The sequence below is a fragment of the Oncorhynchus keta genome, chromosome 23, assembly GCF_023373465.1.
Source record: "Oncorhynchus keta strain PuntledgeMale-10-30-2019 chromosome 23, Oket_V2, whole genome shotgun sequence".
NCBI classification, from domain to species: Eukaryota; Metazoa; Chordata; class Actinopteri; order Salmoniformes; family Salmonidae; genus Oncorhynchus; species Oncorhynchus keta.
Window position 1 is genome coordinate 41,059,874 of NC_068443.1, and position 66,458 is coordinate 41,126,331.

General features: G+C 41.0%; 2 protein-coding genes across 7 annotated transcripts; one reads left to right on the top strand and one right to left on the bottom strand.

Annotated features, from left to right (window-relative positions):
* The first annotated feature begins 2,147 nt into the window (after positions 1-2,147).
* On the top strand, positions 2,148-43,106 carry LOC118402334 (protein crumbs homolog 1-like). Of its 4 annotated transcripts, none has more exons than XM_052477223.1 (8): positions 2,148-2,543; positions 6,909-7,931; positions 9,251-9,804; positions 21,998-22,163; positions 30,509-31,430; positions 31,647-31,688; positions 31,879-32,001; positions 42,214-43,106. In XM_052477223.1, the coding sequence occupies exons 1-8, from the start codon at positions 2,501-2,503 to the stop codon at positions 42,482-42,484; spliced, it is 3,144 nt and encodes a 1,047-aa protein (XP_052333183.1). In that variant the 5' UTR covers positions 2,148-2,500; the 3' UTR covers positions 42,485-43,106. The 4 variants fall into 4 exon arrangements, with proteins under 4 accessions (XP_052333183.1, XP_035656355.1, XP_035656357.1 ...); XM_035800462.2 differs by lacking the exon at positions 42,214-43,106 and adding an exon at positions 35,263-37,463; XM_035800464.2 differs by lacking the exon at positions 42,214-43,106 and adding an exon at positions 35,263-37,463 and having other exon boundaries at positions 9,251-9,450.
* A 2,534-nt stretch (positions 43,107-45,640) lies between these two features.
* Positions 45,641-52,424, bottom strand: LOC118402335 (profilin-2-like). 3 transcript variants are annotated; one of them, XM_052477224.1, is made up of 4 exons: positions 52,078-52,423; positions 49,602-49,794; positions 47,708-47,763; positions 47,294-47,437 (listed from the first exon to the last, which is right to left on the bottom strand). In XM_052477224.1, the coding sequence occupies exons 1-4, from the start codon at positions 52,204-52,206 to the stop codon at positions 47,432-47,434; spliced, it is 384 nt and encodes a 127-aa protein (XP_052333184.1). In that variant the 5' UTR covers positions 52,207-52,423; the 3' UTR covers positions 47,294-47,431. The 3 variants fall into 3 exon arrangements, with proteins under 3 accessions (XP_035656358.1, XP_052333184.1, XP_035656359.1); XM_035800465.2 differs by lacking the exon at positions 47,708-47,763 and having other exon boundaries at positions 45,641-47,437; positions 52,078-52,413; XM_035800466.2 differs by lacking the exon at positions 47,294-47,437 and having other exon boundaries at positions 47,444-47,763; positions 52,078-52,424.
* Between the last annotated feature and the right edge of the window lie 14,034 nt (positions 52,425-66,458).

Genomic DNA, 66,458 nt, shown 5'->3' on the forward strand with positions numbered 1-66,458 from the left:
AAAAAGCTAATTTTTGTTTTCATAAATTTTGTACGATATCGCCAATTTGAAGTTGTGGCTGTGGTAACTAACATAAGCAGTTGTTAATACTAGAGTTCCATAAGAATCCGGGAGGGTGGGGAAAACCAAGGTGTCCGTCAGGAAACCAAATTTCCCTAGTGTCCAAGAGACTATGTCACCCATAGCAATAGTCACCAGTCAAGTACCAAAACTGTGTATAACATACCATTCGGAGAAGTCTTAGAAACCAGGAAGAAATTAAATCTGGGCAGGTCAATACAGTTCCCTGTCATTAACGTATCAAGACTGCCACCTTGTGGCCAACAGCGGATACAACTTTCAACCTGAGCGATAAGAATGTGTCATCTATCTGTAGAGTAAACCATTGTAATATCTGTGAAGAGGCCCTCAAATCATCACCCTTAAGATGTTGGGAAAACCAGGGACTGAATGCAAAATCGATTAGTATATGGTAACATTAATGGACCATCAGAGTAATGTTGACTATGTTAAAATATGTAATTTATCTTCCCCAGAATATGACAAGCCATAATTTGTTTATAATAAAATGCATTAATGCTGTTGTGATACTCACACTAAGGTCAGAGTTCACCATGCTGTGGTGAGAAGTGCAGGGTGCCTCTTGGAGTGCATCTGATGTGCCAGTTGCAAAGTTGACCTTGATGAGATTAAAACATGCAACCTTTGGGTTGCTAGACGTTTGAGTTATAAAGCCTTAAGTAACCTTCTGTCTTATGAGAGACTAGTCAGGATCAAGGGAAAGATAAACGTAGCAAAGTACAGAGTTCCTTGATGAAACCATTGCTGGTTTTACCTTCCAACAGGACAGCCAAGACAATGCAGGAGTGGCTTCGGGAGAAGTCTCTGAAGGTCCTTAAGTGGCCCAGCCGGAGCCCCGACTTGAACCTGATCGAACACCTCTGGAGAGACCTGAAAATAGCTGTGCATCAACGCTCCCCATCCAACCTGACAGATCTTGAGAGGATCTGCAGAGAAGAATGGGAGAAACTCCCCAAATAGTTGTGCCAAGCTTGTAGAGTCATCTCCAATAAGAAGTACTTTACAAAGTACTGAGTAAACAGTCTGAATACTTATGTAAATGTGATATTTCAGTTTCTTATTTATCCATTTGGAAAAATGTCTTAAAACCTGCTTTTGCTTTATGATTATGGGTTATTGTGTGTAGACTGATGAGGGGAAAAAACAGCAATCAATATTAGAAATAGGCTGTAACGTAACACAATGTGGGAAGAAATCAAGAGGTCTGAATACTTTCTGAAGGCACTGTAGATAATAAACAGTGAGTAGCAGTAGATATAAGCTGTTAAGGAGCTTTTTGGACCTAGACTTGGCACTCCGGTACCGCTTGCCCTGCGGTGACAGAGAGAACAGTCTATGGGTAGCTGGAGTCTTTGACCATTTTTAGGGCCTTCCTCTGACACCGCCTAGTATAGAGATCCTGGATGGCAGGGAGCTTGGCCCCAGTATGTACTGGACCGTACGCACGACCCTCTGTGGCGCCTTGCAGTCGGAAGCCAAGCAGTTCCATACCAGGCGGTGATGCAACCAGTCAGCTCTCAATGGTGCAGTTGTAGAACTTTTTGAGGACCTGAGGACCCATGCCAAATCTTCTCAGTCTCCTGAGGGGGACTCGTTTACTACGTTACGTCTAATCTATGAGACTAGGCTGGTTTGTCCTCCTAATTGACTGGGAAAGGGTGAAACTTAGTCAAGAAGACAACAACTCAAATGCCTTCACTACAGAATGGCATAAATATCCAACAGATACTGTGACCATAAGAACTTATCCAAACCAAAAACGTGGATAATAATATATATGCCATTTAGCAGACGCTTTTATCCAAAGCGACTTACAGTCATGTGTGCATACATTCTACGTATGGGTGGTCCCGGGAATCGAACCCACTACCCTGGCGTTACAAGCGCCATGCTCTACCAACTGTGCTACAGAAGGACCACAGATGGCAGTATTAGATGGCAGTATTTGCGCAAAACTGAAAGCATGAACCAAAGCATTTTAGCACGGGAAGGTGACTGGGAACATGGACGTGTACAAACAGACCAGGTGGAAATCCCACCTCCATAATGCTATCCCTTACGAAAAAGTCCTTCAGGAATCCTGCCGGAATTCAACCTTTTATGAAGGAATTGTGCAGGTGTCCTGCAGGAATCCTGTAGGTTTGATAAACTCAGGAAAAGTCCCTGACAATAAGAACTTATCCAAACCAAAAACCGTGGATAGGTGGCAGCATGTCCTGCAAAAGTTTTGAAAATCCTGCACAAACATGACAATTCCTGCAGGACCAAAACCTTCAGGATTTTCATATTCCGGCAGGATATGGCAATTCTGCAGGACCTGGCAATTCCCGCAGGACCAAGAATATCCCAACACGGATCCTGAAGAACCGAATCCTGCAGGATTTTGGTATTCCTAGGGCCATATCAGAGAGTCAAAGTGATGGAGAAGATAAAGTGTGTGGAGGTGAAAAACATGTTTTCAGGTAAGGAGTCAGAAACATACTAAAACTACAACACATTCTATATAAACATGTTAGGGGGTATCAGTTATTTTTTATGCGTTGTGTTTCCAAAATATTTGTAAGTTAGATAGCTTTGCTAGCGTGGTCTCTAACACGGGCTGCTAAATAGCTAGCTAGCTTTGACAACAAACAAAAAACATTTAAAACTTTTGCTGACAAATGAGGTTTCATATCCCTCTTTAGTACTATGTCTCTTTAGTACTGTTACAAGTTAGGCAAAAAAAGAATAATTTTGAAATGGATGGTGAAAGATTAGATTTCTTGAATGACCAGGCTAATGCCTTCTTGGCTAAAGTAGCACTTAACAACACAGTAAAACAATGTCACATAACTGATGTTACCCAGCCAAACCCTCCCCTAACCTGGACGACGCTGGGCCAATTGTGCACCGCCTCATGGGTCTCCCAGTCACAGCCAGTTGTGACACAGCCTGGTATTGAACCTGGGGCTGTAGTGACACCTCAAGTGCTGCGATGTCATGCCAGTCAGTTAAGAACACATTTTTATTTACAATGACAGCCTACCCCAGATGTGATACAGCCTGGATTCAAACCAGGGAATGTAGTGACACCACTTGCACTGAGATGCAGTGTCTTAGACCACTGCGCCACTCGGGAGCCCCTATGTTGTTGAAAGAGCAGATGTTCTTCATTTTTTGTATACTCAGTGTTAATGCCATTTCACTTGTTAAGATCAACATAATATCCCAGTGTGAAATCTCTTTTTATTAATGTTTTGTATAGTCAGTGTAGAGACACATCAGGGGCCCCCGAGTGGAACAGTGGTCGTGTGCCACTAGAGATCCTGGTTCAAGTTCATGCTCTGTCGATGCCGGTGATGACTGGGAGACCCATGGGGCCGTGCAAAATTGGCCCAGCGTTGTCCGGGTTAGGGGAGGGTTTGTCCGGCAGGGATGTCCTTTAGAAACAGGTTAGGAAAACTCCTCTAACCTGCTGGGTAAGTTAACTTAGCAGGTTTGGATAATTAGATGATGGTTAGGGAAAGGTTTAGGTATAGCTAGAGTGCTCTCCTGACCTACTACAAAAAGTAACTTCCAGTCGTAGCTGCACTCTTTTGACAATCGTGGTTGACTGCATTCTTCATCTCATCCCCATTCGTCCTTCTCCATGTCTTCATTGGGAAGCAAAACCTTCCTTTTACTTCAACAGTATAGATCCCTTTACTGTTCTGCCCTTATTCTTATTATTAAACGTAAAAACAATACCTCAGTTAGATTTACTGACGTCATGCAAATTGGCTCCCTTATGTACAGTGCGCTACCGCTGTGTTTTACTGTACGGTAGGTTTGATTCAACGCCTGTACCAGTGTTTCATTATGGAACACGTTTTGGTGACAGAAGTGCCACAGCGAGACAGACTAGAGCCATATTGCCTCCGCTGGCCTCTGGCCAATGCAGATTCTGCCTCAACTGGCTAAACGCACACTGCTTTTAACAACTACGTAAGAGACAGGTCCTCCTACTCCTAAATATATGTGAGGTAGGTTCCAGTCTATTATCTAAGCTTTCGTGTTTCTAGAATGGAGATGTTCACCAAATTAGTCCTGTAAACTCCTCCCTGGACAACAGTCGATTTGTAAGACATTTTAAGTGCATTAACTTAATCCAGAATAGGCTATATGGCTTGTAGTGATCCCAGCATTAGACTGGACTGGGCAGCCATTCATGTATGGGGGAAACACAAGGGAAGAAGCTGATATCTGTTGTTATGGTTTCCAAACCACTTCTATGAAATGCAATGGAGTCATATGTCGATATTTCGATTTTCTTCTGATTAGGAGGACTTGGCAAGGACCATGTTGAGAATCAACGTGTGTGTTTGGATTTTGTGGTTGTGCTACACAGGTAATTTTGCTCTCTTGTTCATGCCCACTGGACACAGATGTCAGTTCTGATTTTACATCTAGCTTTGATTTACATTTGGTTGAGTTGTCAACTAACGTGAATTCAAGGTTAAAAGTTGGGTGAAAAAAAGAAAAATCCCCTTACCTTGATGACTTTTAAAAAATCCAATCAGTTTTCCACATTTGATTCAGCATTTATTTTTTTATGATATGGAAACAATGTTGACTCAATTAGTTGTTGCCCAGTGGATGTTGTTTGTTGTTTGTTCTGTGAGGTCCAATGCTATATAGTGTGCACTGAATTTTACAATGAGCCTATACAATTGTGTCATCATGCTAATGTTTACATATACAGTTGAAGTGGGAAGTTTACATACGCTTAGGTTGGAGTCATTAAAACTCATTTTTCAACCACTCCACAATTAACAAACTATAGTTTTGGCAAACAATAGTTTTAGAACATCTACTTTGTGCATGACACAAGTAATTTTTCCAACAATTGTTTACGGACAGATTGTTTCACTTATAATGCACTGTATCACAATTCCAATGGGTCAGAAGTTTACATACACTAAGTTGACTGTGACTTTAAACAGCTTGGAAAATTCAAAAAAATGATGTCATGGCTTTAGAAGCTTCTGATAGGCTAATTGATTTAGCTTCTGATAGGCTAATGTATTTCAAGGCCTACCTTCAAACTCAGTGCCTCTTTGCTTGACATCATGGGAAAATCAAAAGAAAACAGCCAAGATTTCAGAAAAACAATTGTAGACCTCCACAAGTCTGGTTCATCCTTGGGAGCAATTTTCAAATTCCTGAAGGTACCAGGTTCATCTCTACAAACAATAGTACCCAAGTATAAACACCATGGGACCACGCAGCCATCATACCGCTCAGGAAGGAGACGCGTTCTGTCTCTATGAGATTAACGTACTTTGGTGTGAAAAGTGCAAATCAATCCCAGAACAACAGCAAATGACCTTGTGAAGATGCTGGAGGAAACAGGTACAAAAGTATCTATATCCATAGTGAAACAAGTCCTATATCGACATAACCTGAAAGGCCACTCAGCAAGGAAGAAGCCACTGCTCCAAAACCGCCATAAAAAAACAGACTACGGTTTGCAACTGCACATGGGGACAAAGATCATACTTTTTGGAGAAATGTCCTCTGGTCTGATGAAACAAAAATGGAACTGTTTGGCCATAATGACCATTGTTATGTTTGGAGGAAAAAGGGGGAGGCTTGCAAGCCGAAGAACACCATCCCAACCGTGGCGGCATCATGTTGTGCGGGTGCTTTGCTGCAGGAGGGACTGGTGTACTTCACAGAATAGAAGGCATGAGGAAGTAAAAGGGGAAAGTAAAAGTATGTAAAAGTCTTCCTTCATGAGGAAGTAAAAGTATGTGGATATATTGAAGCAACATCTCAAAACATCAGTCAGGAAGTTAAAGCTTGGTCGCAAATGGGTCTTCCAAATGGACAATGACCTCAAGCAAACTTCGAAAGTTGTGGCAAAATGGCTTAAGGACAACAAAGTCAGGGTATTGGAGTGGCCATCACAAAGCCCTGACCTCAATCCTATAGAACATTTGTGGGTAGAACTGAAAAAGCGTGTGCGAGCAAGGAGGCCTACAAACCTGACTCAGTTACACCAGCTCTGTCAGGAGGAATGGGACAAAATTCATCAAATTTATTGTGGGAAGCTTGTGGAAGGCTACCCGAAACGTTTGACCCAAGTTAAACAATTTAAAGGCAAAGCTACCAAATACTAATTGAGTGTATGTAAACTTCTGACCCACTGGAAATGTGATGAAATAAATAAAATATGAAATAAATCATTCTCTCTAGTATTATTCTGACATTTCATATTCTTAAGACGGTGAATTTTTACAAGGATGTATTTGGCTATTTTTACAACGTATTTGGCTAAGGTGTGTGTGTGTGTAAACTTCCAACTTCAACTGTACCTTTTTAACCTAATGATGTATTTCCTATCATGTTGAAACTAAATGTAACAAAATAACAAAATTTAACAAAATAACAAAAGTATCTATTTCCGGAATTAAAGTTATATTTATTGTTTGATATCGAACAAGTAATGAACATGTGCAAGTACGTGAACATGTTTTACCAACCAATAGTGTCATACTTCCCTAGATAAAGTAATTAACTAGTTATGTGTGAATATGGATATAGTATATGGATATATTATGAATGAATATGGATACATTGGACAATAATGATGGATGAAGATTTGTTTAAAACAAACTAGTAATCACTGGCATGTCATGGGCCAAACCTTTGGATTAATGTTTCTTAGTATGGCCAAATTCACATGCAAAAAAAATATAGAATTTGTCCATTTCCAATGTAATATGAATGACATATCAATTCCAAATAGATGCTAAATGAATTGCCAACTGTTTATGTTATCTGATTATGTTTACCTATCTACACAGGTGGTCTCTGTGAGGAGGACACTTATGCATGTGAACTGCAACCGTGTCAGAATGGTGGGGTCTGCGAAAGCCAACATGGCGGCTACAGGTGCCTCTGCCGTCAACAGAGCAAAGATGGCTTACTGTACGGAGGCGAGAATTGCACAGTCGCCCTCCTGGGCTGTGACGGCAACCGCTGCAAGAATGGTGGCATCTGCTCTCCCTTCTTCCTGAACTACCGCCACACCTACACCTGCGCCTGCCGCGCAGGCTTCACCGGCTCCAAGTGTCAGACGTCAACCATCTTCTCCTTCGAGTCCAGCGGCTACATGTATGTGGAGACCCAGCTATCGGACCCTGAAGTCCCTCTCAACGTCACCCTTAGCTTCAAGACGGACCGGCCTGTCGGCACCCTCCTCCAGCGCCGGGTCGATGACCTGCTGCTCACCATCGAGCTGGTAGACAGCCGCTTACGCCTCAGCATGCTAAGAGCTCAAGGGACAAGAACCCCAGTATTTCTGGAGCTACCGCCGAGTGTGGCGGACAGTCAGTGGCACACGGTGGAGGCCTGGCTGGGCTGTGAGGATGAGGGGAGCGGTGTGAGGCTGCTTCACTCCCCCTGCGCTGAGGTGGGCTGCACCAGGGAGTTCCCCGCCACCGAGACACCCCTGCTGGAGCAAGGCTCCGGCCTACGAGAGCCCAGCTCGGTTCGCCACAGCCTCTCTCTAGGAGGGGTGGGACTGGGCTGGGGCTCCGGTGGGGTGGCAGGGGAAAGGGATGCTGAGGCTGCAGACGCGCCTGATCCACCTGGTCCAGCTGCCTACTTCCTGGGCTGTTTCCGGGATGTGTTTGTGGAGTCACGGCTGGTAGTGCCCGCTGTCGCCAACTCACCGGCTCAGGTCAACGTCACAGCCGGGTGCAACGACAGGGACAAGTGTGACGACAGCCCGTGTCAGAACCGGGGGCATTGCATAAACCAGGGATGGAGGAGCTATGTGTGCGAGTGCTACAGACCGTACGAGGGGACAACGGACTGCGCTGAGGGTAAGGCCTGAGGGATGTGGTGTTGCGCTTGCATGTCTGAAAACACTGTAAATGTAGCAGCAAAACACTTGAACGGTGCAACATATGAAAACAATGGGCATAACGAAGCAGTAAAAGGATACAATATGAGATCTATTCCATTTCAATGCAATAATCTCACATATCCTATTAGAGCCAGTGTGCTTCTCATGGAGCTCTGATAAATGTAGCTTACGACAAAACGTTCAAACTCAGAAAGTAGGGATCATTTTGGACTTCACTAAGGACTCTGGTATGAGTTTCATAAACTAATAACCTGAGGTCAACAGTTTAGCCTCAATAGAATCACTCAAATCTAAATGGCTGGCATCCTCATGTGGCACATAAGAGGTGGATAAAAGTAGCCTGTGGTAGACTGCAAAGGAGCTTAGAGAACTAGCTAAAATAGCATGTAGAATACACACACGCAACCATGTAAACACACACTTACACACGCGTACACCTGACTCTAGGATTAAGGAAATGTTTAGGGATTAAGGACAGCCTTCAACTGCCGTAAAACAGGGTTTCCCAAGGACTCTCGCAACAATCCTCTAACGCAGGGGTGTCAAACTCATTCCATGGAAGGCATAGGTTCTTTTTTTCTTTCAATTAAGACATAGACAACCAGGTGAGGGGAGTTCCTTACTAATTACTGAATTTATTTCATCAATCAAGTACAAGGGAGGAGCAAAAACACACATACACTCGGCCCTCCGTGGAATGAGTTTGTCACGTGCTCTAACATGATAGGTGGAAATAACTGTTCTGCTTACCGGTCCGCTTCACCTAGAATCAGGGATGGGCAACTGCTCGGGACCGGATTGCCCCAGCTAACCCAACTGACTCTAATAATCAACTAATCATGGTCTTAAGTTTAGAATGCAATTTGTTTAATCAGGTGTGTTGGTTAGGTAAAAAGTGATACCAATCTGGTCCTCGAGGACTGGAATTGCCCATCCCTGTGACTTGAAGGAGTGATATAAACATCTCAGGGTGATACCAAGTCAACGTTGGGGGCAATTTAATTTCAATTCATGATTTGAAAACTTTGAATTCACTTCCTGATTTAACTCAGTTGAAATGGAATTGGAACCAACTCTTTTACCCAGGCCAGTAAACAAAACCAAAAAAAGGCACTAGCACACAGTAGTTCACCCGGAGATCAAAAGGTAGTGGAAATCATGCTATTGTATTTTGACACTCTCTCTCTCTCTCTCTGTTAGTTCCTCATCTATTCATTTAGTAATTGGTAGAACTTTATTAATTGTTAAACTCTCTCTCTTTCTGTACCAACACAGAGTACAACCCGGCCAGGTTCGGCAACGAGGACGAGGCGAGCTATGCCGTCTTCTCCTTGGATGACCCCCCGGCTTCAGGCACCATCACCATATCCATGTTTGTGCGCACACGGCGCTCGAACGGCCTCCTCCTGGTCCTGGCCAACAGCACCAGCCAGTACCTCCACCTGTGGCTGGACGATGGCCGGGTAAAATTTCAGGTGAACAACTTAGAGAGCCTGTCGGGTCGAGTCGTGGTCAGCGACGGCCACTTTCACTTGGTGACGGTGCGGCTGGAGGGCGACTTTGTGACCCTGTTCCAGTCGGCCCATAGCCAGGGAACCATCCCCGTCCGGCCCGTGGTGGCTCTGCCAGGGGACCTGGTCTACGTCGGGGGCCTGGCCGACCAAAGAGTCTCGGCCTCCTTTGGGGGTTACCTGAAAGGCTGTGTCCAGGACTTGAGGATTAACAGTAAACGGTTGCAGTTCTTCCCCATAGCAACCCCAGTGGCCTCGTACGGCCTGGTGGAGCTGGTCAATGTCACACAGGGATGTACCAGTGACAACGCCTGTAGCGTGAGTAGCTGGATATACAGTATACTATACACATACAGGTATTTTGCCACGACATAGTTGCGCCATGACAATACCCGTTTTTAAACCCAGGGTTCCAAGTGGCCAATATTTCCGGGGATGCCGGCAAAGCAGACCAAACAGAACAGACTGGGATTTGGGAAGCCAAAGGGAGCGTGAAAAATAACTTCCTTAGTGTGAAGGCCACCTCTAGTCGTACAGCTAAATGTCCCTATGCTTTTTTTGTGGGAGGGGTTTTTATCAATTTCAATCAAACAAGAGATAGCAGTCACATGATTTGCACAGAAACAAAACATGAGCATGAAGGGGATTGACAAGCAGTTCAAGATACAACAACTGAGAGATAATATTACATGAGGGGTACCTAACAAATGTCTTTGATTTAACCCACCCACTAGAGTTGTAGCCGTGCCATGCAGTTTAGCTGTGGATTTCTCTAGAATAAGAATGTCAAAAATGTACATTTTCCAGGAAGATTTCAAATAAGCATTTGGATCAACAACAAGAAATGTACTGCCTTTTTGGCAGCAGTTAGGGCACATTTAGGGCACATATTAACACAATCAATTTCATCTAATCCAATAGAATGTCAAATATTTCCTTGTAGAAAACAGACCAGGCGACATGGGTACCTTTACCTTTATCAAGGTGCGAAGAAGGTATTTAACGTACTGTATATCCAGAGGTCAGAGACCACTTGGAACTAAGAGTGCAACCGTTGCAGAGATTATTACCAGAGAGTTTAATCTGTTAAACTAATCCAATCATTTAGTTAGAATTTTTGTACCCGTTATTGAAATGGTTGTTTCAGTTTAAATGGCTTCGGTAGACTGTTCCTAACCCTGGCAATCATTATGAATGCAGGTTACAGGTGAATACAAATTTCAACTGTTGGATATCCTAACTCTGGCTGGATTCCAATAGGTACTCCATTATCGCTTTACAATCTAGCATAATGTGACATGCAGGTAGGGTTGCAAAATTCTTTAAAATCTCCCAGGTTTTCCAGAAATCCCGATTGGAAGATGGGAAATCCTTCAACCTAGAATTTTTGGGAAAGTTACTGGAATTTTGCAACCCTACTTGCAGGGCTGATGTGGCCTGTTACTTTGAGTTTCAGGCCAATGTATTAGGGTAAAGCTAGGCTTCAAAATGAGGTCTTATGAGATATATAATAATAATGATAATATTCACCTGGGAACTCACTTGGTGAAGGCCACAGGTTTGAAAATGAACAAACTCAACAACGATGACTGTCACTATCAAATACAGTCATGGGTGGTAACTCAATTCACTCAAGGCGTGGTTTTAGTGGGGGCGTTAGAATTTTTTTTCACGCTGATAAAACTCAAACCCTACAGAATCACAGTGGGTATGTTTACATGCTCAGTAATCATTTGGTATTAAACTGATTATGGAAGTAGGCAGATTATGCAATAGTCATTTAAACAGCTTACTCTGCTTAACTTAATTGGCATAAAGGCAAAATCGAAGTAAGCATACACTGATTACTGTTTTCCGAGCAATTTTTTTAGATGATTAGGACAGGTGGGGAACTCCAATACAGTTGGTGGCGTTAATGCACAATAAGATTGGATGCCAGCTGCCCATAAACTCCACAAAAGAAGGGGCGAGGGCGACAATGGTAGCTAGCTAGCCGTACACCGGTAGACGGTGTCCTTTGTCCCCACCTGTCGGGGACTGTTTTCCAGCAGTTCTGTTTACGATGGCGAGGGAAGGTGTTCAGCAGGCAGGAGTGAAGAACACTGTGTACTAACTTAGCCAGCTAGTCCAGTACACAGAAGGTGGGTGCGAGTTAGTTAGCTAACTAACATGCTAGCTAGCTAGCATACAGTATAGCATGTTAGTTAGCTAACTAACATGCTAGCTAGCTAGCTAGCATACAGTATAGCAAGCTAGCTAGTTAGCTACCACACTGTCGCCTCAGCGTCCCACCTGCTGTGCTAGCGGGAGGCAGGGGCGGCCGGTAGTGTCCTTTGCCCCCGGCTGTCGGGCACTGTTTTCCCTCAGTTCTGTTAATGATGGTGAGAGCAGGTGTTCGGCAGGTGGGAGCGAAGGACGCTGTCTACCGCTTTCGCTCCTACTAGTTAGCAAGGGGGACTCTAGAGACGAGAGCAAAATAACTTAGATAATACTTTTATTTCCCTTTTAAACTACAGTACCAGTCAAAAGTTTGGACACACTTACTCATTCAAGGGTTTTTCTTTATTTGACTATTTTATACATGGTAGAAGACATCAAAACTATGAAATAACACATATGGAATCATGTTGTCACCAAAAAAGTGTTAAACAAATATATGTTTTATTTTACATGTGATTCTTCAAAGTAGCCACCCCTTTGCCTTGATTTGTTTAACACTTGGTTACTACATGATTCCATATGTGTTATTTCATAGTTTTGATGTGTTCACTATTATTCTACAATATAGAAAATAGGAAAAATAAAGAAAAACAATTGAATGAGAAGTTGTCCAAACTTTCGACTGGTACTGTACATTCAAAAGTGTCACAAGCATGAAGACGTTGTGCGTATACCCACATGCAGGAACGCCCCGAATTGCGGGCTGCGGTTGCACACTATTCATTTGATCTGTGCTTGTGCTAGCACTAGCCGAGCGAGCCTACCTCTTTAGCTTGAGTGAAGTGAGTTCAAAACAACTGAATGTATGTGTCTTAGAAGTAGTTTTCACATACAAACTTTACATGTTCGAACTTAGAATCAAATATGCTTCCCAAAAGTAACATGGTCGCTGTGGTAGAACGTTTATTTTGATTGCCAATTTTCTGCATTGAATAGAGTGCCATCAGGTAGCCTGATTTCATGTGTCCATGTAACAGGATTATAAGGGAAATCGTTCTTCTTGCAAAGCACGTAAAGATTTTAATCAAACTATTATATTAATCTAACTATTCACAATAATCACATTATTGTGTGCATGTAACGGTACTCAGTAGCTACTATTGGTCTGAGTAATGACTAAAAAAATCACTTTATGTAACTGTACTCAGATATATTTAGTGAAACAGGTTTCTTAAATGGTTTTGAGTAATGACAAGGCGGATAACTACTACACGTGTGTCTCAGGTCTCAACCGCTCTCTTTCAACACAGAGGAAGACAGAATGCTTCTGAATTTTTGCTTTGAGTGTAGTTAACTGTTTTGCATTTACTGATGTATATTTGAGTTATGGCTAATTGATACAATTGAGGTAATCCCTTTCCTACATTTAAAGTGAAGTTATTCATTTTTATATTGGATAAACAGTTCTCGATCATGTAAGATTTTTACTTCACTCACCAAGAAAGTGTATTTGTTACATCTCAATGACTATTGTTAATATATTGAGTCTGAACACCAAAGGCCTTTCAAGAGATTATGGAGTTTAGATTTATTCAAACGAAATTGCATAGATACTGATTTTATTCAAGAAACTCGTATAAAACAAGAAGATGGAAAACTGTTTCTGAACAGGAATTATTGCACACTCGTGCACATTCGAAAACCAGAGCGTTTTGAGGGAAATATACTGTTTTGTAACTATCACTTTGAATGGTGCAAGACTTTGTCTGGTGTCGGTATATGCACCCCCAAAAAAATCAAAACAATCAGAAACTCAAAATGCTGGACTTTGCAGACACAGCCATAATAATGGCGGGAAAATTGTAATCTCAACCCGCATTTAGATTCTTCTCACAGCGTTATTGCTGTAACACCCAATGCAGGAGATGAGAAGCAGGTATAGGGAGTGAGCCATTTAAATATAGACGGACATGCAACGGAACAGGAAGCGCGTCTGGATATAAGCACGGCAAACAATGCTACTACAGGGAATATAGAGGAGCAGACATATATGCAGGGGCAATCAACAAAACGAATGAATCCAGGTGAGTCCAATGACCACAGCTGCGCGTAACGATGGTAACAGTTGCGTATGATGACGGGTAGCCTGGGAGGGAGGACGGGAGTAGGCGTGACAATTACATCCCGTTTAACCGCTTCAATTTACTTCCAATCATTCCTAAAGGAGCTCAACATTTTTGACACGTGGCGACTAAAAAAAAATCTGCAAAGATTACACCTTCTCTGCACAGCACAAGACCTGCTCTCACATGGATTACATCTTTATTTCCATACATTTTTTTCAAATAGAATTACAGAATTTCTAGACCTAAACTCTGAAACAACGAATAACCCTCATAGCCTTTGGGGACTCACTAAATGTTTCATTAGAGGAGCTTGTACTTCATTCTCCAATTTCAATACACACTGTTATTCTGAAATTGCTTTTTTGGAGAAAGAAATAGCACATCTAGAACCACTACAAAAATCACAATTCCAAATAGACAGAACTAAACTACTAGCCTCTCTAAAACCAGAATATGAAACATTCCCAAATGCTAAATGTGAATTCTTATACTTACAAACTAGACAATCAAATTATGAAAATGCAGATAGACCTAGCAGGCTCTTGGAGCTTAAACAATCTGAATGTCTAGCCTCTATCGACGCCATCAAATACTCCAATGGAACCTTATGCTCTTCACGCTCCCAAATGAATCAGGTGTTAATCTCTACACATCCAAATCTTCTTAAGATCCTGATTTACTAACCTCATCTGAACTACTTGAGATTTCCATCTCGTTACAACAAGCGGAAGAACATGAATGTCCCATTTCAATCCATGAACTGAAATTGGCCACCTTAACTATGCAGAAAAATAATAAACCCCAGGCCTGGAGGTATATCCCTAAAACTCCTGTTAGCACTTTGGTATTTAGATGGTCCATTATTTTTAAATTCAATAAACTACACTTTACAAATGGGTTCTTTCCACTGGGACCAAAAAACAGCTCTAATTTCCCTATTTCTTAAGAAGGATAAGGACCCTCTTGAATGCTCAAGCTATAGGTAGGCCTATTGCACTTTTTAACAGCAATTTTAAAATATATTCTAAGGTCCTGACAAAGAGATTGGAGAAGCAGGTGCATGTTTTGATCCATTTTGATCACATTTTATGAGAGGCAGACTCGTCTGAGATAATATCCAATGTCACTTTCATGTTATCGACTCAGCTCCTGTGCATAATCTTCCTGTGCAGTGCTGTTCCTTGGTGATGCCCCTTGACTGCTTAGAATGGACATACTTATGGGTTGTGTTAAAGTGTTTTGGGTTTGGATCCTCTATCATTCACAGGACTCTCTACAACGAGCCTTTTGCTCGAGTTCTCACCGCTTGATCCACTTCTCCGCAGTTTAGGGTGCAAAGAGGCTTAAGACCAGGTTGTCCATTATCCCCTATTTTATTTGCCTTGTCTCTTGAGCCTCTTGCCCGGGCTGTGCGACAAAGTCCAGATATCTATTATTATTAATAAAGGTACTGTCCAGCATATTTCCTTGTATGCAGATGATCTCGTTTTTTTATCAGATATTTCTAACTCTGTCATTCTCTTAAAATGGCAATCAGCAGTTGAAACAATAACAGAGCGCCCCTGTTTCTGTAAAAAGCTGAGGGATGGGGCTAAGAAATGTAACCACTCTCATATTCATAGACCGAGCTATGGATGCAAAGACTGGCCATCCCTGCTATCAAAATTATAGTTTTAACCATGTTTTTATAGTGTTTGTTTACATTGACTTTGCTTACAAACATTGGAGTAAAATATATTTTTGGTTCTGATGGGCTTTGACAGTTGAACTAAGCTCATGAGGTAATTATGAATTATATTCTTCAAGAATCAATGGGTGGGTGCACATTGTTAATTCACAAGTCCGAAAATAGCTGTAGCAATTGCAGATTGCACCTTTAAATTATTTGAACCTTTTCCTGTTTCTTTTCAGGATATAATATAAATTGATCCATTTTATAGCCCCTAAATCCTGCAGCTGAGGAGTATTCTCTCCCCACAACACACACTCTCCAATTAAATCCAATAGGTTTCACCTATCTGCGGATTAAATTCTAGCCCACTTTCCAACTAATGGTACAAGACAATTACTCAGCTACTATTGGGAAAATTAAAGAGGACTTGGACCACTTGTCTCCCTTACATATTACACTTCAGGGTAAAATTTCAGTGATTAAGATGAACATTCTTCCTTGCTTTCATTTTGTATTTTCTATGCTTCCCAATTCACCCCTCTTCAATATTTAAAAGAATTGTATATATTGTGCAGGAATTTCATCTGGAAAGACAAACGAACCAGAATACCCTGCAGCGCCCCAAACCGTTTGGACTGGCTCTACCTAACTTTAAATAATTACTTTTCTTTCCATTTGAGATTTCTGAAAATCTATCTAGATCCCACTAATCAAGCCACATTGGGACCCAATGAAGAGGCTTTAATAAAACCTATTAGACTACAAGTATTCTCTGGCTGTAAACAAAAATCTACATGTCTCAGAATGGGTCCAATAATTGCTAATGCAGTTAAAGTGTGGCAACAGGCCAATGCACATCTTATGATCTCATTCCATTTTCACAGCCCTTCTCACTTATGAAACAATAACCTAATCTTATCAGGCTCAAAACCCTTTGATTTTCCTCAATGCTCTAGTATAAATATTTTAACCCTCAGTGACATCTTTAACAATTCAGGTCTTCAAACCTTTTAAGTCCTCAAAGAATCATATCATCTTCTAGGGACTTGCTTACTTTTTTTTTTTTACCATAGGTACTCCGAAGGCTTTTAGAGCCGAGCAGAACCTGGGATTCTCTGATCCTGGTTAAGACTTTTAAATATTCCCAAATCTATTGGCCTGGTCTCCACTCTCTACTCCAAATTGAACTCTACCGACAAGAGTGCAACTGCGGTCACTTCCATCTGGAACAGAGAACTTCTAGATTTTTCTGAGAACATTTGAACTGAAAGGTGATATGGAACAATGTTTTCTCATCAGAATACTTCTCTCACCAGTTAATTAATTTAAAATGTATTCACAAATATTATATACCATATCGCCGCTTCCAGATTGATCAGTTTAAAAACATATATATATATAATTTCTTTGTTTAGCATAAAGATTGATTGATTAATCACTCAATGTACATGCAAAAGAAATCAACCTGCAGTAGAGCATGCTGGGAAAAATACTTTAAAAGGAGAGTTGGTGTAACTTCTCATTTAGTTTTGAGTCAGTACCACAAACATTTTAAGTAATAATGTATTTTCATTGACTTGGGTTCAACTTACTAGAAGTATTTGTATAAATAATGCCTTGGGGTTTACAGTGGCATAATAAAAATATTCATTGACATTTTGGATAGGTGCAATTTAATAACAAAAAAATATTCCACGGGTTTGAGTGAGAGGTCTAAGTGGTGTTTCCTAGTGGCCACACACCTCTCCAAACTGGGCACAGTTCAGGCTAATAATTTCAATGCACTTTTATGACCTAAGGAAAGAGCCTCAACTATAAGGTGCATTTTTTTGCCATTAAGGAACTGAAGCAAGCACCTTTGTAGTTTTTTGTTTGGAACACAGCCCTGCCACTGGGCACTAAAGTCAATTCAACATCTATTCCATGTCATGTCATTGAAATGTCATTGAAATGACTTGGAAACAATGTTGATTCAACCAGTGTGTGCCCAGTGTGATGAGTCACCACTATCACACAATTACTGTTGTTGTTTACGCAATCCAAAAATGTTCCATTATTAAATGTTCCAACATGACCAGCTAAGTTATAAAATACAATCTTACAGTTTTTGGCTTTCAAAAGGCACCTCAGACAGACAGATTGTAATGTTGGTGTGCATAGAAAGGAGTCATGAGTGCATTCAAGTGCGTGTTCCGTGACAAATTTTCTTCACAACATGACCAACAGGCTCATTGTGTTCAGGACCACCCAGGGTATAATGCATGTTATCCTTGCAACTGTGTATCAAACATGGTGATCATAAAGGTTGATAACGACAATGACATGAGTTTTCAAATATTGGAAATGTGAAGTGCACATTTGGACTCATGGGTGTGTGGATTGCTTGTATGACATCAAAGTGGTATTCATTATAATCCTCAACCTCATCTTTCAGAACACATTTCCCTCACTCAGACAACAAATGTGTAAATGTAGCGGGAGGGATAGGGGGCATATTCTTGTGGGGCACGGTGCTGAAGTTTATAGCGGCTGTCAGTCAAAACCCATACAGCGCTGTGAAGCAGAGCCCTTCATGTATAGCATGTTACTGTACAGCTACTACATTTCAAGTCAGGCGCTTATCAATGACCAAATCTGACACTTGAAATACAGGATGACTGGCTGAGAGTGGAAAGGGCTACACAATAAAAACAAATGTACCAACATTTCCGAAAATGGATATAGCACATTTCGTAATGAGCCCTGACTTCATGTACAATAGCATGTTACTGAATCACAGGTGATACCACCTCCATCTCCCCATCTCAAAATATGCTAGAATGTACTATTTAAAATGGATGTAATTGAAACAAATCATGTTAATGATAATACATAACTAAAATCATATGGTAAATATGTTAAAAGATTAGATTCTTGGATGAATTATGTGTGTTTCTTCACAGCCTACCTGCCTCAGATTTTTGGAACTGTCCGAAAGGCTTTCGTTAAACCCTTCATTTGAGTTGCTCCTGGTCTGCTATTTGTATCTGTATTTATTGTGGATCCCCATTAGCAGCAGCTACTCTTCCTGAGGTCCGGCAAAATGAAGGAAGTTATACAATTTTAAAAACATTACAGTTGTTAAGGTTTTCTTCCAGTGAAAGAGAGGAGGACCAAAATGCAGTGTGGTTATCTTCATACATCTTTAATAAAGATAATGACGATACAATACAAAACAATAACCGTAACATGAAAAACCTAACCAGCCCTATCTGGTGCAAACAAACACAGAGACAGGAACAATCACCCATGAAACACTCAAAGAATATGGCTGCCTAAATATGGTTACCAATCAGAGACAACGATAAACACCTGCCTCTGATTGAGAACCACTCTAGGCAACCATAGACTTACCTAGACAACTACTATACCACAATCACATAACCTACAAAAACCCCAAGACAAAACACACCACATAAATAACCCATGTCACACCCTGGCCTGACCAAAATAATAAAGAAAACACAAAATACTAAGACCAGGGTGTGACAATAGTACATTCATTCATTACATAATTCACATCACACTAAGTGTGTGCCCTCAGGCCCATACTCCACTACCACATACCTACAACACAAAATCCATGTGTGTGTGTATGCATGGGTCTGTGCCTATGTTTGTGTTGCTTCACAGTCCCCGCTGTTCCATAAGGTTTATTTTTATCCTTTAAAGAAAATCTGATTCTACTGCTTGCATCAGTTACCTGATGTGGAATAGAGTTCCATGTAGTTATGGCTCTATGTAGTACTGTGTGCCTCCCATAGTCTGGTCTGGACTTGGGGACTGCAAAGAGACCTCTGGTGGCATGTCTTGTGGGGTATGCATTGATGTCAGAGCTGTGTGCTAGTCGTTTAAACAGACAGCTTGGTGATGAAGTCAATATCTCCTCTACTTTGAGCCAGGAGAGATTGACATGCATATTATTAATGATTGATCTCTGTGGCTGGCTGTTCTGAGCCAATTGAACATAAGTCCCTCTTTGTGGCACCTGACCACACGACTGAACAGTAATTCCAGGTGCAACAAAACTAGAGCCTGTAGGACCTGCCTTGTTGATAGTGCTGTTAAGAAGGTAGAGCAGCGCTTTATTATGGACAGACTTCTCTCCATCTTAGCTACTGTTATATCAATGTTTTGACCATGACGGTTTACAATCCAGGGTTACTCAAAGCAGTTTAGTCACCTCAACTTGCTCAATTTCTACATTATTTATTACAAGATTTTGTCGAGGTTTAGGGTTTAGTGAATTATTTGTCCCAAATACAATGCTTTTAGTTTTTTAAAAATATTTAGGACTAACTTATTCCTTGCCATCAACTCTGAAACTAACTGCAGCTCTTTGTTAAGTGTTGCAGTCATTTCAGTTGCTGTAGTAGCTGACATGTATAGTGTTGAGTCATCCGCATACATACACACCGGCTTTACTCAAAGCCAGTGGCATGTCGTTAGTGAAGATTGAAAAGAGTAAGGGGCCTAGATAGCTGCCCTGGGGAATTCCTGATTGTAACTGGATTATGTTGGAGGCCTGTTATACAGGTAACTCTTTATCTACAATATAGCAGGGATGTAAAGCCAAAACACAAGTTTTTCCAGCAGCGGACCATGATCGATAATGTCAAAAGTCTAACAAAACAGCCCCCCAATCTTTTTATCATTTTCTCTGAGCCAATCATCAGTAATTTGTGTAAGTGCTATGCTTGTTGAATGTCCCTCTTTATAAGTGTGCTGAAAGTCTGTTGTAAATTTGTTTACTGTAAAATAGCTTTGTATCTGGTCAAAAAATCTGTTTTTTTCCCCAAAAGTTTACTAAGGGTTGGTAACAGGATGATTGGTCGGCTATTTGAGCCAGTAAAGGGGGCTTTACTACTAGGTAGCGGAATGACTTTTGCTATGTAGACCTCAGTTAAGCTTAAGATCAGTTCACTTGTATTTATGTACAGACATTATACTGTATGTATTCTATTTTATGCACATTATGGTTTTGATTATCTTACCTTTTTGTATATAGTGTATTTACAAAGTATGTGGACACCCCTTCAAATTAGTGGATTCAGCTATTTCAGCACACCCATTGCTGATAAGTGTATAAAATCGAGCACACCACCATGCAATCTCCATAAACAAACATTGGCAGTAGAATAACCTTACTGAAGAAATCAGTGACTTTCAACATGGCACAATCATAGCATGCCACCTTTCCAACAAGTCAGTTTGTCAAATTTCTAAACTGCTATAGCTGCACCGGTCAACTGTAAATGCTGTTATTGTGAAGTGGAAACGTCTAGTAGCAGCAAAGGCTCAGCTGCAAAGTGGTAGGCCACACAAGCTCACAGAATGAGACCACAGAGTGCTGAAGCGCACAGCTCGTAAAAATGTTCTGTCCTTGGTTGCAACACTCACTGCTGAGTTCCAAACTGCCCCTGGAAGCAACATCAGCACAAGAACTCTTCGTGGGGCGCTTTATGAAAAATGGGTTTCCATGGCCGATCAGCCTAAGATCCCGATGCGCAATGCCAAGAGTAGTCTGGAGTGGAGTAAAGCTCGCCTTCATTGGTCTCTGGAGCAGTGGAAACGTTCTCCGGAGTGATGAATCACTCTTCACCATCTGGCAGTCCGACAAACGAATCTGGGTTTGGCGGATGCCAGGAGAACACTACCTGCCCAAATGCATAGTGCCAACTATAAAGTTTGGTGGAGGAGGAATAATGGCCTGGGGCTGTTTTTCATGGTTCAGTCTAGGCCCCTTAGTTCCAGTGAAGGGAAATCTTAATGCTACAGTGTACAATGACATTCTAGATAATTCTAGAATGTCACTCGCCAACTTTGTGGCAAGTTTTGGGAAGGCCCTTTCCTGTTTCAGCATGACAATGCCCCCTGCTCAAAGCGAGGTCCATACAGAAATGGTTTGTTGAGATCGGTGTGGAAGAACTTGACTAGCCAGCATAGAGTCCTGACCTCAGCCCCATCGAACACCTTTGGGATGAATTGAAATGCCGACTTCACTAATACTCTTGTGGCTGAATGGAAGCAAGTCACCGCAGCACTGTTCCAACATCTAGTGGAAAGCCTTTCCGGAAGAGTGAAGGCTGTTATAGAAGCAAAGGGGGGGACCAACTCCATATTAATGCACACGATTTTGTAATAAGATTTGTTCAGCGAGCAGGTGTCTACATACTTTGTCATGTAGAGTAATTTAAGGTGTAGGAAAATACACCCTCTAATATTTCTACCATACTCAGTTCAGTCTTTCGTTGCCTGCTTGGTCTGTCCCTTTTCTCTCAATTCTGAGCATGAGCTTAGCTTGCTAATGACATCGCTTATAAGTGTGATTTAAGGATGTCTATTGGAGAAGCAGATCCTGGAACTCTTCATTCATATTCTCTTTGACAACATATTTGCCCCATGACACAGCACAGTTGACCCATGACCCAACACAGTTGCCCCATGACCCAACACAGTTGCCCCGCCATGACAAAGTCAACTGCTTGACAGAGTTATTGTTTGTCTCCTACAGAGAAACCCGTGTCTGAACAGCGGAGTGTGCTACTCCATGTGGGACGACTTCATCTGCAATTGTCCTCCCAACACTGGAGGGCGTTGCTGTGAGGAGGTCAAGTGGTGTGAGCGGTCTCCATGCCCCTCGACTGCAGCCTGCCAGTCCCTCTCCCAGGGCTTTGAGTGTGAGTTGTTAGTTCGAGAATCCCTTCCTGAACAGATTATAAAGAGATTATCAATCAAATTCCATTCTGCAGAATTCACTATTACTTAAAGCAATGTTTCCAAAAACCTCTCCTTGAATACCTCCAGAGAGTTCAAAATAATTGACCTAATCCAGTATCATCACACGTGATTCAATTACCGGTAGCTCACTAATCACCAAACCCATTATTAGCTGAATGCGGTCTGCTTGATTAGTTGAATTAGGTCTGCTTAATTAGTTGGATCAAGTGTGCTGTACATGACTAGATCAAATACGTGAAACTGTCTGGGGGTTCTCAAAGACGGGTTAGGAAATACAGACATAAAGCAATTGCTTCTCTGTATTTGGCATATTGTATATAGAGTAGGCTATTATGTCGGCCTATTCATACTGTCAGTGTGTATCCATTGAATGGACTGTTGGTTATTCTGCCTTTTATAGACTTATTTGATGGAGTGATTGTGAGACCCAAACATTTTTGCAAATGCGTTTTTCCAACACTGACAAAATACATCTAGCTCTGGCTCGGAACGTTTGTTTCTCGGTTTCTTTTTGTCTACATAATCACTATAACACAAGCAAATAGAGGACACGTCTAGGTTTAAGGAGAATAACTATGTAGTGCATGGATCAACTAGATTCAGAGGGGGCCGATTTTCTTATAGAGCAGATGGTCAGGTGGACAAATTGACTGCAGAAGCCCAAACAGATATAATACTTGACTCAAACAGTTGAGTTCAGATGCATCCTGTTTCCATTCATCATCCTTGAGATGTTTCCACAACTTGATTGGAGTCCACCTGTGGTAAATTCAATTCATTGAACATGATCTGGAAAAGCACACACCTGTCTATATAAGGTCCCACAGTTGACAGTGCATGTTAGAGCAAAAACCAAGCCATGAGGTTGTAGATTTGTCCGTAGAGCTCCGAGACAGGATTGTGTCGAGACACAGATCTGGGGAAGGGTAATCAAAACATTTCTTCAGCATTGAAGGTCCCCGAGAACACAGTTTGGCCAAACTGGCCGCCAGGCCAAACTGAGCAATCGGGGGAGAAGGGTCAGGGAGGTGACCAATAACCCGATGGTCACTCTGACAAAGCTCCAGAGTTCCTCTGTGGAGATGGGAGAACATTCCAGAAGGACAACCATCTTTTCAGAACTCCACCAATCAGTCCTTTATGGTAGAGTGGCCAGACGGAAGCCACTCCTCAGTAAAAGGCACATGTTAGCCCGCTTGGAGTTTGCCAAAAGGCACCAAATGGAATCTGACCATGAGAAACAAGATTTTCTGGTCTGATTAAACCAAGATTGAACTCTTTGGCCTGAATGCCAAGCGTCTTGTCTGGAGAAAACATGGCACCATCCCTATGGTGAAACATGGCGGTGGCAGAATCATGCTGTGGGGATGTTTTTCAGCGGCAGGGAATGGGAGACTAGTCAGGATCGAGGGAAAGGTGAACGAAGCAAACTACTGAGATCCTCGATGAGATCCTCGATGCTCCATAGCACTTAGGACCTCAGACTGGGGTGAAGATTCACCTTCCAACAGGACAACAACCTTAAGCACACAGCAAAGACAATGCAGGTATGGCTTCAGGTGTTCTTGAGTGTCCAGAGCCCGGACTTAAACCCGATCTCTGGAGAGACGTGAAAATACTTGTGCAGTGACGCCCCCCCATCCAACCTGATAGAACTTGAGAGGATCTGCAGAGAAGAATGGGAGAAACTCCCCAAATACAGATGTGCCAAGCTTGTAGCGTCGTACCCAAGAAGACTTGAGGCTGTAGTCGCTGCCAAAGGTGCTTCTACAAAGTACTGAGTGAAGGGTCTGAATACTTATGTAAATGTGATATTTAAGTGTTGTGATTATGGTGTATTGTGCATAGATTGAGTAGATTTTCTTTTTTTTAATAAATTTTAGAAAAAGGCTGAAACGTAACAAAATTAGGAAAAAGTCAAGGGCTCTCAATACTTTCCGAAGGCAGCGTATATGGTTCCTCTGAAGGCAGCGTATATGGTTCCTCTGAAGGCAGCGTATATGGTTCCTCTGAAGGCAGCGTATATGGTTCCTCTGAAGGCAGCGTATATGGTTCCTCTGAAGGCAGCGTATATGGTTCCTCTGAAGGCAGCGTATATGGTTCCTCTGAAGGCAGCGTATATGGTTCCTCTGAAGGCAGCGTATATGGTTCCTCTGAAGGCAGCGTATATGGTTCCTCTGAAGGCAGCGTATATGGTTCCTCTGAAGGCAGCGTATATGGTTCCTCCGAAGGCAGCGTATATGGTTCCTCCGAAGGCAGCGTATATGGTTCCTCCGAAGGCAGCGTATATGGTTCCTTACCCTGAAAGTAGCCTATGGGCCAGGAGAGACTTAATCCATGGCTCTGATTTCTTTAAACAGCCACTAATAACTTCAGACAACTTTAGCTAAGGCTAACCAAAAAAAATCAGTTGGAGAGATGCGACAACCGTTCAATGTTCAAAATGTCATAGTCCTAACTGAAAGGGGATTTGGCCCAGTTGTTGAACATTGCACTTGCACCCATCTCTCTCGTAGATTTTTGGTTAGCAGTGGCTAAAATGAGCTGAATAGAATGTTAATAGAATCTATTATAATAAATTCAAACCATGGTTTACAGTCTTTCCTGGCACAACGTCTACTGACTAAGGCCTAAAATAGAGAACTTATCCTTTAACTTATCCTTTAATTCCCAATTAAACAACCTGTCTCAATCTGGAAGTACTGCAACCTTTGCACCTGGTGCAACCACTTAGTAAATCCAGACCATATGGATGGATAACGCTGATAACGTGTCATGTAAGGTTCCCCCCATCCAGTAGAGCTTACTGATGTGTACTGTAACATACAATGCATATAGGTGCAATCTGTAATTTGATTTCCAGTCAACAGCCCACTTGTTGTGTCTTAACAAATGTAACTTTCTCCAATTTTGCTTATTGTGCCACTGAGGATATTTAAGTTACAGATTTATGGCTCTATTTTCAGCTTGTTTGCAATTTCAACCTTTTCTATTTTCAAATCCTAGTGCCAAGAGTGGTAATTTACCTGTCATATGAGCTTGCTTGCACAGAGGTTGGAGGTGTAGCACTATTTGAGTTGTCCTTAAAAACGTGTGCCAATTTCAGTATGTGCTGGTGAGGATATTTAAGACCAACTGAAAGCTGATTTTAGCAGTTGGCTATGGCATGGATTTTGACAGTGGAAGCGCAGCCTATCCAGCCGTGACGCACAGTGCCCATACGCACAGGGAACAAGAGAGATGTGCCTTTAATTGTTTAATTTGATTAAAAACCAAGCATAGCCTCCATTCCTCTCAATGAAGGCAGTTTATTTTGTCCTGCCCAAAGCATTCGCCAAGTAGTCAAGACTATCAATACAGGGTTTGGCTTGTGAGACTGCTTTGAAATAAACCTTAATCACCAAAGCATTATTAAAATATCAAGTTTGGGAGCAGCAACACAATTATTGTACATTATTCTAGCCAGCTCCTGTTATTATTTTGGATGTTTGTCAAATGGAAGAAGAGATGGATAATAAAATAATCCAGTGACACTCCTATTTAGAAACATTTAAGTTATTTTCCTGTAACAATTGTTTGTTTTACGTTTAGTTTGATGCCTCTGGTGTCTTTCTTATCCTGGCCATAAATTAGGCAAGTGGCCATAAATTAGGCAAGTAGCCTATCCATTAAAGGTTTCTAAATGGCCTACTCAAGGCTCTTGCCATCATACTTTTGCATTATTCACAATTCACATAGGCAGTGGCAATTTTTAGCATGTAAATCTTGGTGGGGCAAACAAACAAAAAAATGTGGGATGCATGCCAGCAACACAACGAAACACTAAACAATACATTAATTACACTATAACGGTGACAAACGGTGCCCACAAACTGTTAGGGCCTACATTAAGCTGTCCCAACAGCAGTCCCCACATCTTACGACTACTACACCTGGCTATCAGAGGAGCCTTGTCTGGCAGCGAAACCTCAATTACTTAAAAAAATATATATAGCTGATATGCCTGGCTTGCTTTAAACAAATGTGGTTTCTACTGACAACTGAGATTTACAAACTATGGCATAAGGAGATGACAAGCGGATAGGAGGCAATCCGTAATTTCAATTAAGACATTAATGAGCGAGCTAGGACGGACGTAGTCAATATAGCTATTTGGTTAGCACTTTTGAAATGTCCAGCAACATAAATCAGAACATGGGCCATTCTTACAGTGATCTCCTTGTACACAAAGTCAGAACCGTGGGATAAATAAAGGGGCAAGACAATGAGCAGACAATGAGAACTCTTACAATATTTGATTACATTTCTCAAAAATAGGTTATAGGCTAGATGTGCACCACCAGGTCAGAACAGTAGACGAAATTCAGAGGGATAAATAGACCAAATTATTCGTGTGGGGCACATGGGCTACTAACATCTTACTACACAATATACATTTAATTAAATGTTACTTTCTTAGCTACAGAATACATATCTCCCTAGCATATTACATCATTGATGCAGCAGCATACAATACCTTTTTGGACTCACCTTGCTGTGCTGTGCTCACATGAACAGGAAGGTCTCGCGGCTGTACTTCGTGGGCAAATTCTGTGATCAAAGTCTGGCATTCTCTAGATTTATGGTGCTTTCAAAACTGGGAACTTTGAAAAAAAAACAAGGTTGAATCATGATGACGTCATTGCTCTTCAGGTCGTAGCTCTAGAAAAAGAGGCTGGATTTACAATTCCAATTTGGATGACCGTTCAAAATGTATTTTCCCAGTCGGAGCTAGTTTATTCCCGACTTCCCAGTTGTCTTGAACTCACTGAAGTCAAGTTTTCGAGGTCCGAGTTAACACGTTTTGAGAGCGACACGAATCATGCTTCATTGACAGCATAGCCAATGTTGAATGTTTTTCATTTTAAACTTGGAAAATAGTCCCTTAATCCCAGATTAAGCCACTGTGACGGATTCCTTCCAAACCACTCATTGTTAAATTAGCTATTTCCAACTTCTGTAATGTTTATGTCCAATGGCCAATGAGCAACGATACATTTTATCTATAATTTCTCTTCCTTATTTATCTTCATTTAAAAAGGATTGCTAGCTAATATATTTTTTTTAACCAGCTAGGCAAGTTGAGAACAAGTTCTCATTTACAATTGCGACCTGCCCAAGATAAAGCAAAGCAGTTCGACACATACAACAACAGAGTTACACATGGAGTAAAACAAACATACAGTCAATAATACAGTAGAAAAATAGGTCTATATACAATGTGAGCAAGTGAGGTGAGATAAGGGAGGTAAAGGCAAAAAAGGCCATGGTGGCGAAGTAAATACAATATAGCAAGTAAACACTGGAATGGTTGATTTGCAGTGGAAGAATGTGCAAAGTAGAGAGAAATAATGGGGTGCAAAGGAGCAAAAATAAATACAGTGCCTTGCGAAAGTATTCGGCCCCCTTGAACTTTGCGACCTTTTGCCACATTTCAGGCTTCAAGCATAAAGATATAAAACTGTATTTTTTTGTGAAGAATCAACAACAAGTGGGACACAATCATGAAGTGGAACGACATTTATTGGATATTTCAAACTTTTTTAACAAATCAAAAACTGAAAAATTGGGCGTGCAAAATTATTCAGCCCCTTTACTTTCAGTGCAGCAAACTCTCTCCAGAAGTTCAGTGAGGATCTCTGAACTTTATGTTTGAAGCCTGAAATGTGGCAAAAGGTCCCACAGTTCAAGGGGGCCGAATACTTTCGCAAGGCACTGTAATTATAGTAGGGAAAGGGGTAGTTTTTTGGGCTAAATTATAGATGGGCTATGTACAGGTGCAGTAATCTGTGAGCTGCTCTGACAGCTGGTGCTTAAAGCTAGTGAGGGATATAAGTGTTTCCAGTTTCAGAGATTTTTGTAGTTCATTCCAGTCATTGGCAGCAGAGAACTGGAAGGAGAGGCGGCCAAAGGAATAATTGGTTTTGGGGGTGACCAGAGATATACCTGCTGGAGCGCGTGCTACAGGTGGGTGCTGCTATGGTGACCAGCGAGCTGAGATAAGGGGGGACTTTACCTAGCAGGGTCTTGTAGATGACCTGGAGCCAGTGGGTTAGGCGACGAGTATGAAGCGAGGGCCAGCCAACGAGAGCGTACAGGTCGCAGTGGTGGGTAGTATATGGGGCTTTGGTGACAAAACGGGTGGCACTGTGATAGACTGCATCCAATTTATTGAGTAGGGTATTGGAGGCTATTTTGTAAATGACATCGCCGAAGTCAAGGATTGGTAGGATGGTCAGTTTTACAAGGGTATGTTTGGCAGCATGAGTGAAGGATGCTTCGTTGCGAAATAGGAAGCCAATTCTAGATTTAAGTTTGGATTGTAGATGTTTGATGTGAGTCTGGAAGGAGAGTTTACAGTCTAACCAGACACCTAGGTATTTGTAGTTGTTCACATATTCTAAGTAAGAGCCGTCCAGAGTAGTGATGTTGGACAGGCGGGCAGGTGCAGGCAGCGATCGGTAATGTTGACATGATCAGGCCAAACAAACTACTGTACATATAACGTGATTTGATGTCATTTTAGCTGTGGCCAATGACCTTGAGCCTTCTTGAATGGCCACTTCTGATGTAACTCGTAGCACCCAAGGGGCTAAAATTTTCGAAGTCTACCCTTAGACTTGGCAGTGATGTAGTGTCCCCATGAGTGACCCACCACCATAGAAAGCATTGAGCTAGGCTGAAACACCTACATTTTGGAGCTGCCTTTCTCAAGAAAACAAACAAGAGACCATGTTTGTGTGCGGCTTTATTATTAACTGAATGAAATATATTATTTTTTACATTGTTTGCCAACTGTTTGCCAACTGGCTCCAGGTCATCTACAAGTCCATGCTAGGTAAAGCTCCGCCTTATCTCAGTTCACTGGTCACGATGGCAACACCCATTCGTAGCACGCGCTCCAGCAGGTGTATCTCACTGATCATCCCTAAAGCCAACCCCTCATTTGGCCGCCTTTCGTTCCAGTACTCTGCTGCCTGTGACTGGAACGAATTGCAAAAATCGCTGAAGTTGGAGACTTATCTCCCTCACCAACTTCAAACATCAGCTATCTGAGCAGCTAACCGATCGCTGCAGCTGTACATAGTCTATTGGTAAATAGCCCACCCATTTTCACCTACCTCATCCCCATACTGTTTTTATTTATTTACTTTTCTTTTGCACACCAATATCTCTACCTGTACATGACCATCTGATCATTTATCACTCCAGTGTTAATCTGCAAAATTGTAATTCACCTACCTCCTCATGCCTTTTGCACACATTGTATATAGACTCCCCTTTTTTTCTACTGTGTTATTGACTTGTTAATTGTTTACTCCATGTGTAACTCTGTGTTGTCTGTTCACACTGCTATGCTTTATCTTGGCCAGGTCGCAGTTGCAAATGAGAACTTGTTCTCAACTAGCCTACCTGGTTAAATAAAGGTGAAATAAAAAAAATTAAAAAACTGATATGTGACATGTATTAATGCCAAAATAACATGCACAACAGGCATTTTTTTCTGAAAATGTGAGTCTACCCCACCTGCCCTGAATGACGGGTCGCCACTGCACATAGGACAGTGCATACTCCATTCGGCTTGTATCCATCCCCATTTCCAAAGAGTGCGTCTTATCCAGTTACCAAAGACACACTCCTCCAAACATATTCACATTTTTCAGTCAAAAAACATCATTAACGGTAGGCTTAGGCTATGTCTTGCTTACTGAGAATGTGCCTCATACATACTGGAGCCTAGTATTTTTTTATTTGAGGAGAAGCCTCGTTGAAGCCAATTACAACAATGTTGATTGTCAACACTCCAAACATATTGATCAAATGCTGGATGTTGCCATCACTCATTACTGTAACCTATGCTCTTTAATACATCTTAGTATGAATCCACAATGGACTAGGACAAGAATATTCCGTGTCCCCAGGCCGAATTAGAGTTGATAACGGCGCAAAACCTTCAATAACTTACACAACCTGAGATAAATGCATGCAGTATGAAGCCAAGGAATGCCTTGATTGGCCAGTGAGTGGCCAAACCCTCATCATACCTACAACTTGTTTATTCATCAAAACCCAGCCATTTCATGCCACCGCCAGCTATTGAGCTCATAATTCCGGCTGTGAAAATAGAACAATTATTTCTGACACACCCGGGGCCTATAGTGCTACCGGCAGCACTAGGTTTATGTTAAGTTTGTTAAAATAGAACCCTACGTCTTAATTAACCCTCTGCTGTTTTGCATTCCAGGTGTGTCCAACGTGACCCTCTGGAATGACGGCATGCTGTCCTACAGAGGCAATGAGAAGATCAGCCGCCACCTCAGCAGCATCCACCTCAGTGTGCGAACCAGGCAAACGGACACCACGCTGCTACATGCTGAGAAAGGCTCTGAGTTCCTCACAATCTCCCTCCAAGACTCTCGCCTGGTGCTGGAGCTACAGGCCGGCAGTGGCGAGGCCTCCCCCAAGCTGACTGTCCAGAGCCAAGGCCTTCTCAGCAACGGCCAGTGGCACACAGTGGAGATCTCCATGGAAGCTCCGGATCTACAGACCTCCAGGTGGATCATGATCCTGGACGGGGGAAGAGAGGGAGGAGAGAAGGAGGTGTCTGAAGCCGCCTCTGGGAGCCTGGACTTCCTCAGGGAGGGAGTGGACATCCTCTTGGGGGGTTTGGGGCCTGAGGCTGGGGGGAACCTGGCTGGATGTTTGGGCCCCGTCCAGATCGGTGGGCTCCCGCTACCCTACTATGGTGACACCGACCTGAACCTTCCCAGGCCCCAAGAGGAGCAGTTTGTGAGGACCCCCGGTGTCGCCACCCCACAATATGGCTGCTGGGGAGCCAGTGTGTGCTCGCCCAACCCCTGTCTGAACCAGGGGGTATGTGAGGACCTCTTTGACCTCTCCCTCTGCAGGTGCCCGTCTGAGTGGATTGGGCCACAATGCCAGAATGATGCGAACACCTGCGCTGTCAAGCCCTGTGTCCATGGAAAATGCACTGTCCTAGGGGAGGGTTACGTATGTGCATGTGAGCCAGGGTACGGGGGGGCCAGGTGTGATAAAGATGTGGATACGTGTGAGAACAACAAGTGCGGCCCAGGGGCCACCTGTCTCAGGGGCCTCCAGAACAACACCTGCCTCTGCCCCAGGAACATGACCGGGCCCCTCTGCAAGTGAGTCTCAAACACTCCCCATTTTGCCCTTAAACCCTAACCTATCTACAATCCCTATTCAGCTAACATAAGGCTAAACGCTAAGAGAACATGTCCAGAGACAAATATGCAAAGCGCAACAAAACCATCCAAAGCTACGATTCAATTGTGTGTGTGACATATTACATAAAAGGGTGATGTGAACACAAAATGACCCTTAAAATCATTCTCTTTCAGTGAGAAGGTTCCAGAAGTCCCGTGGTACATTGAAAAGATACCGTAAGAAATTTTAAGTTCTTTCAAGTCATTTGTAAAAAATAATCTCGTCTCAAGCCAATACAGGTTCACGCAGTGACTAGACACATCAACTGAGTCAACTAGCTAACAATCCTGTTTGAACCATGATGCCAGCTATCAGACTCTTAACTGTCATATCTCATTCTTATACGTTTGTGTCGCTCTACTCTAGATACCCCAACCTGCCCGTTTCCATGTGTCCTGGCCACAGATGGAACTACAGCTGCTTCAACGGGGGGAACTGCTCTAAGCTGGACAACACCTGTGATTGTCTGCCAGGTTTTATAGGGCAATGGTAAGCCATGGCTGTAAACAATAGTACATCTGTAGTAAACGCTTGTGTCAATGAATCTTAATGAAGCCGAAGTGTAATTTCAATGTAATTCAGGCATTCTTGAAGATAAAGACAATCCTTGTCCTGAGCAAAGGATCCCAATTTCAATCTCCAAAACTCCCCCCAAAAACTGTAACTGGCAAAAAAAAAGGACTGAGGAATGAACAGGGTCAACTATATCATGAGGACCCCACCTTCATTTCCTGATTGCATATAGTGTAACAAGACAAGACCTCATAAGGTCAGATGAGTTCTCTACTTGTGATAGATTTTTAAAAAACATATTGATATCACCATGGTCAAAACCATAACCTGTCAACTCCATCTCCCTTGAAGATGAAGATAAAATATGAATTAGCACTGGAGCATTATATAGTGGTATAAGTAAAACAAAAATAAGTTTGGAGATTTGCATTGCATACATTTGTATGACATATTTGGATAATCTAATGTTAGAATTAAACAATCAAGGCCTTTAAACACATTTATTGTTGGACAATAAATGTGAAAATGAAATGCCTTTTATGGTGTCTGAAAGAGTTGACTTAAATCCAGGTAGGTGCATTTTATAAAAACATTTTAATTGGAACATTGTTACCTTACACAGTGGGATAGCTGATACTTCTGGTCTAATTGGTCTATTGCACCAATGGATATTAATAATAATAATCTTATTATTAAAATATCAAATAACTATAAAGTAATAGAAGTATATTTCATGAAATCCCCCGTCTGCAACAGGTGTGAGGTAGACTTTGATGAGTGTGCGTCGTGTCCCTGTGAATACGGAGGCTACTGCCACAACCTCGTCAACAACTTCCGCTGTGATTGTGAGATCAACTTTACAGGTGACCAGTGCCAGATCGATGTCAATGATTTCTACCTGTATCTGGCCCTGCTGCTGTGGCAATACATGTTCCAGCTCACATCCTACCTCCTCTTGCACCTCGACGATGCCCCCGAGATTGATTGGGTACACCAGCTGATGGACGGCAACTAAGGGCCCATTGGGAGCCAACATGTGCTACGAAGAGTTGATTGAGTTTTCTGGGTAGATGTTACCCCCACCTCATAGACACAGTTCTAGGATCAGTATTACCCTCCCCAAATCCTTACCTTCACCATAAAGGGGTACATAGAAATCCTATCCTCAGTATTTCCTGGGGCATCCCACTCCCAATTAGCTAATCTGGACAATTTAGAGGTGAAGTGATACTGTACATATTTCCGTACTGTATGGTGTATCAACATGGCTTGCGTTAAACAAGTCAGCCAAAGAAGGTGACGTGACTAGAACAGATTAAAGTTAACGGTTCTAATTAAATGACCTGCAGCTCTTCCTATTACCATAGAGTATGCTCATTTTAATGTCTATATCCATCCAGATCTGACTTTCATACTGAAAGCCCATCATGGTAGAAGGCTGTTTTTCTGTGCCTTACAACAAGAAAATATTGGTGGGAACAATGTTTTTTCTAAAGGTATTTATGTTTTCTAATTTAAGAAGATGATTGTTAATAGAATCCCATTTGTATGTATGTATGTATATATGTATGCATGCATGGATGTATAACTTGTGTATATATTTTGTACATACTGTACCTATTCTTTTGAGTTGCGCGCTGGTAAAACAGTGAGAACATCTATAGTTGTGAAATGTTGTTACTAGCAGGTCATTTATAATAAGAAACTGAATATTTAACACAAAAGCAGAAAGCTATAATCACAATATGTACTGTACATACATAATATGTATAGGTGAAAATATGACAAACTTTGCATAATAATGCACTGAGTGAATCTAAATCAAACTTTTATATCCATGTTTATGTTACTTAATAATATTACTCTGTACATACTTTCCATTTGTATTATTTATTTATTCAGGAAAACCCCATTGAGACCATGGTTTCATTCCAGAGGGTGCCCTGATCACAGTAACCAGTACAATGTATAAATAAAAACACCAATCAATACAAAATACCACATTTATGAAAAACAGTTACAGTCCTCAGCTACTACTTTCTCAATTAACACCATAAACTGTCTTGAGCAGCACCAGAAAATCTAACTGTAATGAGTTTTGCAAATTGTTCCTGCAGTGAGGCTAAAAACGGATTTGCCTAAATCGGTGGAGACCCGAGGAACCTCAAATGTTAACCAACCCTGTGAACGGGTTTGGCAACTCATGTTTTTAGACTTCTTCAACGAAGTTAGGAAAGCCATAGGCTTGTGTAGTAGAGCTTTGTAAACAAAAAGGGAATGGTGACAATACAAGAACTGGAAAATAACTTTGTAAACATTTTCGGGTTACTTCCTTGCAATTCCGATAAAAAAAATGTAATCGAGTTCAATCTCAGGAATTGCTGTGATTCATTTCTATTAATTTGCAAATCCTGAATTTGAACACATTTGCACACAAGTTTTCATACAAAAACAAAACAATATTGACATCCTGATTTTGTCTAAAGTAATGGTTAGCAAAATTAGGTCAATTGAGAAAGCACACTTTCTTTAACCTCAATATAAACTTGTTTTTACATAGGATTGTTGTTTTTATCTGTGTAGATTATGTATTTTGGATGTTTTCAGTGTATTTTAAAAGGCTTTCAGACAATGCGATTAATTACGATAAAAATAAAACGAGTGGACTCAAATGACAAAACGTTAACTGATCAACTCTGACAGCCCTAATAATAACATATTCCATTTAGCAGTCATTTTTATCCAAAGCAATTTACAGTCAGTCATGTGTGCATACATTTCCTAATCGCACAATCCTGGCATTGCAAGCGCCAAGCTCTACATCTACCAACTGAGCCACACAGAACCACATATTGTGATACCTTAACCAGCCTTCTCCTCAAGAATCCATATGTCAGGTGTTTAAATCACATTTTTTGATTTGATGTCTCCTAAAATAAATAATTTAAATTTGTATATTGACTTGTTTCAACAAGGAAATGTGCGTACAAGTGGTCTGAGGCGGTCATAGAATTCAAGAACAAATTTCTGATGAGAAAGAATGATGAATGCCGAAATGTTTTGTCAATTTTATTTGACGGCCACTTCAAGCACCAATCTGTCTGTTTTGTAATATCGTACCAATGTATATGCATAATAATATTATTGACATTATAATATTAAATTAATTCATATTTAATGTTCTTATTGAATTAATAAAATAACAATGTATTTAATTAAATTCACTGTCTGTAACAGGTGTGAGGTAGACTTCGACGAGTGTTTGTTAAACCCCTGTGATAACGGAGGCTACTGCCAAAACCTCCCCAATGGCTTCCACTGTGAGTGTGGGATCAACTTCTCAGGCGACCAGTGCACGGTTGATTGCAACGACTTCTACTTGTACCTGGGCCTGGTGCAGTTGCAATTCATGCTCCAGCTCATTTCCTACCTCATCCTGCACATTGATGATGGCCCAGAGATAGACTGGGAACACCAGCAGATGGACAACGACGAGGAGCCCATTGGGGCCAACATGGATGACTGAGGGGCTAATGGAGCTAACATGGATGACTAGGGGCCATTGGGAGTCAACATGGACATCTAGGGGCCATTGAGAACCAACATGAATGACTAGGGCCATTGAGCGCAAACATGGACAGACTGAGGGGCTAATGGAACCAACATGGATGACTAGGGCCAATTGGGAGTCAACATGGACAACTAAGGGCCATTGAGAACCAACATGGATGACTAGGGGCCATTGGCTGTCAACATGTGCTATGACGAGTTGATTGAAAGTTTTGCGTAGCTGTTGCCCACACCTTTTAGACACAGGTCTAAGATCAGTATACCCTCCCCATATCCTTACCATCACCATTAGGGGGTGGAATGGAAAATCAGACCTCAGATCACATCTAGGGGCATTCCATCCCCTTTTAAAAATGTCACCTAAAATGACATACCCAAATCTAACTGCCTGTAGCAAGGATATGCATATTCTTGGTACCATTTGAAAAGGACACACTTTGAAGTTTGGAAATGTGAAAGGCATGTAGCAGAATATAACACATTCGATCTGGTAAAAGATAATACAAAGAAAAAAACTGTACTTTTGTCATCTTTGAAACGCAAGAGAAAGGCCACAATGTATTATTCCAGCCCGGGTGTAATTTAGATTTTGGCCACTAGATGGCAGCCGTGTGTACGCACGCAAGGTTTTAGACTGATCCAATGAACCATTGCATTTCTGTTCAAACTGTTGTATTAAGACTGCCCAAATGTGCCTAATTTGTTTATTAATAACTTTTCATGTTCAAAATTGTGCACTCTCCTCAAACAATAGCATGGTATACTTTCACTGTAATAGCTACTGTAAATTGGACAATAATTTAAGCTTTCTGCCAATATAAGATATGTCTATGTCCTGAGAAATGTTCTTGTTATTTATAAACTCATGCTAATCGTATTAGCCTACATTGGCTCAACCGTCCCGTGGAAGGGACACTGATCCCGAATAAGTTTAAGTTCATGTGGACGATTAAGAGTAAACGGACACAGTACATATTTCAGTACTATGTATATCAGAGTCAGCCAAGGAAGGCCAAGTTAACTTTCATCTGTTCTAAATAGAATGACCTGCAGCTCTTCCTACTACAATACAGTATTACAAGAGAAAGATCAGTATTTTGACAATGAGTTGTAAATGTTGTAGTTGTAAATGAGAACTTGTTCTCAACTGGCCGACCTGGTTAAATAAAGGTGAAATACATTTTTTTTTTAATGTACAACTTAATGTTAGATTGTTCCTCACCCTGAAAGTGACCATAAATTACAGTTTCTCCTGGCCCATAAACTACTTTCAGGGTGAGGAACCATCTAACATTAAGTTGTAAAATACTGAACTTCCCCGTTATTGTCTATAGCCATATAGACCCGATTTTCATACTGAAACTCCCACATGGTATAAGGCTGTTTTTGTGCCTTACAATCTGAATACATTTTCACTGAACTTTTTCCAAAGGTATTGCATGTTTTTTGTTGTTGTAATGAAGCAGAATGTTGATATAAACCCCATTTGATATTTATGTATAGCTTGTGCATTTATTGTGTATATACTAGGGGTGTCAAACGATAATTGTATCAATTAGAATTAATTGCACGATTTACTGTAATTATTAGCGATTAATTGCTCATTCTGAATTTGCATAAATTAAGATGTCATTTCAGATTTTTCATACAAAGAAATACTACGAGAATATTGATGTCTTGATTTTACTTAAAAGTTAGCAACATCTGGTAAATTGAGAAAGCACACTTTCGTAAAGGCCCAGTGCAGTCAAAAACGAGGTTAACTCCACCACTACCACATGTCTACAGTACCAGATCCATGGGTATCTATAGTGTGTATGTTATTGTGTGTGTGTGTTTATGCATGTCTGTGCCAATGTTTGTGTTTCTTCACAGTCCCATAAGGTGCTTTTTTTAAAACGTTTTTTTAAATCTTACTTTCCCGCTTGCATCAGTTACTTGATATGGAATAGAGTTCCAGATCCATGGGTATCTGGTCTGGATTGTAGTGTGAAGAGACCTATGTCTTGTGGGGTATGCATGTGTCAGAGCTGTGTGTTTATGTGCATTCAACATGTCAATACCTCTCATAAATAAAAGTGAAGTCAATCAATTTCAGTTTGTTCATATTATTAATGTTTCTTCACAGTCCCATTGCATTTTTCTAAGTCATTTTTTTGTGCACCTTTTTTTTGTAGCAGTGTTGTTAAGAAGGCAGAGCATCGCTGTATTATAGACAGACTTCTCCCCATCTTAGCTACTACTGCATCAATATGTTTTTACCATGACAGTTTACAATCTAGAGTTACTCCAAGCAGTTTAGTCATCTCAACTTGCTCAATTTCCACATTATTTATTACAAGATTTGGTTGAGGTTTAGGGTTTAGTGAGTGTTTTGTTCCAAATATAATGCTTTTAGTTTTAGAAATATTTAGGGCTAACTTATTCCTTGCCACCCACTCAAACTAACTGCAGCTCTTTGTTGAGTGTTGCAGTCATTTCAGTCGCTGTTGTAGCTGACGTGTATAGTGTTGTGTCATCCGCATACAGTCACTCTGGCTTTACTCTGTAAAAATTGAAAAAAGCAAGGGGCCTAAACAGCTACTATGGGGAATTCCTGATTCAACTGGATTATATTTGAGAGGCAAGACCATTCAGTGAATTTAGAAAGTATTTTTCCACATTTTTCTTATGTTACAGCCCTGTTCTAAAATTGGTTAAATAAAACATGTTCCCTAATCAATCTACACATAATAACAAAGTGAAAACAGGTTTAGAAATGTTTGCTAATTTATTAAAAACAAATAACAGAAATACCTTATTCACATCAGAACTCAGAACCTTTGCTATGAGACTTGAAATTTAGATCAGATGCATCCTGTTTCCATTGACCATCCTTGAGATGTTTCTACAACTTGACTAGAGTCCACCTGTAGTAAATTCAATTGATTGGACATGATTTGGAAAGGCACACACCTGTCGGTCTATATAAGGTCCCACAGTTGACAGTGCACATCAGAGCAAAAGCCAATACATGAGGCCGAAGGAATTTTTCTGTAGAGCTCTGAGACAGGATTGTCTCAAGGCACAGATCTGGAGAAGGGTACCAACAAATGTCTGCAGCATTGAAGGTCCCCAAGAACACAGTGGCCTCTATCATTCTTAAATAGAAGAAGTTTGGAACCACCAAGACTCTTCCTAGAGATGGGCTCCCGGACAAACTGAGCAATCGGTGTAGAAGGGCCTTGGTCAGGGAGGTGACCAAGAACCCAACGGTCACTGATAGAGGTCCAGAGTTCCTCTGTGGAGATGGGTGAACCTTCCAGAAGGACAACCATCTCTGCAGCACTCCACCAATAAGGCCACTCTTCAGTAAAAGGCACATGGCAGCCCACTTGGGAGTTTGCCAAAAGGCACCTAAAGAAAAACATGAGAAACAAGATTCTCTGGTATGATGAAACCAAAATTAAACTCTTTGGCCAGAATGCCAGGGGTCATGTCTGGAGCAGACCTGGCACCATTCCTACACTGAAGCATGGTGGTGGCAGCAGCATCATGCTGTGTTTTTTTTTAGAGGCAGGGAATGGGAGACTAGTCAGGATGAACGGAGCAAAGTACAGAGAGATCCTTGATAAAAACCTAGAACAGAAAAATGATCCTAAGCACACAACCAAGACAAAGCAGGAATGGCTTCGGGACAAGTCTCTGAATGTCGTTGAGTGGCCCACCCAGAGCCCGGACTTGAACCCGATCAAACATTCCTGGAGAGACCTGAAAATAGCTTTGCAGTGACACTGCCCAATCAACCTGACAGAGCTTGAGAGGATCTGCAGAGAAGAATGGGAGAAACTCCCCAAATACAGGTGTGCCAAGCTTGTAGCATCATACCCAAGAAGACTCGTGGCTCTAATCGCTGCCAATGGATCAACAAACTACTGAGTAAAAGGTCTGAATACTTATGTAAATGGGATATTGTGTGTCGATTGATGGGGGAGGGGGAACGACGTAGCGTAACAATATGTGGAAAGAAGTGGTCTGAATACTTTCCGAATGCACTGTATATTGTGTTCCTTAAAGTTATTGAAAAGAGCAGAAACTCTGAACTATAGTAAATAGATGCCAATATTAACTACTTACAGGTTATTGAAAATGTGCTGTTTTAGTATTTCTCCAGTATGTTTCATCAAAGAAAAAGCCTCCACTTCTATCTCAAAGATAATAAAACACAAGAGTAAATGATTAAGGTCTGCAAAAACACTACAGTAAATAATACAGTATACCATAATCTGTACTATAAACATGATTTATACTATAGTTAACTGTAAATACAACAGTATACTACAGTAAATACTACAGTATTAAAGTCCACAAAAAGCTACAGTGAATGCTATTTGACTACAGAGGTAGCAAAACTGTACTTCAAATCTATGATACTCCCCCACTTAACATACTGCTTGACTAGTTGGGCCCAAGCTTGCTGTACAACATTAAAACCTATTCAGTCTGTCTACAAACAGGCTCTCAAAGTGCTTGATAGGAAGCCCAATAGCCATCATCATTGTCACATCCTTAGAAAACATGAGCTCTTGAGTTGGGAAAATCTTGTGCAATACACCGACGCATGTCTTGTATTCAATATCCTTAATGGCCTGGCTCCCCTCCACTCAATATTTTTGTTAAACAGAAAACCCAGACATATGGCAGCAGATCCACAAGGTCTGCCATGAGAGGTGACTGTATAGTTCCCCTAAGGAAAAGCACCTTTAGTAAATCTGCATTCTCTGTGAGAGCTTCCCATGTCTGGAATACACTGCCATCAGACACACATAACTGCACCACATATCACACTTTCACAAAATGCTTTAAGACATGGCTAAAGGTCAATCAGATTTGTGAACATGGTCCCTAGCTGTGTGTTGCCGCTTTCCATGTTGTCTGTAGCTTGTGAGGTGTGGAAACACTTTGTTGCTTTTATGAATTTTGTCTTGCTGCTTTTTGTTCTATGTTGCTCTGTCTGTATGCTATGTCTTGCTTGTCCTGTGTTGCTATGTTGCTATGTCTATGGTGCTATTGTCTATATTGTAATTGTTTTTAATAACCTGCCCAGGGACTGCGGTTGAAAATTAGCCGGCTGGCTAAAACCGGCACTTTTACTGAAACGTTGATTAATGTGCACTGTCCCTGTAAAAATAAAATAAAATAAACTAAACTATAGTATACTACAATCATGTCCGTAAAAACCTAGCAAGATTCTTGCTTGAGAAATTACCCTTTGCTAAGAAGCCATTTTGTTGATTTATGATAATTGTAATTGAAAACAATTAAATTGTAATTGAAAGTACTTAAAGTGTTACCCATAGATTATTTGATATTGCGATTAAAAACAGCTGCATTGGACCTTTCAACTCAAACTTTTTACATTGCATTGCTGGTTTTAGCTGTAAATATTATGTATTTGGGTGCACTAAAATGACATAAACTGGACTGATTAACTCTGATAGCCCTAGTATATACACATTATTTTTTATCAAAGATGGTACAAAAAAATAGTTTTTTTTCTTTGTATTATCTTTTACCAGATCTAAAATGTTATATTCTGCAACATTGATTGAACATTTCCACAAACTTCAAAGTGTTTCCTTTCAAATGGTATCAAGAATATGCACATCCTTGCTTCAGGTCCTGAGCTACAGATTTGGATATGTTATTTTAGGTGAAAAATGGAAAAAAAGGGGTCGATACTTAAGAGGTTTTAAGACATGTTTTTACTAGCAGATACTATATAATACTGTATATTCTACAGAATCCATTATCACGCCATAAAATATGCACAATAAACTAAATCGATAATTTTTCAATTAATGTTTATGCTACTCTAATATTATTGTGTACGTATACATAATAAATACAATACAGGAACTGGAAAATAACTTTTGTGGATTGCTTAAAGTAATGTGCCAAATACCAGAAATGTATAAAATATTTGTTTTAATTACTGGAGAAATCCTTAAATCAATCAAGATAAGCGCAACATCAGCTGTTGAGAAGAACGCAACAGCATGTCAATATTTAGAAATGTTTTATCATATCATTATGATTATAAACTGTCTGACAGCTGTGGTATATCAGACCGTAAACCACAGGTATGACTTCTCAGGTTTTTACTTTTCTAATTACGTTGGTAAACAGTATATAATAGCAATAAGGCACCTCGGGTGTTTGTTATACATGGCCAATATACCATGGCTAAGGCCTGTGTCCAGGCAATCAACATTGCGTTGTGTATACCACCTCAGCGGTGGTATATTGGCCATATACCACACCCCCGGGCCTTATTGCTACCATAACTATCCCTCTCCTAAATGAAGATTTGAGCTCTTCTTTACATTTTTATTTGTAAATTGACTCATTCTCAAAAACACAAATTGGGAATATACAAAATGTTGGTCAATTTACGCTCACCTCACAATATAATCACAAATCTGTGCATTCACATGGTTAGTAAAAGACAGCCAATATCTGTGTCTTGTAATATTGTACCAAGGTATTTGAATAACAAAATGTATTTATTTATATAAGATATTGATATTATTTACTTCATGAAATACTATACTTAAAAAAAAATCCCCTTCTGTACAGGTGTGAGTTAGACTTCGATGAGTGCTCATCAGGCCCCTGTGATAACAGAGGCTACTGCCACAACCTCCCCAATGGCTTCCACTGTGACTGTGAGAGCAACTTCTCAGGCAACCAATGCACAGTCGACTGCAGCGAGTTCTACTTGTACCTGGCCCTGGTGCTGTGGCAATACATGTTCCAGTTCATTTCCTACATAATCCTGCACCTCGATGATGATGGCCAGGAGATCGACCAGGAACACCAGCAGATAGGGGCCAACATGGACGATTAGGGTCTATTGGAGCCAAAATTAGGGAAATGATGTGTATATATTGAAGCAAAATCTCAAAACATCAATCAGGAAGATAAAGCTTGGTCGCAAATGGGTCTTCCAAATGGACAATGACCCCAAGCATACTTCCAAAGTTGTTGCAAAATGGCTTAAGGACAACAAAGTCAAGGTATTGGAGTGGCCATCACAAAGCCTTGACCTCAATCCTATAGAAAATGTGTGGGCAGAACTGAAAAAGCTTGTCCGAGCAAGGATGCCGACAAACCAGACTCAGTTACACCAGCTCTGTCAGAAGGAATGGGCCAAAATTCACCCAACTTATTGTGGCAAGCTTGTGGAAGGCTACCCGTAATGTTTGACCCAAGTTAAACAATTGAAAGACAATGCTACCAAATAATAATTGAGTGCATGTAAACTTCTGACCCACTGGGAATGTGATGACAGAAATAAAATCTGAAATAAATCATTCTCTCTACTATTATTCTGACATTTCACATTCTTAAAATAAAGTGGTGATCTTAACTGACCTAAGACAGGGAATTTTTACTAGGATTGAATTTCGGGAATTGTGAAAAACTGAGTTTAAATGTATTCGGTTAAGGTGTATGTAAACTCCCATCTTCAACTGTACCACCCTGTCTTGTCACAACACAACTGATTGGCAGTAAGGAGGAAAACCGACTTCAACTGTATATTCAGTTCTCTCATCAATAGCTATTGAACCAAGCATGGCATGAAAATGGTACATTCTGAATCAGGGGAGGATGGAGAACAATCAAAAAGTCCCCCCCAAAAAAGTGTGGATTGTTCTCCATCCTCACCTAACTCTGTTTAATTTACCCTTACAGGACAATCTGGGAATTCAGGCACATGTTCACCAGCATATGACCTCTACTGGCATTCAATACTCTTCCCATCTGCATACACTTGCCACATGACCAAATCTTTTGCAAATTATTACACTGAGGGGATTTGGGCATGAAGGATCTCATAAAGCATTACTTTACATGAGAAGGTAGAGACTCTTTATCAAAGTATGGATGAAGTGAATTTCTCCAACCACTCCTCCCACTTTTTCAGGTATTTCGGTCTCTTTCTGTGACCAAGTTTACATGCACATCGTATTCCAGATAGTCGCTCATATGCTCATAACAGAGACATGTTTAATCGTTTTATCAGCTTTTAATTTATTTAAAACCTGTCAAATTTGATGACATTTGGACATTTTGCACAGGAACAATCTTTCCACTGTTTTGGAGTTATTCAGTTTTCTCCCCAGTCCCTAAACGAAACAGACAACTTTACCAACGTTAACTAGATTATGAATGCATTAATTCTACCGATGTAAGACATTCTTGTGAGCACTACTTTACTTCGTTTTCTAGGCCAGGGCAACAGGTTATGACAGAAGAGAAGCTGCATGTATAGAACTATAGTTGACAAACAAATGGCCTACCAAATGTCGGAAATTATAAGCAGAAACATATCTAAATTAGGGGTGAAAGTAGCCTAAGCCAGTTGGCTATAAGGTCCAATACAGTGTATAAGCAAAATAAGTTATGGAATTACTATGGTGGCTCGAAATGTGCAGGTATATCCTACTTTTTAACGTGATTGGTTTGAGATTCGAATGAAAACACCATCACATGTGAAACTGAGTATGCACAGACTGCAAAAAACAACAGTAAACAGGATAAGGTGTTGACATGCCACAGTATACCATTTAAGATCAGCCTATCCCAGGCATCTTATCCGGGTTTATCATAACCGGGATACAAGCTTTTTAGGGTCATTGTAAACGGGATAGGATGTTTGTCAACTCAAAAACAGAATACTTGAGTATCCCGAACAATAACAGGACATTGGTGTGCATGTAAAGGTGGTCACTGTCACCAGATTCTGGGTATATACAGCTGTAAGGTTACTTGTGGGCTGAAGATAATTACCGACCAGACTCCCATTCACAGGTGTCTATAATCAAATGACCTGTGTCACATTCAGGAGGGTAAATTTGTTGTATATAGCTAAAAGTCCCTATTCTACATGAGGCATGTCTTATCTACATTATAAACTATATTTCTTTCCATGTGAAAGCAACTGATAATATGCGTCTATGATGAATTAGTGGTATTTCTTTGATGTACATGCTGAGAATATTTTCCATCAAGGTAACTTTGGTCAACTGAGTTCAAGGGGATAAACGGTAGCACGCATGTGTCTCACCTTTTAGCAACATACATTTCTACGCCAATGAATCCTCTGAAAAAAACTGCTCCTGGGCAGGTCAACTCAGTCACTCAATTTATCCTGAATGAAGTGTCTTGAGCTGCGAGTTGAGGACCAATGAAATATTCTCTCCCTCTCGCAAAAACTACGTTATCCCCTTAATTTGACTGATTCAATATTTTAATAATTAAAATGTTAAAATACCAAGCACACCAAAGACGACATTAACGTCAATCAATAGACAGCACCTCAACAAGCCTATTTTATACCATAGCCCGCAGAATTTGCAAGATAACTTTAATTTTAAATTTCGTTTTTGATCTCAGCACAAAGTCTAAATGTGGCTCAGACTCGCCTGTTGATTGATGTTTCAGCATTGCCTCAATGAAGAGTTCAGCGTTTGACTTGACACGTACGAAATGCATGCGCAGTTAAAAGCCTGCTACTTAGCGGCAGGCGGACAAGCAATTCACACATCCGCCATCGTAGCGCAGATGAACCCTGAGCTGGAATGTGAAGCTAACGGAAGTTGGCTATTTAAAATAAAAACCGAATAGATTTAGCTTCAATCATAATATACCCCTCAGCTCTGAAAAATACCTGATGTGTAAAGATCGGCGATTGGTTAAAAAGACTGAATTAGGCTGACTGTGTAAACACAGCATGCATGACAGGCATAAGCAATATTGCTTTCACACGAAATCCTCTCAGGCTGTTTACACAGGCAACCCAATTCTGAACGCCTGTCCAATTATTGTCAAAATAGCTTTTGGTCAAAATACCAATTAGTGTAATTAGATCAGAATTGGGCTGCCTGTGTAAACATCATAAATTGTAAAGTGTCTTGCATGTTTCCGCACATTTCTATTTGAGCACTTTCACCATACAAATGGATTAAAACCTAAACAGGAAATAAAGCACAAACACAGGTTGACAGTTCTGGTTGGAATAACTTTTATTTGATCTGTCTGTAAACAAGGTGATTTATCAATTTATGGCATTTTCCCCCAAACATTTATCAAAATGCAAATTTAATAACTGACTGAATCCAAATGCATAGGGGAAAGAAAAATCACAAATCAGTGTGAAATGTGTAGTTCTGGACATATTCCACAAAGCCTTTACAGGAGGAAAGAGCCATAGTTCTTGCTGGGACAGAAGTTCAAAATCTAACTCACAGTAGCAACAGATCAGATCTACATTATGGCACAGGATAGTTCTCTTTGAAAGTTTTCACAAGACAACTCACTAGTGTTCTTATTCCAACCAACACCGTTTTCCACCAATTTAGTGTAAACACTTTCAATGTTGTTTTTAATATACTGTTAAGTAGTGTGCTGACAGTTGCTGATACATATTTGATGAGTAGAGCACAAGGCAACTCATTCAAAGAGTTTTGCCCAGCCGAGCTTGAGTTTACGGTCATTCACTAAGAATACACTCATTACCAGTTGTCCAATGAGACTGCAATTTCACCCGTTAACAAATTAGCAGTAAATCAATTAGTTTAAGTAATCTAAAGAAGCAGAAAGTGTTTTAAAGCCATCTGAAGTATAGTGTCTAATGACTGACAAAATGAGGGCAACAATCTTTCACAATGGTTTGAAGCTATTCTGAAAATCACCCTGACAGACAATTGGTCCTATGGAAAATAACTTGCCAAAACATGGTTTGTAGGGACGATACACTGCGCAATGTCAGCCGTGTAAAATTAAATTGCAGGAGCTGGCATATCCTAGATATGTTCCTGAGCTATTGCAAAGATGGAATGTCCATGAGGACTTTAAGACATATTGAAGGTTCATGGGAGGAATATATATATTTTTTAAACTCAGCAATGCTGATCTTATCTGCCATTACTTTCAAACAATATTCCAACACCACATCAATGACTTGTAAGACCACATTCAAGTTACAACAGCAAAAGCAGTTGATGGAAGATAATGCAACCTAAAGAAAAGAAAATCTAAATAGTGGGCTGACTCAGCTGAGGGGTTTCAAAGTATGTTTAGAGGACTATGCTGGAGGAAATATTTACCTTAATGATGTATGTATCAAATGACAATGCAAGAAGGACTGAATTAAAATAACATTTCTGGATGGAATATAAAGGTTTGGGAAAGGCTACTAAAAGATATGCATGCAACTTTCAAACCCTGACATGCTGAGGAAAGGAGACCACACCAGACGGTCATCGCTTCAAAATTCTGAAAATACATTTTCCTATGCAAAACTGTCCGCACCATCGAATGACGCAGCCAATTAAGGTATGCTTCCTCCTGTCATTTTCCAATTACTAAGTATTTGTTTATACCAGCCAAGTCCAAATTTGGTACACAGTTTAATTATATTTTTTATGAATTTCTTTGCACATTTCCCTTTTGGTAAATATACATTTCAACCATTTCTGATGAACATGCTCTTACTTTAGTGTCAGAAATAGGGTACATAGTGTTAATGCTCTGAGAAAGAATGGTGAGGAAAAGGGACAAAAAAAACATGAATTAACAAAAAATAAAACAAAGGGTGTACATAAAAATGGAACTGGGGAAGAGTACCAATGTCTGCTAACTAATCCTCAAAGTACTGTCAACAATGGAGGTGAGAAAGATGATGGGTAGAGGCTGCTTCAATATCCAGACTTCCTCAGGTGCTCAGCCATGGTAAATGCTTTCTTGTTGAGCTGTCCGCCATGGACCCCTTCCTTTCCCATGACTAAAACTAATGCTGGAGCACACAAGGAAACAAAAAGAAAAATGAACAAAACTGAAAATAGTCTTTTCCCCCCACTAAGAGTGGGGATAAAAGTGACATAGGATGTTCCCACCACGACCATTACTCTTCATTGCTATTAAAGTTTCCACGACATTTGACTGTTTGCAGAAGAAATCTTAAAAGCAATATTTTATTCTCTTCTTTTTGTCCCTCAATTTTAACTAAGCAAGCATGGTGACACTAGAACCCCGAATCCCTCAAGTATTTTGCCATTGAGTATGCCTTCTTATTCAATCCGCCTCCGTGGACCCCTTCTTTGCCCATTACAAGAACCAAGACTGAAAGAGAAGAAAGGAAAAGGGAAAAGTTTAGAGTATTAAGAGGTTAAAGAAAAGGCAGTCACGTGAAGGAAAGGTTAGTAACAAAATGGAGGTGCACAGTTGGCATAACTGAAGATAAAGTTATGGCTACTTGTTTTGCATTTGTATTACAGGGAAGAGCACGCTTACAGGGAAATACCCATAAAGCCTTTGTCAGTGGTCAAAACACCTACAATACTACAGCCAACTATTATGGTATGATTTATCCTTTTTGTAGGAGCAAATAAAGTATTTACTATAAGCTCTAAAGCTTTACATTAAACCAAGTAGACACAGTAACTCCAGAGAAAAATCTATCCTTCACAAGTTCACTGAATACTTGCATACAAGTTCAATGCACACTTGCAAATGTAGAGGACAAATGTTTTTAGAAACTGGTCAACTGTACAGACACCAGGTAAAAGCCAAATTGACTAAAAAAGGCAAGTCAAAAAGATTTCTGCCCCATAGGAGTGTATACAGGCCAGGCTCATATAATCTCTGGTTTATTAGGCTACTTTTATCAGGGTCATCATAACCACTACAGACCATGTGGTTTACCACACACACACACACAACCTTCCATCTGAAGAGTAATGTGAGGGATGTGTGTGGTGTTTTTAGAGCCACTTCTTCACTGGCACCTGAGTCAGGATTATTAGTGATGTTAGAGAAAGTTTCACAGGGTGATAAGACAGTCACCTACCATTTCTCTTCATCCGTCTTGCCCAAAAACATTTGAGCCAGAATATTATTAACTCATGTAGCATTTCAAAACATGACAGACTGACTTGAAAACAGAAGTCAATGGACTGCTAGTTTATCCAAAATTAAGCCAGCTATAGACCCATACTGCTTGCAATCAAGTCAAGTGTGTCAAAATGTGAAGACATTGTAGGCTACTGTCCAGAGTGACAAGATGACTAGGAATAATATAGGCATTAAACAGACTACCCAAAGCATGCAGCTAAAATGTTAGTTAGGTTGACAACCACCCAATAGTTAAGGAGCAGCTTAAGAAAATAATCAAAGGTAAAGACCCTCAGAGTTGTTGATTAGACTCCGGTGATGACAGGCGATCAGAGTAAAGGGCTCAGACACACCAATAGAGTTAGCTGACCAAGAGCCCTTAGCGCCTCAAATTTGTGAGCCCGAGTGCACACCGATTTCACATGTAGCATCTGTGAAAAATGTCGGGAGCCAGAAATCTACAGCACATTGAACGATTGGCATACGAACGAACTCTAGATCAACATTCTGTGCGATGTGCGCAAGCATCAAGGACCACAAAGGCAGATCGACTTAGTAGGTAAACCTGGGCTTCTTGTTTCTTTTCTCATGTAATTTCTGAACCTCAACACACTAAATAGAATGAAGCATAATGCACCATTAGCATTTCTCAAACAAAGTATGGATCCAAGGAAGTAACATGAACTTTGCCACAATGGACATCTTGCCGACCAGTGAGAATTTAACAGTTCTCCAATTTCTGTGTGCTGTGGCTTACAATGTCATACCTTAAATTGTACCCCTTGTCTAAAATTGATGGAACAAATACACACTTCCCTCTGCAATATTTCATGCTCAGACTAACAATAATATATTCTGCTGTTTTTTTTAATTTAAAAATGTTATTTTAAACTGCATATACTAATATGAGAACAGAGAGCATTAGAGAATAAATAACCACCAACAATCTGCAAGATGCTTGCGTTGATTAAGGACAACACTTGAGTATGTTATAGCCACAGATACATCCTAGAATGTTGCAATACCTGACTTTTTTTTTACCACTATAAAAAGTGGTCACCCTTTACCTTTGACAGCTTTGCCTACAGTAATGTTGTACGTTGGCTCTCCTCCTTGACTCTTTGTCCTGATGTCCATTGTCCAGTCCCCTTCACTATGGAGGCTGTCTCTGATGACCGAGCACTTCTTTGAACCCAAGGCCATGCCGTTGGTGAAGAAGCTAGTCCTGTCCTTTCCAATGAGGACATCAATTTCTTGAGGCTGAAAAACAGTGGTAGTACACAGAAAGTTCATGCAGACATGTTACGTTTAGAAATGACATGTGCCATTAAAAGCTTCTATGGAATGGGGTGCTCATCTGGGTTTAAGTCATATTTTAAAGGGCGACGGTATCTCCCGAAAAAGAGCACAACAGAAGTATTCTAATGCACAAGTGATCTTTTATTAATTTAAGAAAACTGCAAACCTCAACCTGTCTTAGTCAAATCTTGATTTTATTGGTGGTTGTGGTACCACTTATTAATAAAAGCACCCATTAATAAAAGCACCCATTAGATTTTTTTACAACACCCTGGTCCTTTCATAAACACACAGCTGTAGTAATCACAGGTGTGTTCATGTTTGCCAAAATTGATTATTAATTTATACAGTTTGAAGGAGAGTATGAATGTTACTTTTGAACCAGTGGCGGTCAGTGACGTTTAAGATGAGGGAGGAAGATTTGTTTTTCTTCACAAGCATGTCCATATTTCATGGCTCTCAGTCATATTCTAGTCATTCAGTTCAATGTAACATCAAAGTTTACAACGAAGCGGAACACAGGTTGAAAGAAAGAAATTGACGTGACAGACAGTGACATTCAATATCCGCCTTGCACTCTTGCCTGCGTCATCAGTCCAACAACTGCAAACAAGTTTCTATTGGACAAATTCCAGAATATATATCTCCATTTAATTTGCTACCATTTAAGACCCCCCCCACCACCACCACCAGAATGACTACACCCCTGATCACATGTAAATACAGATCACTTTCATAGCAAAATATTGCTCTCTTGCTTCTCCTTCATGTAAGATATGAATTGGTTCAAAACTGTTCAACTATCATCTTTCTCTCTTGAGTCAACTACACACCACATGTAATGCACTGTGCAGTGCTACATGTATCTTATGCTTTCAGTACTAGATTCATTATCTGATCCTTTGATTGGGTAGACAACATGTCAGTTCATGCTACAAGAGCACTGACTGGTTGGAGGACGTCCTACGGAAGTTGTCATAATTACTGTGTATTTCTATGGAAGGGGTAAGAACCATGAGCCTCCTAGGTTTTGTATTGAAGTCAATGTACCCAGAGGACAGAAGCTAGCTGTCCTCCAGCTACACCATGGTGTTACCCTACAGAGCGCTGTTGAGGCTACTGTAGACCTTCATTGCAAAACAGTGTTTTAATTATTTGGTGACATGTGAATATATTTGGTATAGTTTTAACTTTATATGTTTTACTCTTTGAAATTCATTGATGGTCCTCCCCTTTTTGCTCTAGGGAGCCTCTGTTTTTAACACATGACGAATTACCAGTTGGTTTGATTACACCTGAGGAATAATGTTCAAGTAGTACAGCATTTAGCTAATCTGATGTCAAAATGCAATAACTGGTTGCAAACTTATCTAGGTAGTTAGCAAGTTTACCCATTGTGGATGACATGGGGGAGCAGCCATCTTGGTCCTGATTTGAGCAAAACGTTTAAGCATTCTTTCAGCTAGTTAGCTAAGAAAATAGCTAGCTACCAATTACATTTACTTATCCAGACAGTTAGATATTAAAAAAAGTCGAAATGTATGCACAAATATTGGCTAGCGTCTCCAATTCGAAACATTAGGTAGCAAACTTGGCTATTAGCCAAATAACTTTACTACTAGTAGTAAGCAACTGACGTTAGCTAGCGGCCTCAACTGTTTATTCGTGTATACTAACGTTAGCTAACGTTGGCAATACAAGTCTTAATTTCCTTACCTAGCCAACTAACGATAGTTGGCTATTGGCTAAGCTAGCCTAGTAACGTTAGTGGGTCGAATATATGGCTCTGATATATGGCTCTGATGTTAGCTAGCTTCAGACAACGACACTCATTCATTGGCTAACGTCGGCAAGCAGACTGCTAGTACATCACGCTACCTAACATTGATAGCAGCCAGCAAATATTGCATAATTGGCATTCGAGTAGTTGCCTGGTTATATTCACATCAGTTCAATATTATTGAACAACAAATCAGTGTACCAATTTGACGTTAGCAATAGCAAACTAGCTTGCTAGACGTATCGACTTTGCTGGCCAAAAGGGGATAGGCGGTGAAGCTAGCTAACGGTCGCTAGCTACTGTACTAGTTAACTGGCCAACATTAGGTAGCAAGCTCATTATTTGCTCGGTCCGGCGAGGTTGTGATTATCCCAGGCAGCATTCATTCTGATTCAGACAAACATCTACTAGTAACGTTCATTGTTTATTTATATATAACAGTTTGTTTCCCTTTAATTTCTTACCGTTATGTTGCTAAAAGTACCACCGGCATGTGCTGCCCAAACGTATTTGGCGTCCGTATACCCAACAATGGCGGAATCCTGACAGCTGCCGTCGGCCATCAGATTATCCACGTAGCTTTGCCAAGACATTTTTGAATTTGTTAAAAATATACAGCTTCCTATTCACTCAAAGATGTCGTTTCTAGGACAAGACCTTCACAGCCAATGTTGCACTGCTTACGGGTCAATTTAGTGTCTCCAACTATAGCTACCCCCACTTCAACGTTAACACACGTCTTGGCTCGGGCAGGAAAGAAAGCCAATGTAATCATGCAGCGCCTGAGCGTGTCTGTATCAGATCCCTCCGCACAATGTGCTCACTGGCACTATATACTTAAAGGGGCAAAATCATTTTAAAACATGTCCTCACGGTTTTGCAACGCTTTGGATTATAGTATTTATGTGATTTGTGTAATATTCTTCTCGAAACTATATTGTGAGATAAATTGAGGAATGAATAGACAGGGTGAGTGTCTGTAGAACATTGATGCAGTAAAGCAACATCTTTCATGATTTGAAGACCTCTGTATCTAGCCTTTTGGGGGATCATAGAAAGATGTTTTTAATTTCCTGCAATTCTACAAATTTTGCCATGGGGCATATAGAAATGTTGCAATTTTAAAGCAAGTTTTCTGCAATTGTATACATTTTACCATGGGGAGGAGATAACAATTTGAGTTACAGCTCATTTCCTGCAATCATACCCATTTTGGAATGACTTAAGGAGGAGAAAGGAGAAAGAGACAGAATAGGTATCATAGATGGAGATCGGGGTGCCTTGTGAGGATCCGCTGACGAGTGGCTAATCTGCCTTTGCCATCGGTCCTATTGGCCAATGTGCAATCGCTGGACAATCATTTGGATGAACTAAAAGCACTTATATCCTACCAACGCGACATTAAAAACTGTAATATCTTATGTTTCACCGAGTCATGGCTGAACGAAGACATGAATAACATACAGCTGGTGGGTTATACACTGTATCTCCCGAGTGGTGCAGCGGTCTAAGGCATTGCATGTCCCTACAGTCCCTGGTTCGAATCCAGACTGTATCACATGCAGCCGAGATTGGGAGTCCCATAGGGTGGCGCACAATTGGCCCAGCGTCGTCCGGGAAGGCCGTCATTGTAAATAAGAATTTGTTCTGAACTGACTTGCCTGGTTACATTTTTTAAAATCCTCCCATGATAAACTGTAGACAAAACTATATACTTTTTCTTAAAACTGCATTGTTGGTTAAGGGCTTGAAAGTAAACGTTTCACTGTAGGCTCTACACGTGTTGTATCCGGCGCATGTGACAAGTAACATTTGATTTGATTTAATATGATATCTGGGTGAAAATTACTAATACAGCCAATGTTGGCACCCTGGAGGTAAGGGACCCTGCATCCAGGGTCGGGATTTGTCCATGCCCATGATTAATACAAGTTTAGATGGCTGGCTAGACTAACTACTTGTCACAACCTGATCCGTTTCACCTGTCTTTGTGATTGTCTCGACCCTCCTCCAGGTGTCGCCCATCTTCCCCATTATTCCCTGTGTATTTATACCTGTGTTCTCTGATTGTCTCTTGCCAGTTTGTCATGTCAACCAGATTTTTTTGTCTCAGCACCTGCTTTTCCCAGTCTCTCTTTTTTTGACTCTTGCCTGTTCTGACTCTGAACCTGCCTACCTGCCTGCACCTTTGCCCCACATCTGTATTAATGACCTCTGCCTACTCTGAGCCTGTCTGCCATCCAGGACCATTCCCCCACCTCTGGTTTACTGACCCCTGCCTGATTTGACCTGTCTAGTGCCTGCCCCTGTTGGATTATTAAACCATTTTTACATTTAAGTTCTGGGTCTTACCTGCATACCTGAATAAATCACTGACAGTGTCACCAGAAAAGCACCATCACACCTCCTCCTCCATGCTTCATGGTGGGAGCCACGCATGCGCAGATCACCTACTCTGCGTTTCACTAAAACATGGCGGTTGGAACCTAAAATCTCACATTTTAACTCATCAGACCAAAGGGCAGATTTCCAACAGTCTAATGTCCATTGCTTGTCTTTCTTGGCCCAAGCAAGTCTCATTTTATTATTGGTGTCCTTTAGTAGTGGTTTCTTTGCAGCAATTCAACCATGAAGGCCTGATTCACAGTGTCCTCTGAACAGTTGATGTTGAGATGTGTTTGTGACTTGAACTCTGTGAAGCATTTGTTTGGGCTGCAATTTCTGAGGTGCAGTTCACTCTAATGAACTTATCCTCTCCAACAGAGGTAACTCTGGGTCTTCCTTTTCTATGGTGGTCCTCATGAGAGCCATTTTCATTATATTGCTTGATGGTTTTTGCAATTGCACTTGAAGAAACTTTCAAAGTTCGTGAAATGTTCTGGATTGACTGACCTTTATGTCTTAAAGTAGTTATGGGCTGTCGTTTCTCTTTGCTAATTTGAGCTGTTCTTAATGTGGACTTGTTCTTTTACCAAATAGGGCTATCTTCTGTATACCACCCCTCCCTTGTTACAACACAACTGATTGACTCAAACACATTAAGAAGTAAAGAAGTTCCACAAATGAACTTTTAACAAGGCACACCTGTTAATTGAAATGCATTCCAGATGACTACCTCATGAAGCTGGTTGAGAGAATGCCAAGAGTGTGCAAAGCTGTCATCATAGGCAAAGGGTGACTACTTTCAAAAATAAGGCTGATTTCCAATTTCGCTGTTTAAGCATGTCACGTTGGTATGAATTATTCGGGAGACAGGCACAGGAATGCGTAATAAGGTTTTTCTATTAAGCCCAAATTACGGCGTGCTGTGTAAAGGCATGGGGATGAAGACCAAACAAACACGTAACAAAACACAGGGTAGAAACCCAAATCAAAACAGTGAGGAGTACCTCGAATAAATAATACACTCGCATAATGATTAACCCACGATACGAGACCTACAAACCTGACTCAGTTACACCAGCTCTGTCAGGAGGAATGGGCCAAAATTCACAGAACTTATTGTGGTAAGCTTGTGGAAGGCTTCCCAAAACATTTGACCCAAGTTAAACAATTGAAAGGCAATGCTACCAAATTCTAATTTAGTGTATATAAACTTCTGACCCACTAGGAATGTGATGAAATAAATAAAAGCTGAAATAAGTCATTCTCTCTACTATTATTCTGACATTTCATGTTTTTAAAATAAAGTGGTGATCCTATCTTACCTAAGGCAGGGAATGTTTACGAGGATTAAATGTCAGGAATTGTGAAAAACTGAGTTTAAATGCATTTGGCTAAGGTGTATGTAAACGTCCAACTTCAACTGTATATACAAATAGTAATCAGTGGGAATAGGGGACAGGTGTGCGCAATGAAAATGTCAGAGGGATCCATGACCAAGCAAACGCTTATGCCTGGAACCGACCCTGCCTATATGGTCCATTGCACAGTTGCTTTTTGCTACATTGTGTCACAATTGGATGGCACACCTGTAAGATCTATGTTTGGTATCCATTAGTGGGAGTTAGAGGTTAGTTACAGAACCTTTTCGACCCACCTTACCTTGGCGATACTATCTTGGTTCTCGATTCTGCCAAACATGTGTTTTCTAAAATGTCCGTGTCCAGTTTCAGGTGGTGCGTTTGAATTTATAAATTGATCTGTTATTAAGATGTATTTTTTTTGCTCCATGAAGTAATCCAACAATGTGTACGCCGCCATCTTGTCTATTGTCTATTTCTTCTCTCATTGATTAAGACAGGTGGGTCTACCCCATAGTGCCCCATGTTATGATGAAATACCTGGATTGGATTACATGGAACAAAACATTTATTTATTTTAATAACGGAGCATTTTCTCATTTCAAATGCACCACTGTGCTTTGGTGTATTCTGTTTCTTTTTATATATAAAAACTCCCTAGTCCTTGCTGATGACAAGCATACCCATAACATTATGCAGTCATAAACATGCTTGAAAATATGAGTGGTACTCAGTGATGTGTTGTGTCAGATGTGACCCAAACATAACGCTTTATATTATTTTTTTGCAGTATTACTTAAGTGCCTTGTTGCAAATAGGATAAATGTTTTGGAGTATTTGTATTCTGTACATGCTTCCTTCCTTTCACTCTGTCATTTAGGTGAGTATTGAAGAGTAACTACAATGTTGTTGATCCATCCTCAGTTCTCATTTCACAACCATTCAACGCTGTAACTGTTTTGAAATCACCATTGGCCTCATGGTGAAATATCTGAGCAGTTTCGTTCCTCTGCGGCAACTGAGTTAAGAAATACGCCTGTATCTTTGTAGTGACTGGGTGTATTGATAAACCATCCAAAGTCTAATTAATAACTTCACCATGCTCAAAGGGATATTCAGCATCAACATTTTATTTGACCAATTTGTGTCCTTCTTTGCAAGGCATTGAAAAACCTCTCTGGTCTTTATGGTTGAATCTGTGCTTGAAATAGACAATTGTATGTGTGGGGTACAGATATGGGTAGTCATAAAAAAAACAATGTTAATCACTATTATTGAACACAGAATGAGTCCATGCAACGTATTATGTGATTTGTTAAGCACATTTTTATTCCTGAATTTATTTAGGCTTGCCATGACAAAGGGGTTGAAAACGTATGGACTTTTCAGTATTATTTTTTACAAATATATATATTTTACCCAACTTATTGACATTTCAGTATTTTCAAAAATTTTAATATACATTTTACCCACTTTTTCTCCCCAATTTCGATCTTGTCTCATCGCTGCAACTCCCCAACGGGCTCGGGAGACGAAGGTCATGTCATGCCTCCTCCTTAACACCTGCCCACTTAACCCGGAAGCCAGCCAACACCAATGTGTCAGAGGAAACACCGTTCAACTGACGACTGAGGTCAGCCTACAGGCGCCCGGCCGCCACAAGGAGACGCTAGAGCGTGATGATCCAAGTAAAGCACCCCGACTAAACCCTCCCCTAACCTGCCAATTGTGCGCCGTCTCTGTAGTGACACCTCTAGCCTTTGACCGCTGCGCCACTTGGGAGGCCTAGACATTTCAGCTTTTAATTTTTATGAATTTTCTACAAACGAAATTCCACGACTCAATTTTAAATTGAGGCTGTAACACAACAAAATGTGGAAAAGTTAAGGGGTGTGAATACTTTTTGAAGGCACTGTAGTCCTTGGTGATGTGGATACCGTGGAACTCTAAGCTCTCAAAGTTGAAGTTGATTGTGAAATCCACAATCAGCTCCTTTGTCTTGCTGACGTTGAGGGAGAGGTTGTTCTCCTGGCACCACACTTTTAGGTCTCTGAACTTCTCCCTATAGGCTGTCTCATCGGTGATCAGGCCTACCACCGTTGTTGGAGTCGTACACGTCCACACAGTCCTGAGTGAACAGGGATTACTGGAGGGGACTAAGCACACACCACTGAGGGGGGACTAAGCAAACACCACACGCCCCTGTGTTGAAAGTAAACGTGGAGGATGTGTTGTTGCCTACCCTCACCACCTAGGGGCGGCCCGTCAGGAAGTCCACGATCCAGTTGCAGAGGGAGGTGTTCAGTCCCTTGGTGCTTAGATTATTGATGCGCTTGGAGGGCACTATGGTGTTGAACGCTGAGCTTTAGTCAATGAACATCATTCTCACATAGGTATTCCTTTTGTCCAGGTGGGAAAGGGCAGTGTGTATTGTAATAGAGATTGCATCATCTGTGGATCTGTTTGGGTGGTTTGCTAATTAGAGTGGGTCCAGGGTGTCTGGGAAGATGGTGTTGATGTGAGCCATGACAAGCCTTTCAAACCATTTCATGGCTACAGATGTGAGTGCTACAGTACGTGGCGATAGTAATTTAGACAGGTTACATTAGCGTTCTTGGGCACAGGAACTACAGTGGTCGAACATGGTTGAACATGTCAGTGAAGACTGGTCAGTGCATGCTCCAAGTACGCGTCCAGGCAATCTGTCTGGCCCTGCGGCCTTGTGAATGTTAATCTGTTTAAAGGTGTTACTCACATCGGCTGTGGAGATCGTGATCACACATTCATCCGGAACAGCTGGTGCTCTCATGCATGGTTCAGCATTGCTTGCCTCGAAGCAACCATAGTACGCATTTGGCTCGTCTGGTAGGCTTGCGTCAATGGGCAGTTCATGGCTGGTTTTCCCTTTGTATTCCGTGATCGTTTGCAAGACCTGCCACATCTGACGAGTATCAGAGCCGGTGTAGTAGGATTTGATCTTAGTTCTGTATTGACGCTTTGCCTGTTTGATGGCTCGTCGGAGGGCATAGCAGGAGTTCTTATAAGCGTCCGGATTTAGTGTCCTGATCCTTGAATGCGGCAGCTCCAGTTTTTAGTGGAGATTTTCCTTGTAATCCATGGCTTCTGGTTGGGATATGTATGTACGGTAACTGTGGGGATGAATTTGTCGATGCACTTATTAATGAAGCCGGTGACTGATGTGGTAAACTCCTCAATGCAATTGGAAGAATCACGGAATATATTCCAGTCTGTGCTTGCATCGAACCACTTCCATATTGAGCTGGTACTGGGTACTTCCAAGTTTTTCTTGTAACCAGGAATCAGGAGGATAGAGTTATGGTCAAATTTGCTAAGTGGAGGGCAAGGGAGAGCTTTGTATGCATCTCTGTCTATGGAATAAATAATATATAATAATAATAATAATATATGCCATTTAGCTGACGCTTTTATCCAAAGCGACTTACAGTCATGTGTGCATACATTCTACGTATGGGTGGTCCCGGGAATCGAACCCTTTACCCTGGCGTTACAGAGGCCATGCTCTACCAACTGAGCCACAGAAGGACCACGAATAAAGGTGATTTAGAGTTTTTTGCCTGGTGTTCCACAGCTCATTGAGTTTGGTTTTAGTGCCAGTTTGTGGTGGTAAGTAAACAGCTACGAAAAATACAGATGAAAACTCTCTTGGTAAATAGTATTGTCTACAGTTTATCATGAGGTATTGTAACTCAGGTGAGCAGAACCTAGAGACATCCTTAATATTAGAGATTGTGCACCAGATGTTGTTAACATAGAGACAGACACACAACACACCCCTGACTTTGCCTGACGCTGCCATGCTGTCCTGCCAATGTATAGAAAAAAAAGCTAGATTTATATTTTCCATGTCCTTGTTCAGCCACGGCTCAGAGAAACATAGGATATTACAGTTCTTCAGATCTCGTTGATAGGATAGTCATGAATGGAGCTCGTCCATTTTATTCTCAAGTGATTGCACATTCGCCAATAGAACCAAGGGTGGTAGATGTGCGTTATCAACTTGCCGACTTAGTTTCGTCAGTTATTCTGCACCCTCTATAACGCTGCTTCTTTCTTCTTCAAGTGTTGCGGATTTGAATGACCAGAATGTCAATCGACTCAGACTCATTGAAGTAGAATCCTCATCCAAATTGAGATTAGTGATCACTGTTCTGATGTCCAGAAGTTAATATCAGTTATAGGAATGATGGAGGAAACATTATGTACAAGAACAGTTAAGACCAGCGCAAACAAAACACAAAATAGCGCAAAAAAACACAAAATAGCACAATTGGTCAGCAACCCATAAAACGGCTGCTATTCCCTCCAGCGCCATAATATTATTATGTTTTGACTTTGTGGCTGTGTTATTTAATGTAAATGGGGTCAAGTGGCCAATGTAGATATCGTAATTTCCTGGTTGCATAAATTCGACACGCTTTATGTGAGAAAACAATCACTGAATAGTGTAGAGAATCATTGTACAATCTAAATCGCTATGAAATATATTTTTAATAACAAAAATATATTTTTTACAGCTGTTTGAAGCTGGTGGACCTAAACCGAAGGTAAAAGGCTCAGCGAGTCTCCAAATGTTATATGGAAATAGGATGCGGGGAGGGGTTTGTTTTGAATGCATCCTAGTGCTGTTGCAATTCCCCAAGCTTCCACATAGGGAAGCTAGGGGCACATTTAAATGTCACTTATTTCAAGTTGCATCATTGAAAGATATGGTTTCTCAAGGCCTTCCCACACTGTTCATCAGATTATTAACAATGATTACATGTCACACTGGTATGACCAAATGAACATACACAGTGGGGCAAAAAAAAGTATTTAGTCAGCCACCAATTGTGCAAGTTCTCCCACTTAAAAAGATGAGAGAGGCCTGTAGTTTTCATCATAGGTACACTTCAATTATGACAGACAAAATGAAAAAAAAAAGTCCATAAAATCACATTGTAGGATTTTTTATGAATTTGTTTGCAAATTATGGTGGGAAATAAGTATTTGGTCAATAACACAAGTTTATCTCAATACTTTGTTATATACCCTTTGTTGGCAATGACAGAGGTCAAACGTTTTCTGTAAGTCTTCACAAGGTTTTCACACACTGTTGCTGGTATTTGGGCCCATTCCTCCATGCAGATCTCCTCTAGAGCAATGATGTTTTGGGGCTGTTGCTGGGCAACACGGACTTTCAACTCCCTCCAAAGATTTTCTATGGGGTTGAGATCTGGAGACTGACTAGGCCACTCCAGGGCCTTGAAATGCTTCTTACAAATCCACTCCTTCGTTGCCTGGGCGGTGTGTTTGGGATCATTGTCATGCTGAAAGACCCAGCCAGTTTCATCTTCAATGCCCTTGCTGATGGAAGGAGGTTTTCACTCAAAATCTCACGATACATGGCCCCATTCATTCTTTCCTTTACACGGATCAGTCGTCCTGGTCCCTTTGCAGAAAAACAGCCCCAAAGCATGATGTTTCCACCCCCATGCTTCACAGTAGGTATGGTGTTCTTTGGATGCAACTCAGAATTCTTTGTCCTCCAAACACGACGAGATTAGTTTTTACCAAAAAGTTATATTTTGGTTTCATCTGACCATATGACATTCTCCCAATCTTCTTCTGGATCATCCAAATGCTCTCTAGCAAACTTCAGATGGGCCTGGACATGTACTGGCTTAAGCAGGGGGACACGTCTGGCACTGCAGGATTTGAGTCCCTGGCAGCGTAGTGTGTTACTGATGGTAGGCTTTGTTACTTTGGTCCCAGCTCTCTGCAGGTCATTCACTAGGTCCCCCTTGTGGTTCTGGGATTTTTGCTCACCGTTCTTGTGATCATTTTGACCCCACGGGGTGAGATCTTGCGTAGAGCCCCAGATTGAGGGAGATTATCAGTGGTCTTGGTATGTCTTCCATTTCCTAATAATTGCTCCCACAGTTGATTTCTTCAAACCAAGCTGCTTACCTATTGCAGATGCAGTCTTCCCAGCCTGGTGCAGGTCTACAATTTTGTTTCTGGTGTCCTTTGACAGCTCTTTGGTCTTGGCCATAGTGGAGTTTGGAGTGTGACTGTTTGAGGTTGTGGACAGGTGTCTTTTATACTGATAACAAGTTCAAACAGGTGCCATTAATACAGGTAACGAGTGGAGGACAGAGGAGCCTCTTGAAGAAGAAGTTACAGGTCTGTGAGAGCCAGAATTCTTGCTTGTTTGTAGGTGACCAAATACTTATTTTCCACCATAATTTGCAAAGAAATTCATTAAAAATCCTACAATGTGATTTTCTCGATTTCTTTTTCTCATTTTGTCTGTCATAATTGAAGTGTACCTATGATGAAAATGACAGGCCTCTCTCATCTTTTTAAGTGGGAGAACTTGCACAATTGGTGGCTGACTAAATACTTTTTTGCCCCACTGTATATATATATTTTTTAAATATGATATCCAATTGGTAGTTATCCCATCGCTGCAAATCCTGTACGAACTCGGGAGAGGTGATGCGTCCCCTGAAACACGATCCTGCCAAGCCGCACTGCTTCTTGACACACTGCTTGCTTAACCCAGAAGCCAGCCCCACCAATTTGTCAAACTCCATCCAACTGGCAATCGAAAGTCATTTTGCAGGTGCCCAGCCCGGCACAAGGAGTCGCTAGAGCATGATGGGACAAGGAAATCCCGGCTGGCCAAACCCTCTCCTAACCCAGATAACGCTGGGCCAATTTCGCGCCGCCTCATGGGTCTTCTGGTCATGGCCGGCTGTGACACAGCCTGGGATCGAACCCAGGTCTGTAGTGACTCCTCGATGCAGTGCCTTACACTGCTGCACCACTCAGGAGGCCCACAAATTAAAATCTTGATTGTTTACGATTTGCTTCAATTCTGCCTGTGTAACTGGTGTGAAATGGCTAGCTAGTTAGCTGTGTGCGCTAGTATCATTTCATTCAGGGGTGTCACTCACTCTGAGACCTTGAAGTAGTTGTTTTTCTTGCTCTGCAAAGGCTATGACTTTTGTGGAGCGATAGGTAACGATCAAGAGGCTTCGTGGGAGGCAGTTGTTGTGTTCAGAGGGTCCCTGGTTTGAGCCCAGGTTGGACAAAGATAGGGATAGAAGTAACACTGTTACATTGATGCTGTTGCCCAGGATCACTCAGTTGGGCTCTGCCCAGCTGCTGGGGTTGCTGCGGAGAAGGAGGTCAAAGGGGGGTGAGTGTAACTGGTGAAATGGCTAGCTAGTTAGGTGTGTGCGCTGACGTCATTCCTCTGAGACCTTGAAGTAGTTGTTACCCTTGCTCTGCGAGGGTCCCAGCTTTTGTGGAGCGATAAGTAACAATGCTTCGTGGGAGGCAGTTGTTGATGTGTGCAGAGGGTCCCTGGTTCAAACCCAGGTTGGGGCAAGGAGAAGGTTGGAAGCAAAACTGTTACAGCGGCACATTCTGCATTTGGCTTGCAAGGCTACATCAACTGGACATATCAAGCATGGCATCGAAAGAACAACAACATGCTGTTGCTGTGATGTTGGCGGTGTTTTGTCTCCAGAAACCAGCATGTCGTCATTGCCAGCCATGTTCCTATTGGTCAGTCACTGGGATCAGCTCGTAACACCAGCCACACTACACGATAAAGGATAAATAGAAGTTTGTCAGAGCCTATGACCACACGTAGTGGTACTCGTCAGACCTAGACCCTGTCACACTGACCGAGCCAAGACTTCCGACTTACAACCTAAGAATTTGCCCACGACGTGGAATTTTTATCTGGGACAGCAAAATCGTGGCTTAAGACTTCTAAAATCGTACAGTCTGTGTGGGCCTTTAAGTGTGAACTGTAATTTTTATTTAGCCTATACCAAAACTGAATACAAAACTGTACGCCCCAATGAAAAGCATACATCTTTTTTAAATTTTCTCTGTAATTATACAAAATAATAGTCCCTCTTCCCTTTTTCAAGTGAACTGAAGAGACACTTCCTGCATTCCTTTTGGTGTGGTGGTAAAGGTCTGCAGTGAGACCTCTGTCTATCCAAACCACATTACTTTGCAAGATACAATATGGAAATGCAAGACAAACACAATGAGGAGAAGGAGGAGCATAAAACAAGTAATTTTCATAGTATGTTTTATGGACCGGCATATAATTATTTGGTGGGTATAGTAGTTCTGCATTTTGTTTGTCAAATGGTCCAATTTAGGTACCTTAGCAGTCGCCTCACTATAAAATATGTCAGAGACCAGGACAGAAATGAGAATGACAATCCGTCTTATAACGAACAGGTTTGGGGGTCAATTCTGAATTAAGTTGCGAATTACTCTTAAATTCCAATTAAATTCTTGAATTTCAATTGAATTTCAATTAAAGGAAGTAGAATTGAATTTAATGAAATTCAAATGGGTTAATTACTCTACACATCACCATATAAATATTTATTTTGACATCATTAGAGCTTCAAAGCTACTGGTCATTTACAAAAAGTTACAAGAATCTTTGGTAATTAACATGTAATCTATGGCAATCTATTGTATCTTTGGTAATTTATACCTGAATAACTTTCATATATAGTATTAATTCCATATGTGTCCACAATGTCCATGAGTTTCTAGTGGAAAGACGATATGGATAAAGAGAAAATAGCCTAATTAATGAAAAAAGCATAGAATCAACAATGGCATTATTTTCAATTAACTCTGCAACTCTTCCGACTATTGACTTTTTTTCAAAACTGCCTCCAGTTTAGGGCCAAAACATTTGCAACAAGACATATTGACATAGTAAAATAAATAAAAGTGTGTAAAAAAAAAAAATATATATATATATTTCATACTAAAACCCTCATATTAAACACCAATGGTATTCAAGTTTATTGTTTATATTTAGGATAATGTTTTACAGCTTTGTCATTAAATGTTGTATTTAAAAACCATCGTATTTGATTATTTTATATGATAATCTAAAGTCCCCCCCAACATTTGAACGTTGCCAAAATTCTGGTAGTTTCCTGGCAAACTTCGAAAGTTTCCAGTAATATACCCTCCCTTTGCAACCCTTTTACCAATACCATGTAGCATAAGGTTGTAAAAACTATTTTAAATAATTACAAACAACCCATGTTGTGGGTTGTTTATAGTAATTAATAATTATCGTAATGTTTTTTCATGGCAGAAATAAATAAAATCCCAGAATGCATCAGATCAAACACTGCAGCATTGAGAAAGGAACAGCAAACAAAGACATTACATGACAAAGAAAAAGACTGTTTGACAGATGACATTGTAGCTATGCCACAATCCTAACCTAATTGACAGAGGGAAAAGAAGGACACCTGTACAGAATAAAAGTATTCCAAAACATATTATTCCAAAACATGCATCCTGTTTGCAACAAGGCACTAAAGTAATACTGCAAGAAAATGTGGCAAAGCAATTCTATTTTTGTCCTGAATAGAAAGTGCTATGTTTGGGGCAAATTCAATACAACACACTACACACCTACCTGCAAGTTCCCGGGGATTTTCTGGGGAGAATGGCCCTAGCCCTCACCCTCCGATCCAACAGGTCCCAGACGTGCTCAATGGGATTGAGATCCGGGCTCTTCGCTGGCCAAGGCAGAACATTAACATTCCTGTCTTGCAGGGAATCATGCACAGAACGAGCAGTATGGCTGGTGGCATTGTCATGCCAGGATGAGCAGGATGAGCCTGCAGGAAGTGTACCACATGAGGGAGGAGGATGTCTTCCCTGTAACGCACAGCGTTGAGATAGCTTGCAATGACAACAAACCCTCCACCTCCAAATCGATCCTGCTCCAGAGTACGATAAACGTGAATCCGACCATCACCCCTGGTGAGACAACCGCTACTCGTCAGTGAAGAGCACTTTTTGCCAGTCCTGTCTGGTCCAGCAACAGTGGGTTTGTGCCCATAGGCGACGTTGTTGCCGGTGATGTCTGGCGAGGACCTGCCTTTACAACAGGCCTACAAGCCCTCAGTCCAGCCTCTCTCAGCCTATTGTGGACAGTCTGAGCACTGATGGAGGGATTGTGCGTTCCTGGTGTAACTCGGACAGTTGTTGTTGCCATCCTGTACCTGTCACGCAAGTGTTATGTTCGGATGTACAGATCCTGTGCAGGTGTTGTTACACGTGGTCTGTCACTGCAAGGACGATCAGCTGTCCGTCCTGTCTCCCTGTAGCGCTGTCTTAGGCGTCCCACAGTACGGACATTGCAATATATTTCCCTGGACACATCTGCAGTCCTCATGCCTCCTTGCATCATGCCTAAGGCACGTTCCCGCAGATGAGCAGTGACCCTGGGCATCTTTCTTTTGGTGTTTTTCAGAGTCAGTAGAAAGGCCTCTTTAGTGTCCTAAGTTTTCATAACTGTGACCTTAATTGCCTACCGTCTGTAAGCTGTTCGTGTCTTAACGACCGTTCCACAGGTGCATGTTCATTAATTGTTTATGGTTCATTGAACAAGCATGAGAAACAGTGTTTAAACCCTTTACAATGAAGATCTGTGAAGTTATTTGGATTTTTACGAATGATTTTGAAAGACAAGGTCCTGAAAAAGGGACTTTTCTTTTTTGGCTGAGTTTATGTAAAATGTATGCAAAGTTTTACCTTTAAAATGCCCAAGTATTCAAAACATGACAAGTTTCTAGGAAATTTGTAAAGAACATTCCCTTTGTGCTATATGGATGTAAATTGGATTTGTGTATATAACTAAATTGCTAAATCCATCATATACATATTCTAAACCACATATTCCCTTTGATATGTAATGTTTTACAATTATTCCTCCTCCACTAAACTTCCCACTTGGCACAATGCATTCGGGCAGGTAGTGTTCTCCTGGCATCCGCCAAACCCATATTAGTCCATCGGACTGCCAGATGGTAAAGCGTGATTCACCACGCCAGAGAACGATTTTCCTTTGCTCCAGATTCCAATGGTGGCTAGCTATACACCATTCCAGCCTACATTTGGCATTGCACATGGTGATCTTAGGCTTTTGTGCACTTGCAGTTGACCAGGGCAGCTCTAGCAGGGCAGAGATTTGATGGACTGACTTGTTGGAAAGGTAGCATTCT

What these genes read in the sequence shown, in the direction of transcription:
- LOC118402334 (XM_035800462.2), top strand. Translation starts at nt 2,501, where the DNA reads ATGGAGAAGATAAAGTGTGTGGAGGTGAAAAACATGTTTTCAG. An exon ending in GGTGAAAAACATGTTTTCAG is followed by an intron (nt 2,544 to 6,908) that starts GTAAGGAGTCAG and finishes CTATCTACACAG; the next exon opens with GTGGTCTCTGTGAGGAGGAC. An exon ending in CCAGGTTTTATAGGGCAATG is followed by an intron (nt 32,002 to 35,262) that starts GTAAGCCATGGC and finishes TGTCTGTAACAG; the next exon opens with GTGTGAGGTAGACTTCGACG.
- LOC118402335 (XM_035800465.2), bottom strand. Translation starts at nt 52,206, where the DNA reads ATGTCTTGGCAAAGCTACGTGGATAATCTGATGGCCGACGGCAGCTGT. An exon ending in GTACTTTTAGCAACATAACG is followed by an intron (nt 49,795 to 52,077) that starts GTAAGAAATTAA and finishes ACTGTTTTTCAG; the next exon opens with CCTCAAGAAATTGATGTCCT. An exon ending in TGTAGGCAAAGCTGTCAAAG is followed by an intron (nt 47,438 to 49,601) that starts GTAAAGGGTGAC and finishes TGTGTGCTCCAG; the next exon opens with CATTAGTTTTAGTCATGGGA.